This window comes from Arachis stenosperma, chromosome 9 (genome assembly GCF_014773155.1).
Source record: "Arachis stenosperma cultivar V10309 chromosome 9, arast.V10309.gnm1.PFL2, whole genome shotgun sequence".
NCBI lineage: Eukaryota > Viridiplantae > Streptophyta > Magnoliopsida > Fabales > Fabaceae > Arachis > Arachis stenosperma.
Genome location: NC_080385.1, coordinates 134751308 through 134823396, shown reverse-complemented (window position 1 = coordinate 134823396; position 72089 = coordinate 134751308). Strand labels below are relative to the sequence as shown.

Here is a 72089-nt window from a genome sequence, read left to right as displayed (position 1 = left end):
ATTTCGTCCACCAGATCTCTATCCCTATCACTAACCACAATATGAGAATTGGCAAGGATCAACCTCATTAAATCATCCTCTAACTAATAGTAAAGAAAAGTCAAATGAGCTATATCAATCCAAGTCCATAAGTCCTAATTCTCTACTAATCCAATTAGTGAGAACTAGAGTCAATGGCTCCCAATCATCAATCACTTGGACATTAGTAACTCAAGAGTTCCTAAGTTACCTTTCCAAGCCAAGAGCATAAAATTCTACTTTAAAATCCAACCAAGCATTTCATCAAACACTTGGAAGGCATAAAAGGAAAGCATAATAAAATTACAAGGAAAGTAAATCTACACTACTCAATTACAAGTAATAAACAACAACAATTAAAAGAAACAAGATCTACATGAATTACCTCAAATTGAATTGAAAGAAAATTGAAGGAACAATAGTAGATCTACAACAAAATATAGAAGCAACATAAAGGAGATTACAACAAAAGAATAGAAGAAGAATGAATGTAACAACAAGGAATTGAAAGGTAGAAGTAGATGAGAGCAAAGATTAACCTAGATCTAAGAACTAAAACTAATCCTAATCTTAATCCTAGAGAGAAGTGAGAGATTCTCTCTCTAAAACTAACTCTAAACTAATCTTAATGTGTGTGAATGATGGATCCCCTTTGCTCTTCAATCCTTGGCTTTAAATAGTATTTTTGGCGCCAAAGTTGGTTGGGATTGGGCCCCACAATCCTTCTGAATTCGCTGGCCATGTTTTCATTAAAAAATCATATACCAGCACTGACGCGTACGCGCACAGCACGCGTACGCGTCCATGGGGTAATTCGCAAGGTGCGCGTAAGCACCTGGTGCGTGCGCGCGTCCATGGGCGAGTTCAATTCTTTGGCTTTTCATTCATCTTCTCCACTTTGTATGCTTTCCTTTCACTCCTTTGGTTCATTCCTAGCCTTTTCAACCTGAAATCACTTTACAAACACATCAAGGCATCTAGTGGAATCAAAGGTGAATTAAATTTAGCTAATTAAGGACCTAGAAAGCATGTTTTCACACTTAAGCACAAATTGGGAGACAATCATAAAACCATGCTATTTCATTGAATAAATGTGGGTAAAAGGTCATAAAATCCCTTAAATGAAGCATAAGATAAACCCTACAACTGGGGTTTTTCACACGCGTACGCGTAGGTGTGCGAAAAACCTCGCTCGCGCGCAAGCTTCCTACTCGCGTACGCATGGATCCTAACCCGAAAGGGTTGGTCGCGTCGCAAGCGGGTGGTCACGTACGCAAATCCTAGTTCCCGCTTACTCGTGGGCCACGCGTACGCATGGACATGCATTTTCCAAAAAAATTTGCCAAGTCTGAAATGCTGCAAAAATTCATATTTCAAGTCCAAACTTCCGACGCGCATAACTTTTTCGTTTTAAATAATTTCTCCTCCGTTCTTTAAATGGCGTAAACTTCACAGACCTAATTTTCATACAAAATAAGTTTGAAACCATTTGGAGGTTTGGAATCCAAGTTATGGCTGGCCAAAGTTCAACCAAAAACCAATTTTACACCAAGTTCAAACCTCAATCTTTCATTTAAAAATCAAACACCATTCCACTTCCCTTCTAAAAACTCAACACCATAATAAGTCATAGCATTTCAATGCAACATTACCTCATACCACCAACCCACCATACATCAATTCCACCCAATCCATACCCTGACTTACTCACTTTCGTTAACAAATTATCAATATTCCATTATATATATATATATATATATATATATATATATATATATATATATATATATATATATATATATATATATATATATATATATATAACCAATGACATCAACTTCTCAAACAATATTCAAACACAAAAGAGCATCATATTCCCACCATGACTGTAACGACCCAATTTCTAGTACGTCATGATCATACTAGAAACTGAGCGCTACCAACTTATCTTCCTAATTATTATTTAATATTTATTATATGAGCCTAATTGGTTGTTAAAAACGTAGTTATTTTGCGAGGTACTTTTTTTTTAAAATATTTGGGTTAATAAATTGAATCATTCACAATCAATTTGCAAATAATAACAAATACCACAGTTATAAACAACCACACTTATATACATCTCAAATAGTTAACAACATTCGGTTATCCAGCCTTTATTAGAGTAAAGATCTTTAGTTAGAACACCCCTAGACATAACTAAATACTAACTATGTACATATATACATACAACATTCCAAGCCCTAACCTGTTCAAGAAGTCCCTAAGCTGGCACCCAGGCTAGCCTAGACTCTATACTCACCTAGTCCCTCTAAACTACTAAAGCGAGGGAAAGTACGTTCTAAGTCTTCAAAACTCAAGTCAGGTGGAACATCTTCTACTACTCTTCTGCATGATCATACATTGTCTTAGAGCATATCACTGGTACTTTATTGAGTGATTGTATAATAGCAACATCATACGGAGGACTTAGGTTAAAGTTCCTAGATAAACGGGGCATAGATGTTGGCTGGTCCCACGGTATGTACATATAAATAGAGAACGGGATTTACCCTAGACTCAGAAGACTACCTAGAGCGGAATCCTCTTTACGAACGATCATCAGCGAACTACAGAAGGGTACTCTTGCATCCGTCTGAAGGGGAAAGGGAGAGAGAAAGGGTAAGAACTGGGGATTCTTAGTAGGACCGGGGTTATTAGTTAAGTTCATTAACTTTGTGTTGCTTAGCAGAATACGAAGAAACTGTTAATAGAAGGTATAGATAAACTGAGGAAATAGAGAAAACAGAAAATAGAACACAAACAGAAAAAAACAAGGAAATAAAACACAGACACAGAGAATAAAATACAAACAGGGAAAGCATTCATTCGTACAACAATCATAATAGAGGAAACGCACAACCAAGTATGATGCATGTCTGTCCTATGCAAGCCATGAGCTCACGTGTCGGTTTACACCCTGCAGCCTGACATTACCTAGGAACTAGTCCTAGATATGGCTTCATCTCTGTAGGTGAACTTTGGCCTACAGAAATGGCACCCTTGTAAGTGAACTTTGGCTTACAGGAATAATCTAAACACAACACGCAACTTTTTGTAGGTGAACTTCGGCCTACAGGAATAGCACTCTTGTAAGTGAACTTCAGCTTACAGGAATAGTCTAAACACAACACAATAACTTTCTGTAGGTGAACTTTGGCCTACAGAAATAGCACATCTGTAAGTGAACTTCGGCTTACAGAAATGGCAACTCTCTAATGGTGAACTTTGGCCTACAGAAGCAACACCTTGAGCTATACAATTGATATTCACTGTAGGTAACTTCGGCCTACATGGATAACAACTTACTGTAGGTGAACTTGGGCCTACAGGACTTCTAGGGCCAACGAAAAAGTAGCAGATGAACATACAACAGAATATCGTACCACAAGGCTTAACTCTTTATTTTTATACTATTTTCCTCTATTATCTTTGTTATATTACTCTTTTCTCTTTGTCTCTTTACTCTGCTCTGATTACTCTGTTCTCTGTGTCTCACTACTCTGCTCTGATTTCTCTGCTTAACATATGTATTTAAAGCTTATGTAAATTTTGGTATTAATAGTTAGCCTGTCCCAAGTATAGGTTCATTAAGTCTATACTAAAATAGTTTAACTTTTCATATAATACCTAACCTTAGGCACAACTCAAGAACTAACTATGTTGCCCTAGTTCGTTCACTAATCTCTGTTAGTTTCTGTCATTAAAATTTTACAGACTTTTTCTTTGATTTTCATTTCTTCTTTAACTTTTTATCTTTCCTTTATCTTTACCTCACTAATATATTATTACCACTCCCTAAGTGTTTTATGAAGGTAATTATGAGATTCTGCGCTTAAAATTGTCTTTCTAAAATTTTAACAAAAAACTGCCTTTTTCGCATTATTTTATTATTTTAATAAAATATTATTTTTAATTAAATAATATTATTTAATATTTTAATATTAAATATATTCTTTTATTATTAAATTTTTGAAAATTACCCCTTTTAACTTTTAACCTTTAAAATTCACTTTTTACCACCCGCAACTTTTAATATTTCTATGTTAACTACCCTAACTTTTAGAAATTACAAAATAACCCCCCAAACACCAAAATATTTACTTTCTTGCCCTTTTATGAATCAAAAAGGTCTTCTTCAATGTTCTTCACCACACTCAAAGTGTTCTTCGTGTTCTTACCATAATTCAAAATAAATTAGCAGCCACCAAAATCCCATCTTTTCTACTTGATTTTAACACAAATTGAACCCGAATTTAAGGGTTAAGGTTTTGTTTTCCAGCAGCTCCAAGAACATAAACTCATAGCTTGAATTTCATCATAAAATTTTATCAAAATTTCACCAAAATTTCAACATACAAGAACCACTCATATAAACAATCAATATTTCAAGCATAACCTAACCATATCATAATCATACAACTCAAACACAATTAAGCAAGATTAATTTTACCAAACCCTACCTTGATTTGCTACCTCAAATCTGGTTATATTTTTAGGTGTTCTTTTTGCAGTTTTTTCTCCTAAAACACATCAAGAACAACTTTGAATCCATAAAATCTCAACTAACCAAACCTTAATCAACATGTTAGGAAGGGATTTCTCACCTTAAACATTCTGGGAATTGAAGATTCTTGGCTCACAAGTCAGTCTAAGCAAGAGATCTAAGGAAGAACATCAAGAAAACACATGTTTAGCATGGTTTTCCTTGAAAACCGAATTGAAGAGGGAGGGAGACAGCTATCTCACCTAATTTTTAGCCATGAAAAGTTATATGGTTATGTAAAGGAATAAAAGAGGATCATTTTGGTGAAATTGGAGTTTTGATTTGAGTTTTAGTTCAGAAGAAATCAAGTTTTGAAGATTTAAGTGTCATGAAAGTTTCTCTCTTTTCTCTCTTGTAATTTTCGGCTAAAATAAAGAAATGAGACTGCCTTGGAGGTCTTGGGGGGTGTAAGGTGAGTTGTGATTGGTTGCCTTGGAGGTGGATTAAAATAATTTTAAAATATCTCAGGTGTATAACAACTAAAACTAGATGTATCGAAACACTTGTAAAAACATCTCTAAAAATTTTTTTCTGAGCTACTAGCGTAAATGATACTAGTAACATATTTATTATGAGAATAGAACATGTAAGATGAGGCCTTAGCATTGCTAAAATCATCAGAGAGTGCTGGTGCTAAGCTGCACCAGTAAATTGTGAATCCGGTTAAACCGATTTTCTGTTTTTGACTAAAATAGACCAGGTAATATTATAATATCATTCAAGCAGCTTATAATACTCATATAATGATAATATTACACTATTATCTCTCTTCACTTATGAATCGAGTCCGGTTCGTCAAACTGAGACTATTTACAAAAATCAAAACCAAAGCTCCTAACCGATACAGTTCAAAAACTAGGTTCATCGTGATTGCGTTTTGAGCTTGTCTCAAAAAATTTTCTTGCTTAATGATGATGTAATGACAATGAGGATTGAGATGCTTGATGATACAATAGAGGTGTTCCCTTTATTGATCTTCCAAAGGATTCCGTGCCTTCAGAAAAGATCTCACGTACTCGAAAACTAGGTTGTTACAATGACCATACTCCCCAAACACATGCTTAACTTAAATTACCAATCATCATCACAAAGACTAATCATTTCATATACTCAACCAATCCAACCTATCCTATGGTTCTCTAGCCCAATTTTTCCCAGAACATTATATGTTAAATACGAGAAACCTAAACCATACCTTGGCCGATTTTCACATATTTTCTAAAACACCACCGAGGTACCAAACACAGCCCCGAAAAGTCCAAAATCACTAAAGCACAAGCACCCAACCTCCGCCAAGTTCCAAATCACTTTTATATAACTCTAATACACATATATTATACATATATACTCAAATTCAATATTTAACATACTAAAACCAAGAATTGGATAGGGTTAGAAATCCTCACCATACTCGTAGAAAAAATGAATCAAACCCAACAAGTTCCGCAAGCTAGATTGAACCTAAAGTACCAAAACCCACAAAATCTCAACACCACTTACATAGTTTTTGAAATTCATGGGAATTGAGAGGCTGAGATGAGAGATGAGACTTACCTTGTTCCGGTAGAATCGTAGAGCTCGACGCGGTGGTCGCGCGGCCGCAAACGGTGCGGCGATCAGAGCTCAGATTTGCAAGATACGGTAGTTTGAATGTGGTGTTAGGTTAGGTTTTCTTTCTTCCTTACCTTAAGCATGCTTTCAAAGTTCTTGCTAAAGGGAATAAGAAAGTTGGCTCTTTTAAGGGGGTAATTGGGCTGATGGGTTGGGCCTTGGGCCTATTTTGAGCTCGGTTCAATCGGTTTGGCTCGTTCGGCCCAATCTTAGGCTAAACTCTTTGAAATTGGTGTTAAAATTTATGTTTTAATTAGCTCTATTACATTAAACTGTCAAATCCTATTTTCGAATTACTTTGATTAATAATTAATTTATTGATTAGTTATTTACTAATTACTCGGAGTTTACGTATATATTCACTCTTAGGAATCACAAGGAGCACGGTTGGTGGCTAGTATTTCAAGCAAAAGAAAGTTACATCTCATCTCCAATAGTTGCTCCTAAGTCTCGGTCATAAGTATTAATTTTTCATTAATTTTCAAGTTGCTTTTGTTTAGGAGATATAATATCTCTAACGTGTTTAAGAGTAGTGAACATGAAGGCTAAGATAAAGGTGATAGTGCTTGTTTAATGGCCACCTAGTAGTGCAGAGTTCTAGACTGCCTAACCAGAAATGTGGGGACACCCACATAATATCGAGCCATTTTCCAGTTCGAAGAAACATCCGACACGGCAATCAGATGTTTGTTTTTGTATTTAACATGGCGATGAAATACCTTTATATAATTATGATGAGGTGCACTGACTAAAAAATTATATCTGGAACTTGTGTCTAGGTAATGTCTGTAAGAACCGGAAGTTAATAGCTGATTAAAATAAAATAAAATAATAATCTAATTGTCCAAAATAGGTTTGAAAATTTAGAAGTATTAATTAGAAATTTTAAAGGTAATATTTGAATTTAGTAGATTTTTTTGAGTGGAAAAATATATTTTTTTACGAAAAATTGCGTAAAACTGCTTACCGATAAATTAGCCGTCAGTATCGACTTAAGTCTGTCTGGTACTGCGAGTGAAAAAAAAACCGTAGAAAATTTTAGAAAAATATTTAGAATTGAAATCTGAGCGCTAATTCTAGAGGTTTTGGCCTAAAGTTGGGCTAAACAAACCAAAAGTATTAAACGATTGGACCGGACCCAAGTTGGACCCAAACCCAATATATAAATGCACTTAAATGAAGCCAATTCAACCTCATTCATCACATAAACACAAAAACACGGCAACTGAGTTGAAAGGAGAGAAAGAAGAGCCATTATTCATCTTCATCTTCATTTGCTCATAACTTGAGCGACGGTGCTTCGATTTGTGTGCCGTTTGCGGCCACACAAAGCTCTTGCGAGTCCGTTATTTCTATCTTAACAAAGTGGAAAGAAATTTCATTTTCTTGCCCAGTTCTCTGCCCTAACAGTTTCGAAATCTTGAGCTTAGTTATTGAGTAGATTTTGTGATTTTGGTTATTTAGGGGTGATCTAGCATTGAATTATTGTTGGATTTCACCCCAAATACCATTGCGTAAGGTAAGTCACTTTAAAACCCTTGTGGTTTGGTGTATTTGTGAGCTCTAGTTACTAATTATGGTAAATTGAATGTGTATAGCTTGAATTCTTGTGATTGGTGTGAAGTTGGTGGTATTGGAATTGAACTTTTGGTGGTTGAGTTTCATTGAGCTTATTTGGAAGTCAATTTCGGTGTTTTAAGTTGTGTGAAAATCGGTCAAGGTAGAATTTCGGTTTTCTTTAGTAATATGTAATGTTTCGTAAAATTTAGGCTAATAGATCTTAAGATAGAATTAAATTGAATAAATAGTTTATTGAAATTGTATTTGTGGTATGCGAATTTGATGAAGATCGAATAATTTGTATGAATTGGAGCATAATTACACTACAAGAAAAACACCCATTTAGGTACACTTGAAAAGTGTAGCCAAAAGTGAAAAAATGATGCCTTAGGCTACGGCTACGCTTTTTAGGCTACGGCTACGCTTTTTGGGGAGATTCCTATTCGGCCGTTGCCTATTCTCAAAGGCTACGCTTTTCTGCACCAAGAGCTACGCTTTTGGCGTTTGGGAATAGGCTACGCTTTTCAAGTGATGCTGTCCAGGACCAAAGGCTACGCTTTTCAGCTTCCATTTTTGCCAGAATAGGCTACGCTTTTCAACGCTACTGCATCACCTGTAAAGCGTAGCCACATTATATACCATGGCTACTTTTTATAAGTGTAGCCTTAGGTCCCTTTTTTTTGTATACTATAGCTACTGTATATAAGTGTAGCCTTAGGTCTTATTTTCTCTCTCTCTCTCTCTCTATATATATATATATATATATATATATATATATATATATATATATATATATATCTAATAATTATTAATACAACATAATAGTTAATATGATTACATATATAATAATTCTACATTTTTATTTAAATGAGTTGAATATTATAAAATAAAAATAAATACACAATTATACTAAATAATTTCTTCAAATAATAAAAATTATCTCTAACCAAAATATATTTATAATAATGATCCAAAAGTACTAAAATAAAGTTAATTGTAAATATTCATACATCTCACACTAAAGTATGCATAGCCATATCAAAATAACCATAATATCACTTAGAATTTACTACTAATATTCTATAAAAAACATATCTTACATACATAAGTATCTTCTAATAAAAGTCATTAGCCAACCATACATGTAAAGATTCTAAACAGTACTCTATCTTAGCCAATAAACCACAATAAGGTGGAAATTAGGACAGAACCGGATAGCACAGGATAGAAGAGCAGCAGGCGAAATCGAAGAAGGCAAAAGCTTGTTCCTTGGATAGAAACAGGGCAGATCAATTAAATAAGTGCAGTATCTGAAATAAACAAATGCAGATCAATTATTTCATCTAACATTGCAGTTCTATCCGTTTGATCAAGAGAAAAAGCACAATAATATTAAAAATGTTGAAACAATTCAGTGTTATTGTCTTTTTAATGAAACAGAGGGCAGTCATGCAAACAGAGCAAAACTACCTTCAAAGAAAATATTAAAAGAAATATCCCCTGAAACCAGTAAATTAATTTCAAGTTTCAAGAAGTATAAAAATTTAATACACATCAAGTCAAAATATGTGGGCATGGTATCCCTCTTTTTATCCTTTTCAAGCATGTTTTTGTTATTTATGCTCAAAGAAACAATTGCATGAAAAGTGGATCAGGAGATTTAATTTAATCTATATGTGGAGTTACGGACAAGCACAATCTTAAACTAATTTGACAACTCAATAGGTCCAAAGGCAGATGCCATATTCTAAATCCAAAGAACACATTTAGTCATTTATATGAAAATAATTTTCAAGGTGCCAATTCACTACATAAATTACATTATATATATCTACAAATATCATATCTACTGGAACAATATATTGACAGGGAAAAGACCAGAAGACTAAAACAAATACAGATCCTCTATATTTCTATGAAAATGGCTATTTCCTACTATTGTATTTTCTATCAAATCTTCCTATTGAAAGATGAAAAATTGGAGGAAAAGTAAAAGATATTGTTTCTTAGGCCATATTTAGAAAAGCAAACCAACCCCTTGATATAAGTAATAACATCTATTTTAGTATTTATATTGTAAAAAAGAAAGATAAGACCTATGATAGGCAATAGTGTTAGTGGAGATCTGATGAGCTAAAGAAGTAGTGAATGAACGATATCTAAAAAAAGGTATATAATTATAAATAATTAAATATAACCCACAGGCCACAGATATAAATGGTGCTCATTTTCCCTTAACTTGAAGCAGCACACAGTCACAGCCTCAAAATCAAAAGCCACTTTGTTTTTATCAGTTTTTATGTTAAAAAGCTATTTTCACATGGAAACATATGACAATCATAAGGCACATGCATAAAAATCAGTTACTGAAAATAATTTAGTTGAGACTGAGAAGAGTAGGGACAAAACCGGGTTAAGCCTCTAGTTTAACCACTTTTCTGTGTTCCAGCAAACTAAAGGTGTGACCCAACACACTAAAGTCTAAACCTGCTAAAGCAATTAAATAAATCAATGCAGAGCAATTAAATAAATCAATGCAGATCAATTAAATAAGTGCCGTATCTGAAATAATGAACAAGCCATAAACTAAAGGTACAGTTATGATCAAGCCCAAAAAAATATAAGTTAATAACAAGAAATTAGCCTTATTAACCAAAGCTGGAAGTTCAGAAGAAACAGAATAAAAGTCTGCATATATATCAGCAGGTAGGAATATTCACAAAGATCACAATAAAAGTCTGCATATATATCAAAGCTGCAACTGAACTGAGAGATACCACTTCAAAGTGATTTCAAATTCAGAAGCAATAATATTCACAAAAGAGAAAAGTACACTCATGCCACTCAAAACAAATTGCTGTCAATCAGAAATTCAATATTCTTCCTTTAATCTTCTTTTGAATGATTTTCAATGGTTATAGCCTCCTCAACAAAAAGGATAAAAAAGATCTCTCTTCTCCACAAGTTCAGATCAAATGCAGATTGACTAAATTGTATTCAGAATAATTCTTCCATCAGACAAAGTACCTTGAAGGATGATTTTGTATTGATGAGACAGCAGAAGGGAAGTTACCAACAACTTTTACTCGATCACCTGCAAATTATTTAAGCCTCATGTTAACCTTTAGGTGCTATGCAATATGTACAATAGGAAGTAAATTTGGAGATAGTTGCTCAATTTTTAACAACAAAACAGCACACCTGTTTTAATAGTAGTGCCTTTTGATGAAGCAGTAGAAACCTCCTGCTTCAGCATAGCCTGAGAACTTATTGTGGATCCACCCACAATTTCAGTATCAACACTAGAAGCTGGTTTACTATGTTTTAAAGAAGCAGCATGTGTACTTCTCTTGGCCAACACAGATGGTCGTTCAGGCTTTGAACTTTCTTTAGCAGAATCAACTTCCTTTGATGGAGTTCCCTGAAATATCAATCACATAACAAAAACTATTATTATTCTGTTTATAATAACAGCGATTTAGGAAGAAATCATCTCAACAATACAAACAGATAATAAGAAGTAGCAAAAGAATATCTGAGAAAATGTACACCAGGTAGTGAAAGGACATCCACAATTAGTAGCCTTGCACCAAAATGCTTTGCAAGTGCCTTGGCAAGAGTCTCTTGATATATATCCGAACCTACACAGGAATCGCTTAATGAGAGCACTTCTTGATTGCAGAAAGGGGAAAACAAAGCATTAACAAGAATGAAGGAACTACCTGCAACTAAATAGAATAAGGCTAATAAGGCTAATTTCTTGTTTGGTTACTTACTTCAACTGAGATAAAATCTGAATCTGAATTATATATCAGCAGAAAAACCACAAGAGAAGGACAGGTCAGAAAAGTCTATACTTGTTAACAATAATTTAGAAACAAGTTAATCAGATTTATATTTTGTAACTCATTAACATAGATATATCTAACTGATTTGGATATCTATGTGCACAAAATTTGCCAAGAAGAATTGAGAATGATAGAACTACTGGCATCCATATTTGGAACGGATGTACAGCTAAAGAAGTGCACAAATAATATTCTAAATACACTTAACTCAGTTTCTTATATGACATATTTAATTACTAGTTATAAAACAGAAGAGAATTAAGTACATTTGTATGCCAAACTATTAAAAAAGCATACACTTATTACTTTTTATTACTTTTTAGTTTAATTTTTTTATGTATTACTATTAAAAGGCAAGAAAATATATGTATAGATATAAGACCATTGAATAATTGAAACTATTAAAACATACGTCCTCATATCACTCACTCTCTAGCAAGCTCTACATAAGACCATGCACCATCCTTTAGCTTCTCATCCAATCATAATCCAAAACAAATTAAATTAATTTACACACAAATCAAATCAAAACACATGGAATTAGTTAACAGATAGAGTGAAGAGGAAGTACCTATCATAGATTTGAACCTGTTACATCATGGACGCCATTCTTTGCTGATCAGCTTCTGGAAGTGATTCCAAACCAGTTAACATGCTCTTATCCATGATTCAATTCAATTCAACTCAACCTAGTGTTCTTCATTCACATTAATCAAATATATCACACACCTCAAGCAATTATAGTACATCAACTTCAATCTCGTTAATTAAAATAAAATAGTAATAAAATGACCTGTGGAGACGGAATCTCTGGACCAAGACAGGGGGAGCAAAGGCAACCAGAGAGTTTGGAGAAGAAACTCAAACCCCAGGAACAAAATTAAAACCAGTTAACTAACAATAATATAGGATGAAATAATCACAAACAGCACAATATAATCACAATTAAGTCACAAAAGCACAAAGAACAGCAGCACAGCAGCATATTTACAATTAATAATCACAAACAGCAGTAAGAGCTAATCAACAATCAATTAATCAATGAATGAAAAATTGAAAACATAAATCATTCAAGAATAATTCAAAGATCAATAACCCTTAGGAACAGAGCAAAAAACCGAACAATGTCATTACACTATTACAGTGAGCCACGAACAGAGCATGGACCTTCGAAGACGGCGAGCTGGCGACAAACACGACGAAGGACGACGACGAAGAACTTGCGAAACAGGACTGGAAAGCAAACATTGGCGAACGAGGGATCGAGGGACCTCGAGAACGACGAACCTAGTGGCGATCTTGAGCGCGACGAGTGGCGACGGTGAGATTGATGGCGGTGCGGTGGGGGCTAGGGTTTTCACAACCTTACAAGGAAGAGCTGCGAGATGGATGAACGGCCGCAGAGCACGACTAAGAACGATGAGCAGACGAGTGAGACGGTGACAGTGGCGCACGATGAAGGAGGGCACAATGACGGGGAGATTGAAGAAGCGGCTAGGGTTTTGTTATTTGGTGCTCTGGTAGGAAAGAAGGAATGACGAAGATAGGGTGCAGGGCTTCGATGATGAGAAGAAATAAAAAGAAACAAAAAAATTCACTAAGTGTCCTATACATGTGTATTTGGCATTTTTACATTAGGCAGCGTTTTTAAAGCCTACCTAAAACTTAACAAATATGCTACTCTTTAAAAGCGTTTCCTTTGGTATGAAAATTGTATTTATAGATATCAACATAAGGCTACGCTTTATAAGTGATTTCTATAATACCTAAGGCTACGCTTTTTAAATGATGCCGCATTTATGTATCCTTTTCTCTTATAAAAAGGCAACACGGAGAAAAGCGTAGCCTATTCTATGAATAGGCTACGCTTTTCAAATGTAGCTTAAAAAAAGTGTGGCTGAATGGGTATTTTTCTTGTAGTGTTATAATGATATGTTGATAAAATTCAAAGCAACAACAATCATGAACAAAAATAAAGCTTTTCGTATCAACATTAATATTATATCCATTCAATTCTCATAATATTGATACTATTGCAAGATATTACAGTGAGTTGCAAGTAATTGGGGAATAAATCACATGGATAAAAAGAGATAAAACATGTATATGTAATATTATAAATCATAGATATGAATGTTTTCTTAAGATACAACCCATATAAATTAGAATAGAACAAAATCTATGCAAAATAGTATACCTTCAACCTTACTATGAATGAATTGGCATAATAACAACAACAACATTATACTATTCAATTTCAGTCCATTTCTTTACCTAAATCTAATTTTAGATTAAATTCAAGAAGTAATATATCAAATCGAAACTACAATGTATTAGAGACAATGACACAATAACTGAATATACTAACTACCAAAACATAAAAGCATGTGTGGTAATGGATCATGAATGGAACATGATAATTGAATTGATAGTGAAAACTATAGATCCACGCTGAATTCAACAAGAGTTGATGAAAAAACAATACAAAAACTTGAAAGTAAACAAAGAAAGCGAATGTCAGAGAGGAAGAAAACAAAGATTGTGACCAACGTCGTCGAAAAGCGCAGCGCCGTAGAGAAGCATAATCGTCGAGAAGTGCAACACCGTGAAGGACCAGATTCTTCGAAAAGCGCAGCGCCGTAGAGGACCAGAATCGTTGAGAAGCTCAGCACTGTAGAGGACCAGTGTCGTCGAGAAGTGCAGTGCCGTGGAGGACCAGCGTCGTCGAGAAACACAGTGCCATAGAGGACCACTGTTGTTGAGCTGCTCGCCGTTACTGGACAAAGGGGTTGGAGTTTTGGAATTTCAGAATTTGAATAGAACTAGGAATTTCAATGGCTTTTAGTTCTAAAAATCTATTTCAAATCCTTTTTTATTTTCCTGAAATTATTTGGAGGTAAAGAAATAAAATTGGGGGAATATGATCAAATTTTTTTTATTTTTAGGTAAGAATAATTTTAGGTAATTTTTTATAAGTGTTATTTCTTAAAATTTTTTGGCAACTCTTGTATTTTTTATTTAAATAAATTGTCTTAAATTTTTTATATTGGAACGTTTTGTAAAATGTATCTTTAGATATTAAAGACAACTATTTTTATGAGTTGGAAAAGATTAAGTTATCTTTGTCCTTTGTCCTGTTTAAAGGTAATCGGCCAAAAATATTATCTTTATCTATCTAAGATAACTTTTGTTAAAAGTTGCTTCGAGTAAGAATTATTTTAGAACAAAAATATTATAGTATTAGATTTTTTAAAATAATTTTAGATATTTATTTTTTACTAGGTTTTAGATGTTATTAAAAATATATTTCAAATGTTTTTTTATTAAGTTTTAGATATTTTTTATAATAATTTTAAATGTTTTTATAATAATTTAAAGTTATGTTTTTTCAAAAAAAAAATATTGTGGATCCTTGTTACCTAACAAAGTTGATAGTAACCGTAATCTTGCTCTAGCTCTTTTTTCGCAATAATTTTAGTAGGTAAGACTCATCGGCGTCTTGACTTTTGGTTCTCATCACCAACAAAGAGTAACGGTTACGTACACATTAGCAAGCGACGCTGAGTACAACCACCATATAGAAACTGTTCTTTTTCATGGCAAAAGGGTTTCCAGCAAAACTTTTGTGAAGAATTGTAATGTAACTCTTGTGGATCACTTTTGAGATCATAAACATAAATAAATAAACAAATAAAATTGAAGATAACTTTCTTTTTTGGGTAAAACACTTGAAGAACACTGAATTTGATAAAGAAAAAGAAAATAATAGCTTGTTATTGACGTTTCCAAGCATGATTATATTCACAGATAAAATGTACTTTGATAAAAGATGAAAACAGTAGATAGAAGCTTCGAACGTATACTTCCAAATTTTTAACGGGCATGTCTTTTATCTGTCTGTGAAACAACTGTATCTGATCTCTTACATTTTATCTATTACGACGACTTTTATTTGTTTCGTTTTATTTAAGTGGTCGGTTGATTCTACTATACGTATTTTTAAATATCTAAAATAAATTATGAAAAATATTTAAAAGTTATCTAAATTTATTATTTTTTATTATTACTTTTAATTATTAACCTAATTTTTTTAATCTAATAATTCAAGGACGTATTTTTAATTCACATTTTTAGATATTAGTAACTAACAATTCACAAAAAAAATAAATTTTACTAATTCTCTAATTTTTATAGACTCTAGTTATTCGATAAATTAAAAGATATCTATAATAACCAATAAGAAGAATTTTACATGGTCGTAAAAACATAACTCAAACTTAGAAACACCTTTGTACTTAATTATATATATAGAAGTATTGATAATATTTTTGATACAAACTTAAATTATATTACATTCAGAAAGGTATTCTATATCCTAGAATACTTATACCGCTAATATTTTAACATTATAAAACGCTTATACTAGCTATAATATGCATATAAATACATGTCATAGCTCCTAGTTATTAAAATAATTAATAATATTTTTCAAAAAAGTATCCGAATCAAAACTGAAGCATAATTTCATGAATTATTCAATATATAAATCATGTTTAAATAATAATTGGCATATATTAAATTTCATCTTTTAACTAAATATTTAAAGTAAAAAATATAAGATATTTCAATGATTTACTTTAGATTTTAAATATTATTATTATGTATTATTAAAGTTTAGACCTAATGATTAGTGTATATTATAAGATAAGATAATAATATAAGACTCTTATAATTTAAATTTTTTATAGTTAAAACTTGATGAATATATATAAAAGAGAAAAATCTATTCTTTTATCTAATTTTTTTGACAATTAACAGATTCATTACATGTTCTCTCTCTAATTTTGAGGAAATTAGACAAAATGTGTATTATTGAGTACTAAATTCTCACTTAAATATTATTCTCCCAATTACTTTACTCATGCAGTAATAATGAACTCTAGAAACATTATGTATATAATTATGTACTATTTAGCATTCTAACTCTTGGTATAGATCCAACAAAATATAAGATATATGTCTTGCATTGCGCAACGTTCCATAGTAGTTAAAAAGGTACATTACATATATAAGTATACGCAAACAAAAAGAAGGAAAAGATCAGACATATCTTATTTACTTCCTTAGCTTTCTGAAAAGCAAAAGTTTGGCGACATTCCGGTCCCGTGGCATGGGAAAGAAAAAAGGAATGGGATCAATGGAAGTAGTTAAAATAAAATACCAATTATATCTTTAGTCTTGTACACTGATCAGTTAGGAACTCATAATAAGGGTATATGCTGGGCAGCATGTGTTTCACACCACACCATGAAATGGACCACCAGCTAGCTATGCCGTAGCTAGTTAGCTTTATGTATTATTCTCTTCTAAATAATAATGATGTGTGTTAGTCTCTTCTTTTCCTCTTTATCTTTTATTTCTACAGATTACTTCTATATGCAAGTTTTATAGTCTGATTTCTGAGGGAGTGAAAGCCTATAAATAGCTTGAATAGCAATAAGGCACAATATAATAATCATTTCCTAATTAACTTCACACATACAAAAGAAAAGAAAGGAGAGTGAATATCAATCGTGACAATGGCAAGCACCATTGCTACCACGAAGAAAACGGACGACGGTTTTGAATTCAATGATGATAACATCCTTGACCAAGTTTACCTCACACATGTCATCAGTGATGTGGAATGCGATACCAAAATCCTCTATGAACTTGTCTCCAACATACTTCTACCTAATAGTAATCAGGTAATTAAATAATTTACACTATTCGTTCTAGCTAACTAATGTTACATAGGCTGCAGTGCGCAAATGACGGCATTAGAAATAACAAGAGCCTAATCAACAACAAGCTAACAAGTATTTTTAAATTGGTTACCTAACATAATCTTTATATTAATTAATTGTTATTAATTAATAATTATTTAAATTTTATTTTTTAAAAAATATAAAATTAATAATATTAATTATAGTTATTTAAAATTAACTAGTTAAGAATAATTTAATTCTAAATATGCCATGCCAAAAATTAATACTTGTTCTTTTAATTACTTGCCCTACAGAGTCATCCACTACCGCCACCTCTTTCAAAGCCTGAATTCCTCACACTGAAGCTGGTTTCTTGCCAGGTATTATATAGTTGCTCTCAATCTAACATATTTATTGTGTGGATAATTATTATTTGATTAGAGATATAACTATTTAGATATTTTTTATCAATTTAAATTTTTAAAATAAGTATTTTTATAATATAATATCAAAATTTTTATAATAAAAAAATTTATGTTCAATTATTGACTAATTGTTGACAAAATTCAGCACATAATGAATAACAAAAAAGGCTTATGCAAATTTTACAAGAATTAAGAATAAAAAAATTATAAAAAATATATTAAAAATATAATTATTTATATAGCTTTTTTACTTATTTAAATTTCTGAAATTTTTAAAAAAGAAAGTTTTGGAGTTAACATTGTTATTAAAATTTGGCTATCACTTAGTGGATAAAATAAAATGAGTAATCCTATATTATTAGATGCAATTAATCTTACACTATTAAAAACATTAATAATAACTAATTGATGACTATAAACCACAAAATTTGCTGGATTCACTGCTCCTTTTGAAATAAGTTTTTGTGATAGTTATTATTGTTTTCATGATCCATGAATATAGATGATAGCGACACGGAGTTCAAAGCGATGCGCGCACCAAACAACAATGTGGATTCTGCAGCAGTTGAGGCGCTATTCCTGGGACGCAAAGGTGATGATAACCCTAGCGGCATTCTGTTTGGAATACGGCAACTTTGTGTACCTGGACAGGGCATCATCGGACGTTGCGGGAACCTCACTGAGACAGCTGAACCAAATCCAAATCCGGAAGGAGTCTGCGAAGCAGGTGACGGAGTTGGTGAGACACATAGGCCAAGCAGTGCTCTTTCACATCAACCAGTGGGCTGACTTGTCCGCCCAAGACTTAGAAGAAGAAGATGTTCCTGCCCTCAATGACGCCTTCAAATCCATCCCTCTCCTTGTCTATTGGACCATTGCTTCCATTGTTGCTTCCACGGCAAACCTCCTCTCACCATCACCGTAAGTTAACACATTCATCTGCATCCATATAGATTGAATATACTTTCATTGGAATTATTCTATGGTGTAATACTTTTAAATTATTTTTTTTTCTATTTTTTAGGAGCTATTCTTTGTCAGAGTTTAAGGAGAAGCTTACTATGGCTGATGACAGTTTGGCAGGGTATCTGGAAACATGCATGAAGCAGAAAGGTAAATATATATGCGTCAGTTTAGTATGATTATGTATGTTTCGGTAGGTAGCGTATGAGAGCCATGATATTTTAAAAAATAAATATTATTTAATAATAAAAAAGTATTACTTTAATTTTAACAATACTTGTTTAGTTATAGTAATTAAAATAATTTAACCATACTAGAATCTACCGATATATAATTACTAACAGTAACAATTTTTATATATTTTTTTTGTCAAAGTATAATTCTTTTGCTAATTTATTAATTAAATAACAAGTCACTGTCAGATATTTTAATAAAGTCATTTCATAAATTTATTGGAGAGAGTAAATTATTTTGTTTATTAGGAAAACAACTAAGAATTTTTTATATAATACAATTGAATTGGTTAATTAATTTTTCCTACTCTAGGTAGCTCCTTCCTTCAACTAATAGAAATGCGTTTCTTTGATTTGTTATAGAGCACCTAGGTGATTCCCAGGTTCGTAGAAAAAAAGTAATTGAAAATCCTAAAGATATTATAGAAGTTTTGAGGGCTTTGATCATGGACCCTAAGACTGGTCCGCAACCCCAAATTCATGAAGGCCTCGATCAAGTTAAAAAGGTCACTTTACTTTGACTTTCTCTCTTTGATTTGCATTCTTATTGGAGAGTTAATCGAATGATATTAATTATTGAAACAATAGTACTACATATAACTAGCAGATTTTATCAGTTTAGGCTGTTAATTAGTCAGCACTAATTGTTTTGTACATAAGTTCAAACAAAATCTAAATATAACACGTTTTAAAAACTAAATATCTGCTAGCTCTTAACTTTCTCTTATTGAAAATCCATGAAATATCATAACAGGGTGTGGAGATCTTCAAGGGGAAATACGTGTTACTCTTCATTTCGACCTTGGACAGAATTGAGGATGAGATTCGGCTCGTAAATTCTATCTACGATGGGTTGCTGGCAAACAACGACAAGAAAGAGAAGGGGGGTTACCATAGAGATGAGTTTAAGATTGTGTGGATCCCAATAGTGCATAAGTGGGAAGAAGGGAGTAAGGAACGGTTCAAGAATCTGAAGAGGAATTATAACATCAAATGGTATTCAGTGGAGTACTTGGGTGAGTTGCCAGGCAGAAGGATAATAGAAGATGATTTTGTTCGTCCTTACGGATTTGATATCCATGACAGACCTATTATTCCAGTTTTGGGTCCTCATGGGAGGAGGATAAATGAAAACGCATTGGACTTGATCTTTCAATGGGGGATCGATGCTTTTCCTTTCAGGAAAGAAGATGGAACTGCTCTTGATAAAAAATGGACTTGGCTTTGGGATGCCATTAAGAAAGTCAATCCTACAATAGAGGTAATTAATTATAAAAGTTCATTTTGGTACTAATTTTGCGTTTACAATTATTTTACCTTCATCATGGCATGTCATACTAGTAATAATAATTATTTTTTATATTATTTGTAAAAAAAATCCCTTAAAAAGTCAGAATAATTTATTAATTATATAAATTATTTTATATAGTACATTAAAATTAAACTTTTATTTTTCTGATATTCACTCCATTCACACTTATTAATTAAGGCATAGGATAAATATACCAAACAATAATAAAAATTTATTTTTAATTTAAGAAAATTAAGTAACTAATATTATTCTAATAATTTTTTAATAAATAATTTTATTTTCCTCTTCATCCTTTGTATAAAAAATGAGAATATAACTTATTAGTTGGTTTCTTTGTTTTTTTTTTTTTTTAATATTAACATGTTAAATACAAAATTATATCAAATTTTAGAAGTATAATCTTTTAGAGAAACACATGTATGTCACTTTTTTATTTTCCTTTCACTAAGAATGTTAACTCTCCAATCTTCATATTTTGAAGGTGCAAATTTTTGTCGGTTGATTAATTGCTTATTTTGGTTGTTTCTCAACATGCATATATAATATATTTAATTTTATCGTGTGATTCAGCCGAAACGGGAAAAATACATGTTCATATATGGAGGCAGCGACAACTGGGTCCAAAAGTTCACAAGTGGAGTGAATAAACTGAAGAAGAATAAGGACATAGAAGCAGCAGATGTGGAAATAGATTACCATAATCTAGGAAAAAGAAGTAGCAGCAACGATGTTTACAGCTTCTGGGTGAGCGTAGAAAGGAAGAGCCAGAAAAACAAGCAGCACAAGGATCCCCTCAACTGCGAAATCCAAGAGATTGCAAGAAACTTGCTGTGCCTCAAGAGAGATCCACAGGGATGGGTCATTCTCACCAAAGGCAGAAACATCAAGCTCTTTGCTCATGGCGACCCCATGTATCAAACCCTTTCTCAATTCCAGAATTGGAAGGACAAAGTTCACATAAAAGAGGGGTTTGACATTCCATTGACGGAATACTATCATAATAAGGAAAACGAGATATCTGAACGTCAACAACCTTGCTCCGTGATCAATAGCTCAAGTGTCATTGCAACAATTACCTGCCCAAATCCTACTTGCGGCCGTGTCATGGAGGTTACTTCCGTTAATTACAAGTGCTGCCACCGAGATGATGATCCCAACTACTGCGGTTACTGAATTTCAATTTGCTTTTCCAAGCTTGCTTTAATTAATGCTTTTTCCTAGTTAATTGTTACTATATAATTAAGAAATTAAAGTATGCGTGTTTATGTCAAATACCAGCAAATTTATCTTTGACAAATATTATGTTAAAAAATACTACCTATAGTTTAAAATTCAGCTTTTGTCAGTTTTTTAATTTAATAATATTATTTAATTATTTTATAATTAAATTATTTTCTTATTTTTTAGATAAATAGATTGTTAAATGAATTTAATTTACATTTATTAACTAAAATCTCTTTAACTTTTTCTTAAAAGATAAAGTAATTATTTTATTATTGGCAAATTATATGGTACAAACAGGGACGAAACTTTTTTTTTTTTTTGGTCAAGGGACGAAACTTCATATTATGGAGAGGAGGCAGTAGCCTCTCAAAAAAAATTCTTTATAAAAAAATAATAAAAGAGTAGCCCCTTTAAAAACGCATGGCCTCTCCCATGGCCCATGAGCTATATTACCATAAGTAAAAAAAGAAAGCTTAATCCATGACGATTAAAGATCACTTCTTGTAAACCAAAAAAAAAAAAGATCACTTCTTTAATATCCAAAAAAAAAAAACAAACGATCACTTCTTCAATACTAAAAAAAAAAATCACTTCTCTTTTTCCACTTTTTTTTATTTTATATGGAGAGGAGTTTGGTGTGATACCACATTATGAAAAACATGGGTGCTTTACCTGCATGTGGTGTTAGGGGCACTAAAATCGGACGGAAGGATTTGGTGGTAAAAATTCGGATGGTCCGATTTGTGCGGTCTCAGCCACGTGTCGCATGTTCATTGCCCTCCAGAGCGGTGCCCCCTTATACCAACATGCTTCCTGGAACCTCAACTCACTACTTCCGAGTTATTTTTATAGTGAACCCCACCAGCAATCCCTTTTCTCGCTTCTTCTTCTTCAGCATCCAGAACCCCTTGTTTTTCATGCAAATTTGAAGGAAAAATTCAAAATGCCAAAGAAACAAAAATATAAAAATGTTGATCGTCCTGAACTTTATATTATACATTATTTCAATCATTCTGATTATGTAAGTTTAGTTTTAAATTTTTTTTTATATTTCAAATTTATTATTGTTATTGTTAGAAATTTATTATAGAGTCCGCATAAAAGATGGAAACCAAACGGGTGTTGGCTTACAATCGCATTTGCTTCATTTTACACCGCCGGATTGCCTGTCAAGTCTCCGCTATCGTTTTCGTCATCGACTTCGTAGTTAGCTTCGAATTTCTCTTCGCTGTCATTATTATCTTCTTCCCAATCTATATTCCCGAGCTCATCAACATTGACCTCGTCGCTGACCGTACCATCCCCGACTGCTGTTCAAACTCAACGTACAACTCTATCATCGGCACGTGAGATCGGATTTGTTGATAAATATACAACATCTGTTGCATACTGGCATCGCCAGTGATGGATATTATTTAAAACTGTATTAGCTCACCAAATAGTTGCACAGGACTTCTGTATAAAGGATTGCTCACCCTTTTCAAAATGTGGCTTTGAATGTTATTACAAAGACCATTTTGCAACTCGACAAAACTCATGGTACATGGAATAGCAAATGACAACGGACATTCACAAACAAAAGTCACTCCTTCATGTGTGTTTGGTATAACCTCACCGTTATAATATACTCGCAAATTTGCAACACCTTCCATAACTTCAGCCTCAACTAACTCTATTTTTGACACAGTTATCTGCCAAAAAAGCACACCACTAAGGATTTTATGCAAGAAAGAGTAAGAGGAGAAGTGAAGATGAAGATGAATGAAACTAGACTTCGTATTTATAGGCAAACCTGTGGATTTAAATATTATTTTGTGTATAAAATGCAGGTACGCAACCTGCGTTTTGGGGCTTCTAAGAAAAAGTTTCTAACACTAACAAAACGCAACCTGCGTTTTGTGAGCTTCAAAAAAATTTTGAATTTTCTAGCTTAAAAAAATGCAACCAGCGTTTAGCCTAAAATGAAATAAAAAAAATAAAAATGCCAAAACGTAACCTACGTTTAAGGTATTTCAAAATTAAATAAAAATAAACAAGTACAAAACGCACCTTGCGTTTTATATCTGACCCATAACAGTATAATTTTTTTCTTCCCTCCATTTCATGGTATTACACGTTAATACTTTCTATAACGAAAAAAACAGCCCACAAACTCAGCTTGTGTTTGGACTAATAACAAAACAAAAAAAATGAAAAAGCCGACACTAAGTAAAACGCAGGCTACGTTTGATTATTTTCATACACAAAAAGAAATAAAAACAAAATAAAAAGATAAAACGTAGCTTGCGATTTGGCCTGATACTATAACAGTAAAAAATTTTAATGCACACTATTTCATTGTGTTACACCAAAAAAATCGAGTAAATCTCCATAGTGGTCCCCGAGATTGACACCATGCACTAAAATCGTCCCTGAGATTTCAATTGCACTAATTACGTCCCTGAGATTGGAAAAATTGTACCATACTAGTCCTGACCCGTTTTTCGTTGACAACGCGCTGACGTGACTTGATGACGTGGACCCTTGGTGACACATGTCACCTCATGGTTTGGCCACATATAACAGCATGACGACGTGTTGGCCAACAACACGTGGCATGCTGACGTGGATGGATATGTCACGTGTCACAATTCTATTTTGCCACGTGTTAGATTATGCCACGTGTCACAATGCTATTTGTCCACGTGTCATCCACTATGTCATCGTTACATGTGCACCAAATTGGTCCATTACTTTGCATCAAATGACTTATTTTAGTCCCTGAAATTGAATGTCATGCACCAAATTAGTCCCTTCATCAGTTTTTTCTCATTTTTTTATAAATTTAAAATTCTTATTATATATTCTTCGAATACACTAATTTTAATTTTATCTTTTCACAAGTTCTTTAATTACTAGTATTTTTATAAAATATTTTTAAAATATTAGTTTTAATTATACAATTTTTTCTATAATATTTTATTAAAAGAATTATGTGACATATTGATATTGATTTAATAAAGAGTGTAAGTTAAGAGTATAATAATATTCCTTAATACAATTTTTTTTAATATTTAACACTTTAATAAATATTTTAGAAATACTTGATAAGGCACTTATTAACTAATATAAATTCATTATTCCCATCCATTTTAAGAATGTCCGATTTCCCATATAATTAACTTCTTACTAATTTAATAAGATAGATTTATACTGTTGATTATAATAATTCATTTTATTTATAACTTAGTTAGGCGGCTTTTTCATATATTACACTATTAATCAATATAAATGCTTATTGTAACCATGACTTGAACGGTATTAAAACATATACAAATAAACACAAGAGGCAATAATAAAGTTTTGGTTTTAGTTAACATGTACTCTAATGATACAAGTTAACATTATTAATTAAAAAATTTATTATAAAATATGTATAATAAAAAATATAATAAAAATTAGTATGTAAAAAAAGATTGAAAATTTTAAATTTATAAAAAATGAGAAAAAAACTGATGAAGGGACTAATTTGGTGCACGACATTCAATTTCAGGGACTAAAATAAGTCATTTGATGTAAAGTAAGGGACCAATTTGGTGCACATGTAACGATGACATAGTGGATGACACGTGGACAAATAGCATTGCAACACGTGGCATAATCTGACACGTGGCAAAATAGCATTGTGACACGTGGCATATTCATCCACGTCAGCATGCCACGTGTCGTTGACCGACACGTCATCATACCGTTACACGTGACCAAACTATGAGGTAACACGTGTCACCAAAGGTCCACATCAGCACGTCGTTAATGGAAAACGGGTCAGGGATTACTATGGTGCAATTTTTCCAATCTAAAAAACGTAATTGGTGCAATTGAAATCTCAGGGACGATTTTAATGCACGGCGTCAATCTCGAGGACCACTACCGAGATTTACTCCAAAAAAATCAGCCCCACATCTTCACTATACCATTTTTTCACTCGTACCGATTTTGTAATCGAGAATAGTTACCCATGTAAAAATCATATAAAAATAGGGAATAAAATACCTTGGGATGTTACTTTTTTTTTTCTTTTTAATAATATCCTGTGTGTGACATCATTGCCTTGAACATTTGATAGTAGATATACCATAGACCAAAATAAAGGGAAAGTAGTCTATTTTCCTCTTTTTGCCCGTGACATATCTTCTAAAAAGCAAAAGCTCGGCCATGGCAATATTATTCGTGGGACATACACAGTAAAAGTCTAAGAAAATAAGGATCAATATTAGCTAGTGTAAAATGTAAAATTCCGCTAAAATGGCAACTATGCCCTTATTTTTCTGCGCTGAGTAGTTATGAACTTCTAGGGTTATATGGTGAACAAAATTTCGGAGCAGCATGTTTCACACCATGCAAGGGATCACTAGCTATCACATTTGAAGCTTCTTTCTATTTGTTTATATTTTGATGATACATTGGAAGCTACTTTAATTATGTCTCACCCTCTTTTATTTAAACGGTTATATTATTCTATATATTCTTTATGTCTCTTATAATCTTTCTTCCCATCTTTTTTTTTTGTTTTTTTTTTTGTTTTTGCCCCCCTCCACTATTGATAAGTTAGAGAACGTCTTATATAAGATTGAAGGATATTTTACTATTTTTTAGTTTGTTATGTTTATAAAAGATTAATATGGTATTTCATTAAAGTATCATATAATTTAAATTTCATATATAATTGTTGTACTTTTCACAAATTATAACATATATCATTTGCAATATTGTCAAACTAGATAGAAAATAAATAAGTAGTATAGTATCAGATTAGCATTTCTAACTGTGAAAAATTGTTGTTAATTCTAACTATGAAATATATTATAGACTAATTTAATATTTATTAAAGATTCAGTTAGTTTGACAAATTTATTTAAAATAAATAATTGGTTAAATAATATTATTCAATTATGTGTAAACCAAAATCAATCACTAAAATTAATAATTAATATAAAATACATGTTAAAATATAAAATATATATTAAAAAATAATTAAATAATACATATATTATATACTTTAGACATAAATATATAATGACTGAATTTAGTGTACACATGATATTTTTGAATATCACTTAACTATTTTCTTTTTATATATATAAATAGATTACTATCATTATTCATGGCATGGCAACTACTTCAAACTCTCTCAGGCAGTGGCAAAAGCCTATAAATAGGTTGAACATAACAATCTAGAAATCACAAGACAAAGCTACGTATTCTTTCAAAATTCAAACACAAACCTTATTAGAAGATACTTAAATTCTGTATCCTATATCATGGCAATGTCCAACGCAGATTCAAGTGGCACCACTACTTTGATCTCATCATCCCAAGGTGGCAGTACTGCTATTACTTCTATCCAACAACAGAGTGCTACTACTAACTTGGGAGGCCAACAGAAAATTCATCTTCCCAACCCTTTTGATCTCACTGACTCTCAGATCCTGGACAGAGTTTACCTCACCCATGTCAATGATGATGAAATCTGCAATACCAGTATCCTCTTTGGTCTTGTGTCCAATCTTATACTTCAGGTCATTCATCAACTCACATTCAATAATATTCTACCATCCACCTTGAGAATCTTTTATAATAATAATTAATATGGTCAAATTTCTAAGTACTTTGTCATTTCAGGTCGAATAATAAAGAAGGAAAGTGATTTCTGAGTATCTTTAGATTTTTTTAACATCAATTGCTTATGAATCTGTATTATTGTTATTGCATTATTATTTTTTTTTAGTAGAATATTTTTATTGCATTAGCATCGGCTATTATTGACTAAATGTCTTAATTGGTTGCTAATTTAAGATAAACACTATATACCCCATCCACCTCTGTGTCTTATAAATACGAAATGTTATGTGCAAAGTGATGGATCATGCTGAGAAAACAACGAAACTTCAAAAATTATGACTTGTTTATAATTGTTCTACATATAGGGTAGTTATTCAACAATATCCACGGTCAGTTTCAAACCAGAATTTCCTACCCTGAAGCTGGTTTCTTGTCAGGTAACTTCTTTTGTACGTGTATATATTTTGCAATTGCATGACATCCACCTCAATGATTATGTATTGTTGCATGCAAATTAAATTCAAACATAATTGATGAACCAATAGTATATGCTTCTATATATTAATATAATTAAGAAGTACTACCTTAACAAATGCAAAGTCATGGAATAACTTTTAGTAAAAGCATAGTAAAGTATTAGAACAGTACTTGCAATATTTTAATGTTGATAAATGAGATTATAAAAGAATAAGAAGACAAAATTAAAGAATCCAACTGTCAAATAATCATGTTTTCATTAACAAAAAATATTGATGTAGCAAAATGTTTACTATGTTTGGAGACATCTTTATTATATTGTCTCCAGATTGCTTTTGAAATTTAATCACAAAACCAAAGTAGTACATAAACGTGAAAGTTAAGTCATCATATATTTGTATATATGAGATAATTGATTTAGTACCACTTTTTGTATACAAATAGCATGATTAATCTTTAGAATAATAAAAATGGCAGTTACTAACTAAAAGTTGGATGATGTTACCAAGATGATAGGCACAAAAGATGGACCCCAATGCGTGCACCAAACAGCACTATGGATTCTCCAACACCTAAGGTGCTATTCTTGGGATGCAAAGGCGTTGATAACTCTGGCGGCGTTTTCTTTGGAGTATGGGAATTTCATTCTGCTTTCTAGGACTCCAACACAAGACATAGTTGGAAGCTCACTGAGACAGCTGAATCAAATCCAAGAGAGGAAGGTTTCAAGTGAGATAACAGAGCTGCTGAGTTACATAGTGAAAGCCTTTCACCACATCAAAGTGTGGGCAACCTGGTCTTCTGAAGGCTATGATCCTGAGGAGGTCCCTACCTTGACTGAAGCCTTGCAAGAGGTCCCTCTTGTTGTTTACTGGACTATTGCTTCCATTGTTGCTTCCACAGGCAACCTCCTCGCCTTCACGTAATTACTAACTTCTCAAATTTAATTTTAATACACTTTCCGAAGGCTGTAAATGTTTAAGCATTTTATGAAAAACTTGAAGCAAAATTAGAACTAACTAACATTGTATTGTTTACTTCAGAGAATATAGCTTATCGGAATTCAGAGAGAGGCTTGCGGCTGTTGTAAAGAAGTTGGCGGATCATTTGGAAATTTGCAAGCTCGAAATTGGTTAATATATTAATGAATTAATTATTTGTTTCAATCCTTTAGTTATCTGAAAATGCTCATGATGATGATGTTGGGTTCTGATCTATCCGTTGAATTTGTTGCAGGGTACATAGACGATTACTTGAGCCGTAGAAGAATCTTTGAGAAGCCTAAAGATATAGTAGATCTTTTGAAGGCTTTGATCCTCCCAAATAATGGAGCTCAAGTTCCCCAAATATATCAAGGCAGCATCCAAATCAAACAGGTTAATTTAATTATTAGTTTTGCCAACAATTTTAACAAAGAACTCCTCAATATAATTAAATATATACAGGGTCTTGAAGTGTTCAAGGAGAAACATGTGTTACTCTTCATTTCGAGCCTGTACAGCATAGGAGACGAGATCATGCTGTTGAATTGTCTCCACGATAGGCTGCAGGAAAGTCCAAAGGAATGGAAAGGGTTTAAGAAAGAAGATTTCAAGATTCTGTGGATCCCAATTGTGGAGTGGGACGAAGCCAAAAGGGAACAGTTCAAGACATGGAAGAACAGCATCAAGTGGTATGCAGTGGAGTGCTTCTCGGAGTTGCCAGGTGGCAGGATAATAAGTGAGCCTGAAGGGTTGAATTACATGGGTAAGCCTATTCTGCCTGTGTACAATCCTCAAGGTTACAAAGCAAATGAAGATGCAATGGGTTTGATCTTTCAATGGGGGATCGACGCATTCCCTTTCAGGAAAACTGATGCTGCTGATCTTATTCTCAAATGGAAGTGGCTTTGGGACATCATAAGAAAAGTTGCTCCCGGACTGCAGGTACCTTCTCATTTTGCCTCTTAAATCAGTTATATTTCACTTTTTTTAGTAGTTAAATAAACTTTTAAACTTTAAAATTAATTTAATTTCATATGACATCAATAGAAAAAAGATTTTTACACAAATGACCAATTATTTATGATATCATCAAATAATAAAAAATTATTTAAATACATAAATTTAATTAGATAATTATATATTTAATTAGTGTATTAAAATTAAATTGTTATAAATATACAAACTTTTGAAGTTCAAACATTAGTTAGTTCAATTTATTATGCAAAATAATCAAAATTTTTATTCAATTGACGAAGTAAAAATTATCCAAACTAAATTTCTCATTTTGAAGACGACAACAATGGACAACAACAACAACCATCATCAACAACAAAGACTTTATTCTCATTAGATGGAGTAAATTATATAAATAAATTAAAATAACGTAGTCGAACTCTATCATAAAAATGAATTTCTCTCTCCATCAAAATTTTTTTCTTTTCTATGACCAATAAAAAATTTAAAAGTATTTAAATAGAAAAATTATGTATTTTACAAAAAGTAATAACTAATATAAGGACCAATTTGGATAGGTGTACAAGTGATTTTTTTTTAACTTATAAAAATTGGCAACTAATCAAATGAAGATGACAAAAATATCTTTTTATAAAAATATTTTATTTAAAAGTGTGACTTATTTATTTAGCCATACTTTAAACAAAGATAACATTTTTATAAATATCAAAATCTAACTATACAATCCATCATCCAAAAGTCAAAAAGAAATATTTTCACATAAAGACAATTATAAAGTTTTTATCGTAGTATAACCATAAAAATTTACCGTATTAATATTTGGTATGCTTTTTAAAATTAATTTGTGATTTTTTAACAAGTTGTTTAAAGTGTTTATCAAAAAATTAAATAAATGACTTCTCTTATAATAAAATATTTTTTTATCATTCTCTTTTCAAAAATAAACATTTTCATAATTAAAAAATTAAATATAAAATAACTTAATTTATAAACTACTTTGAATATAAATTTTTATATTTAAATTTAAAAAAAATGATAATACTAAAAAAACAAAAACAATCAGCCCAAATTTATTTTATTTATTATTTATTTATTACAAGATGCATTAAATAAAATAAAAAATAATAAATTTTGATAATTTTTTACTAATATTTTTTAGTTATCAAACATTTTCCAATTTTTATGTGTACGATTAGATCTCATTTTATGCATGGCATGTTATCTCTCAATACTAGAACATTATAATTGTACGTATTTTATTAAGTAGACAATAATTTTTGTAAATAATATGAACATAAGTTTTAAAATTGGTCCAATAAAATAAAAACACACTACATTTCTTAAATTACTCACTTAAATTTTAATACTAGGATAACCATTCGCACAACTAATAAATTGAATATCTTATTATTGTTCACATTGTTTAGTATTTTCATTGTATACTTGTACTTTTCCATTAATGCAGGTGCAAGGGGACAGATACTTATTCATCTTTGGTGGCAGCAACAAGAAGTGGATCCAAGACTTCACACTTGAAGTGGAGAAAGTGAAGAGACACGAGAGCGTGAAGCGTGCAGACGTGATAATAGACAAGTATGAACTAGGAAGCAGTGTTCCAAGCTTCTGGATTGGAATAGAAAGAATGAGGCAGAACAAGAAGCACCAAGAGGCGGTTGATTGCGAGATCCAAGGGATCGCGAAGAGCTTGTTCTGCCTCAAAAGAGATCCAGAGGGCTGGGCAATTCTTACCAAAGGGCAGAACATCAAGCTTCTCGGCCACGGCGAAGCCATGTATCGAACTCTGGCCGAGTTTCAGAGCTGGAAGGACAAGGTGTTTGAGAAAGAAGGGTTTGACATTGCATTCAAGGAATACTATGATGTTAAGGTGAAGGAAATAGCTGATCGTCAGCCTTGCTCAATTGTCAATGTTGATAGTAGTAACTATGGCTCAAGCGTCATTGCAACTATAACGTGCCCAAATCCCACTTGTGGCCGTGTAATGGAGGTTACATCCGTCAATTACAAGTGCTGCCACCGTGATAATAATGATTCAAACTACTGCGGTTACTGATCTGTGGAACAGCCAATTATATATTTGAATATATACTGCATGCTTCAGCTAGTTCTTGTGTCTGAACCTTGTTCGCCCTTCACCAATGGGTAGAACCTAAATAAACAATATGGTGTGGTCAACATGTTATCTTTTTGTTACTGAATTTCACAATTCAATAAAATTATAGCTATATGAATTATATTATCCCAAGAAATTCAACAGATTTTCCTTCGCTGTACAATTTCATAGTATCATAGAGGATTGGTCCAATCATCATCTATCTCATATATTGAAATTTGCATTTTCTTTCTTTCATCTATTAAACGTTTTCCTAACACATGGAAAATCAAAGAAAAGAAAATTAGAAGAAAGAAAATGAGAGAAAAGAAAATGAAAAGAAAATAAGTTTATTTGTTTATTGTTTGAATGAAGAAAAAATAAATAAAAAAATAATTTTTTTTTTTGTTTGGATGAATGAAAAAAAAAAGAGGAGAAAAAATTATAATAAAATAAAATTACATTAATATCCTTATTTATATTATATATAAATTATAATTTATTAATATATTTAAGTCATTTTAAAAAAAAAAATCATCTAAATTAGTTTTTAAAATGTTAATATTATTTTTATTAACAAAAATATTTTTTTAAAATTAAATAACAAGAGAGATATGTTTTGAAATTTTAAAAAAATAAATTTAAAAATTTTACTATGTCTATTAAATAAAGGATAGAACTGTCAATTTAACATTGTTGGTATATTTTTTTTATCTATTTTCATCTTATAAATGAAGAAAAAAGAGTTATATGGTCCCACATTACTTTTTTTTCTATTTTTTTTCTAAACTAAATAACAACAAATTTTATTTTTCATCTATTTTTTTTATATTTTCTTTTCACTCATATTCCTCCCATCCAAACAATGTGTATAATGTGTATAAGTGAATTTTATAGTGTAAAATTTGTTAAAGTTTCTCATATGTAGAATTGATGTAAATCTCTCTTTATAAAGACATGTGTCTATCTGAAAGCTATAATTTTTGTCAGATAATAATAGAGTGCGCAGATAATGATCATTTTTACAGATTTTTTAAAACTCATTATAGTAAGTTAATTATACTTTGAGATTATTACTGTAAGAAATTACGTTGATGTACATATTCTTTTCAAAAGAAAAAAAATAAATTATAAAATAATATTAACCTTTTTAAAATGAAAAGATTAAAAAACTTCAAGCAAAGGATAAATAGATTTAACGTTTAAATATCTAACACATATTTTAATGAATTCATTCACGTTTTAACAACAAAACATCAATGAGTTAAAATTTAAGAACCAGAGAAAATAAAATTTTAATACTAAACATTCGTGCATCATCTTAACCATTGGCCTCATTTAAAAACGCCACACAAAAAGTTGCCAAACATTTTGTAGAGAGTAGTCGGCCACCACCACCACATGACTACTATCACCTTGCACTATTGTTACCAACACCCATAAAATAGGAAGAGAGTAGAGAGGGGAGCCAATAACCCCGGTAGTTCACTATGGCTGCCTACTCCATTGCCCCCTTATCTTCATCGGAATTACTATTATCGCTGACGCCGGACAGCATGCTAAAGTCGGATGCTGCCTCTGTCATCTTCACCTCTGTCTTGCTCACAACTGCTGCATCCATCTTCGTAACCACCTTCAGTGCTGACAGGTCGTGGTGCTCAACCTTCGTATTCTCTGCCAAACCGCAACTTAAATCAATCGTGGTGGTTGACTCTCGGCGAGCCTCCCTTCTCTCCTATCGCCATCTAGAAGAACAATAAAATACATGCACCAAAAAACCAAAGATTTACCCAAATTATTGCAATTGAGGACATCTCTCAAATCACCACCTTTGATTTTGCCGTTATCAAGCACACTGGGTTGGGAGAAACCAAACGCCGTTCTCGTTATAGAACGTCCTTCACATGAATATATTTACTATTTTTTTTCGAAAAAAATATAATATTTTCCAAAACTAAAACAAATAATGTTTTTACTTTCTAAATTTTATTTATTAAAAAAATACCTTTATAAATTATATAATTATTGTACATAGCATCTGTTAATCACTTGACTAGCACTCTTTTCTAATGATTTAGATTTTTTAAATTTTGAATTTCACTTTAAAGAGTAAAATATAATTTTTTATCATTTATTTCATAGGTAGGAATAAGAAAAAATATTAGAAAAAAATTGTTTAAGGGTGAGAGATCACAATTTATTCTCTAAAATGAAAATTCAAAATTTAGAAGATCCAAATTCCTTTTCTAAGTGTTTTAAATTGTTGCTTGAAAATAGCCCTGATGTTTAGAAAGACATGTGTCTTTGTAACAGTTTACCCATCTACCCATGTCAGTTCTACACATGAAGAACTTAAAAGAATTCTATACCATAGACTCCACCGTATATTTAATAACCTCAATGGTATATTATTATATCTAAATTTTCAAATTTTAAATAAAGTTATAGTAATTTTTAATAACTTCAAAAACTAAATTTTTGTTAATATTTAAAATTTAAAAAATAATAATCTAAACAAATAAGTTATAATTTATAATAATCTCTTTATATTTATATCTAATAACCTTGTCAATAAAAATAAAAGCTAAATCCTTATTAATATCTAACAACTTCAATTATATAATATTATATTGAGTAAATAGTCATTTCTAACCATAAAAGATTTGAATGCTGAGAAAATTAACCATACAAAAACTAAATAAATTTTATATCCATAAAAGATAAATTATGTTCGATAAAAATATTAATCATTAAAGTTTTATTGACTCTGTTTAAAAACACATTAAATTCTAAAATTAACCTTATCACCAATCATTTTTAACCTTCAACCCCTTGATATTTTTTACTATTTTTTATGAAATTATTCATCAAATGCAAATTTTTTCGACCCAAAAATTTACCCTTTTTGTCCATCATTGTTCAACGCTGATTGGACTTCAAACACTCTTCGAAATTCCTTCACTTTCTTTCATTTTAATTTTGTAAAACGAAATCCACTAGAAACAACCCCATACAAGCAAATAAATAGGAAATAAAGATTAAACCTTTGAAAACAAAAATGCATATAAATAAACAAATTGAAGAATGATGGAGTTGAAATTGTGAATTTTTGCATTACAGGTCCGAGTTGTAAGGAAAAAGAGAGGTAAAGGAGGGGCTGCAATTTTGACTTATCAACGCCACAAAGACCAGTTTTGCAGGTCTTCCAGATGCTTCAGAGAATGGTGTCCATGGTTTCATTAAAGTTGACACAAGATAACTTGTGCAGTTTGAGATGCAGCGTGCTTTTCTTTTTTGGTGTTTGCTACGATACGATGATAAATTCATACGTACCGATACGTTAAAAATATGGACAAATAGTAACAAGGCGTGAAATTTATTTTCCACATCAGCATTTAATTTTTTCTTTTTTAAATATATATTATATCACCATTTTTACTAATATACCCCTTTAATTAAATAAAAATAAAAATATATTTTTTATTTAATTTTATAAAAAGTCTTAAACGTCCTTACTTTATTTGATTAGATAAAAATACCCTTTTAAATTAATCAAATTTTAGAATTCAATTAATCCTAATTTTATAGTTTCAATTAATTTAAACAACAAAATAAAAATATATAAAAAAACAAAAATCAATCGTTTTTCGTCTTCTCTAATTCCCCTAATCATTCGTGCCCCCTCTGAAGCAAAGCAAAACATATCAAAAAAATAAAAAATTAATATGTTCTTCATCTTCTCCAATTCCCCTAATATCATTCGTGCCCCCTCCCCCTCTCCTCTGAAGCACACCAAAATGGCAAAACCTTAACCCTAGGTTCTTTGCCGCTGGCATCCCCAGGCTCAGCGCTTCCGCTTCTTCCTCTTCCCTCTATTCAGAACCCAGGTAGCTCGGCACGTCGTCCCCATCCTCGCTGGCTTCTCTGTCCGTGGCTTGGAGCAGCTCGCCATTGGGTCACCGCTTGCCGTCATCTCTGCTCTCGCTGTCGTGTCGCCGGTTGCCACTGTGTCTCCATCGAAAGTTAGTGGCCCTACTTTTAATTTTGCTCTGGTTGCTGAATGCTCGGTTTTTTCTTCTTCCTTTTAATTTCTACAATTTTTTCTTTCTTTTTTTCATAAAAAAAAATTGATAAAAAAATTTTAATTTTTTGGTCTCGAAGATCTCTGTAATGAAGCTAGTGGATCCTGAAGTGAAGGAATGCAACGATGAAGAAGAATGAGGTGAAGAATTGTTTGATATATACCACTCACCCCGGGTCTTCAAGCTGAAATACACGGAGATGATGAAGTTCAAGGTTTGTATATATCCTGATGGAGATCCTAAGACAATTTATCAAACACCTAGGAAGCTCACTGGAAAATACGCCAGTAAGTGATATTTCTTCCAGAACATTCGAGAGAGCAGGTTCCGAACTCTCGATCCGGATCAGGCACACCTCTTCTTCAAACCAATCTCCTGTCATAAGATGCGTGGCAAGGTAAATATTTTCAGTATTTTTTGGTTTTTGCAATGTCTTTGGATTATTTTAACTAACTGTATTTACAAGAATGTGTAGCACTTTGTTGGATAGGGGAGCATTGTCATTTTTTTAAGTGGTGGTTACTATTGAGATCTGAGAAGGTTGTGGCATTTGGTTGATGTCTTAGTGCTAATAGCTGTCTTGTTATGGTAATATGTTAATAATGGTAATGAATGGTTTTTTAAGGATTAATTTGTGAATAAGGAATGAGGATACGGCAAAGTGTTTGAACTTTGTTTCGGATATGCGGTATTAGCACCTAGTACTGATATTACATAAGATGCTAGGCTAATATGTGTTGGAAATATTATCAATTGTTGGAGGTTGTGGTTTTTATGAATATCTTGTTGATCACCTATTCGCCTTCGGTAAAGAATTAGGGACTGGAATTTCATGTAGTAAACATGTGCATTTTATATAGCTTCATAAACTATTCTGGCTTTTATCGACATCAAGTGAATTGGCTAAATCATTGCCCAATTTTATTGTTAGGTAATGTCCGAACTTGAAAGTCCAATCCATGTACAATTTGGTAAAATTTTATATGGGAAGACAGGAATAATTTGTCAGAGTGTTAATACTGAATTTAAGGAGTTGGTATTGATGTGTGGAGGGCCCAATGAGAAACTCAGCTGAGAAGCTAATAAATTGCCTTAGGTCAGTTTAATGAGCTATAGTATCTTCATCTCACCCAGTTTAATATTTGGAAAAGAAAAAAAATTCAATGGAAAATTATTTTTTTTTAGTATGTATTAGTTTTCTAATCATGAATACATCATCTGTTTTATGAAATTATTAGGCGTGTTTGAACATACTTATGCAGTTGCACTTTTAAGGAAATTTTTTCCTAACCTTTTATTTGTTGCAAAGTTCACCCTTAAAAGTTTCTTTATTGATTATCTTTTCTTTTTTTTTTTAATTGATAATCCTTAACATAATATTTGCAATAACAAACTAGAGGATCACCACAGGGTTGTTCCTGATACACCTTTAGAACGCATGATGAGCCTCCCAACCACAAGGAAGCTGGCATTGAAAAATAAAATTGTCTTTAGCACTGGTGATCATTGGCATGCTCCCACTTTAATTGCAAATATGACATTTGTCAGAGCAATTTCACAAACAGGGATGTCACTTTATACTATTGAGCACAAACCAAGGTCCTTAACTGGTGACTAGTTTCATGAATTCTTGACAAATTTTGAGGCATTCATTCTTACATAGAAAACCAGGTAACAGTGTTATCTTGTCAATGACACATAAAATGGGCAAGAGAAAAGAAACTTACGAAATTATCTTTTTCTAAATCTATTCCATTCCATTATCAAATTGTTCTTTTGAAACCAATTTCTGGTGAAGGGTACTTTTCAATTTCAATTGGTTCAATGTAGAATGATGAGACTTCGGTAATTGGCATCTGCTTGCAAGATGTTTATAACAAATACATAAGCATTAAGATAATAAAAACTTAGGCTTAGCTGAAGTGTCGCATAAAGATACTTGAGCTCAAGTAACTATAACTACATTTTAATTTGTAAACTAAATTTTTAGCTTGCCGCTATTTATACATAGTTTTATACTTTCCTTAAATGAGTATTACACAGAAAGAATAGCTTATCTGTAAATGTAAAAATAAATAATAATTAAAAACACAACCAATTTTTTAAAGAACTGTTAATATAGCTATTTATTTTTATCATTATTAGTTTGGTAATAATAAAGCTATTTATTGTTCAGAGAAGTCTAAATCTTGGAAACAACATGAAATTTTGCAACTATAGGATAATATTCAGAGCATAATGCCAACTGAAAAGGAATTTTTCATTACCACTGATAAAAATTCAACCAATGCTTTCTTTCCTCAGTTCCAACCTCTCAAGCTTGATGTCTATTGGGGGGACTTAAATGGAATGTCTCCTGTCTGCTGTTGTAACCAGCAGTGGGATCTTCAAGGTGCTTGCAGACTGTACTTGTCTAGTGAAGGACACATTTACCACTTTATTATTCTGATGATCTTGAAAAAACTGTGGCATAGACCTTTCACATAGTCCAGTATTTTTGTATCAGTCTTGGTCCTTTCTCACTGTAAATATTTGTATCTAGGTTGTATGCTTTGGACTTCACAACAAACTCTGCATTGTCATGTGAAAAGTTAGTCTAAGATTACTTATCCTGTGCTATCAGTTTAGAAGTTGGGAAGATTTGACTAAAGATTAGGTAATGGATTCAACAAGGAAAAAGTACACTTGTAAAAGCAACTTCTTTAAGTGTATTGGCATAGATTTTTAGTAATGGAGGATGATATGAACTCATACCGTGTCCCTTGAAAACTACCAGGGGAGCTATTGGTGGTCATGGAATCAAGGTGCTTCCACCTCTACACTGGGGATCCTATCTTTGATTATCTATCATAAATATTAAAAAGGGTGTTTTTGTAATTTCATCTTTTTGTGATTACAACCTTTAGCTCAATTCAATTGAACAATAGATGAAAATAATGTAATGTTGCTGCTCTATGTTGATCTTCTTTATCTAACTCTGACTTATGAAAATACTGTTAGTGTTCTTTTTAAAGGAGACAACCTATATACTTTTTGGTTGAAATACATATAGTTATAGTTCAGTCTCCCTAATTTTTATTGTGCAATGAGTTGTTGCCATTTTACATCCTTTTGGTGCTAATGCTAAGTACCAAGTTATGCCATGCTAAAAGATTGACGTGTAACTTTTTATAACCGCTAGATAAAGTTTCTATATTCCTTAAAAGAAAGATAAAATATTTCATATTCCAAAAAAGGTATTCTAGAAATTATCTTTTTAAAGAATTACAATTCAATTTTTTTTAAAAAAAATTAAGGAGAATAACTCTTATAATAGCATAATAGCTCTTATATTAGTTCCTTCTACAATGATTGGATTTTGGACCTTTTTCCTTGAAAGAAAATACTAATAGAAATCCACAGGAATTATCTTGGCATGTGAATAACACAATGCAGACACTTTTCTTCCTTCATGAGATCAAAAGCATTGTTAATGTCATCAAACGGCAAATTGTGTGTTATGTAGTCATCAATTTGAATATCTTGCATATTAAACATCATATTAGTTCATATTTCTTGCTGAAATATCAAACTAAAAGTAGGTTGGAGTTTGGAACTTAAAAGTTATGAGAGAGTGAGTCCTTGAAGTGAAGACTTGCATGTTCCACATGAAAATAAATATAGACAAAGCAATGATCAAACAAAATTATCACAATACTCTTGCTATTACCTTGTTCACATACTTCTCTACTAATAAAGGAATATCAGATTTAGGTTTTCATCCTTCAAATAGAGATTGTAACAACCCTGATTTTCGAGTATGCGCACCTTAACCTAAAACCCGTGTACAAGACTCCTGTTGTGTGGCTACTTGATGTGGTACCAAAGAGACGTTTTATGGCAATGTCTGATCCTGCAGAGGAGCAGCAGACGATGTTCTACCTTTTGGTGACGTTCCACCTGACTTGAGTTTTGAAGACTTAGAACGTACTTTCCCTCGCTTTAGTAGTTTAGAGGGACTAGGTGAGTATAGAGTCTAGGCTAGCCTGGGTGCCAGCTTAGAGACCTCTTGAACAGGTCAGGACCTGGGATGTTGTATGTATATATATGTATATAGTTATTATTTAGCTATATCTAGGGGTGTTTTAACTAACAGTCTATGTTCTAACAAAGCTGGATCACGGAATGTTATCAACTGCTTGAGATGTATTTATGTGTGGTTGTTTATAACTGTTTTATCTATTATTATCTGTGAATTGATTATGAATGATTATGTTTATTAATCCAAATGTTGTTTTAAAAAAAAAAGTACCTCGTAAAATAACTACGCTTTTAACAACGAATCAGGCTCATATAATAAATAATAGATAATAATTAGGTAGACAAGTTGGTAGCGCTCAATTTCTAGTATGATCATGACGTACCAGAAATTGGGTCGTTACAATTTGGTATCAGAGCAGTTCGTTCCCAGTAGAGCCTGGGGAGTGGACTGACTATGCTTCATTGCATACTCTGCTTGTGTGTCTCATGCTGTTAGGGTATCTTTAAGATACATTTGGCATGAATGTCTATGAGTGCTCATTTTGGGAATGTTCGTACTTAACTTGAGATATTAAGACTGATCACCTTAATATTGATCGTTTGGTGCGGAGAAGACCTCAATGACTGTGAATAGGCATGGTTTAATCGAGTTCCGAACGACAAATTCGTGTCAGGCACAACTATTCTTATAGCTGTTATGATCTCCATGGCCATGGCTATGTGATATTTAGATGCTGTAAGGAACGAACTAATATCTTCGTCAGGATGGCTTGAAGGAAATAGACTGCTTGAAGATGGATTCTTGCATACGGCTGAAATTTTGAGGGCAAAATTTTTTTTTAGGAGGGTAGAATGTAACAACCCTGATTTTCGAGTATGCGCACCTTAACCTAAAACCCGTGTACAAGACTCCTGTTGTGTGGCTACTTGATGTGGTACCAAAGAGACGTTCTATGGCAATGTCTGATCCTGCAGAGGAGCAGCAGACGATGTTCTACCTTTTGGTGACGTTCCACCTGACTTGAGTTTTGAAGACTTAGAACGTACTTTCCCTCGCTTTAGTAGTTTAGAGGGACTAGGTGAGTATAGAGTCTAGGCTAGCCTGGGTGCCAGCTTAGAGACCTCTTGAACAGGTCAGGACCTGGGATGTTGTATGTATATATATGTATATAGTTATTATTTAGCTATATCTAGGGGTGTTTTAACTAACAGTCTATGTTCTAACAAAGCTGGATCACGGAATGTTATCAACTACTTGAGATGTATTTATGTGTGGTTGTTTATAACTGTTTTATCTATTATTATCTGTGAATTGATTATGAATGATTCTGTTTATTAATCCAAATGTTGTTTTAAAAAAAAAGTACCTCGTAAAATAACTACGCTTTTAACAACGAATCAGGCTCATATAATAAATAATAGATAATAATTAGGTAGACAAGTTGGTAGCGCTCAATTTCTAGTATGATCATGAAGTACCAGAAATTGGGTCGTTACAGAGATCCCTTGAGTGTTCTTCCCATTAAGAATAGTCCATAGTGAGCTGACATCTCAGGCTTCACCTTTGGCACACCAAGTGTTACTATCAAACCCCATCCCTAGGAGAAAAAAGGGGGGGAAAATGCAGAATAAAATTCAAGTCTATTAAATAAAAGCCTTTAAATTTCACAAGGAGAGTTTTGTCTACAATGAGTATTACATAACAACAAGACTGCAATGCAGTGGTTATCATGTCAGTGTCGCCTACACATTCGAAAGAAAAATCTGCTCCGCCATCAGTAATGCGCTTAATAACCTGAAAATTTTCAACATATAAACGATTGTTACAAATAAACTTGTTTCACAGACATGTAAGTCTTAACCTAGCAGCAGCTATTTGATATGATATATGACCATATATATACTATCTGAAAGGTTAAATTGGATATTTTCTGATGAGATAAACAACAACCTGAGCAATAGGTTCCTGGTAGGAACTCGGGTCAACAACTTCTGTAAATCCAAAAGCTTTTGCTACGGCAACAACAAACAATAACAAATAATGAACCAAGGATTGTGCTAGGTGAAAAAACAATATTCAGATTGATTTCAGGACTGATTTTGGCACCTTTTTCACATTTATGTGGATTCTTACCCACGCCAATTATTCGAGATGCTCCCCTTAGTTTTGCACCTTGTGCAACCTAATTAAAGGAGAATTCATAAATTATCTTGTAGTTTGGAAATGATAATTAGTAATCAATTGAGAATTGAAAAGTTAAGACAGACAGAGTTGTTCCCTGCACTTACAGAAAGGCCAACAGTTCTGAGACCAAATATCACCACAGTTGGTCCTTTTGTCACATTAGCAACATTCCATGCTGTGCCTAGACCTTCCATGAGTGACATAATCAATCAGAAACCGAAAATTTATCAATGGAATTAAGAGTTATGAATTTACGATACTCTACTCTGAGAGATTGCATTATTAGGACTCTTTCCTTGGTCATAATTGAACTCATTCGCCAAATCATCAACATCATCCACATCTTCATTTCCATCCACTCGAGGACTCCCTGAAATCCAAAGATGATTCCTTCAATTCAATTCAAAGTTAAGACAAAGGATCATCAGAGTCCAAAACAGAAAAAAAAGAAAACACATATGTACAAAGTAAACTACCTTTGTGCCTTTTGTATCTAGTCTTGCACTGGAGGCAACACTGGTATATCCTTTTACTCGTATTCATAACAAGGACGACAAACTAGAAATGCACATTCATTGCAAGCAACAAAGGCATCACCGCTGTCTGTTAATCCAACAGTTTCACCACAAATTTGACAGATTGATCTATTCAAATTCTTTAGGGGTTTAGGGTACAGAATAAAAGGCATTTCACAAGTTGAATTACATCAGTAGAATTTAAACCAGATTAGCTTCATCAAACTCTTATAAACTGATAAACAAAACTAGTCATTTACCATCCAAAGAAAATGCTCAAGCAGGGCTAGTTCGAATCTTAGAATGGAAATTAGTTTGACTTCATTACAATCTTTGTGATGTATAATAAGAAAAAAGTTAAGTTTAATTCATTAACAATTAGCAATAATATCACTATATAAGTACATAGATCTATAAAAAAATATTCAATCTCATTCACATTCACATCAATCGCAAAACTCCATGAAAAGAAACATATCAATAGCATCACATTCACATCAATCGCATTATGTGACTTTTCTAAAGTCAAAACCAATCCAAAACTCCTGATTCCCAGAATTCTTTGAGACAAAGTGAAGCTGCAGGTACCAATGAAGCAAATGAAGACTCTCATAATAAGGACCACAGGCTCAAAGCTCAAAAGAAAATGAATAAGAGAAAGAAGAAAGCTTCAGGGTCCAACAAGGCAATTGATATAAACATGTTTATCATTTTTTTCAATGTGAAATTTAATATTATCTTCTTGGACTCATTTTAACTTTATGACCGAGTAGAATTCGGATTATTTTATGATGTATTTAAGGCTTTTGAATTCATCTCTTCATTTTCATTTAATTATAGAATGAAGCATTGGTCACTGCTCCATTTTAATCCCAACCTCAATACAGTTTCTGAAACTTAATCGAATTAATGTGTAGATAAGCTTGATTCGTTTGTATCTCTAGTAACAAGTTTTGGCTGTCATCTTGTCCATATGATTGAAAGCTTTATGCATTCTATGTCGGTTTAGAAAGCAAGTTTCATCTGTTCATTTTTTTTACCATAAGAATGCACCATGTGACTTGATAGTATTCAACTAGAAGTCTAGAAGATATATCCAATCAGAAGGTCTACCAACCCAATTGTTTTTCTGTCATCAAAAGCTAATCAAGGATTTGTTTCTAATAAAATTAGATGTGCATTAAGACACTATGCAGCATATGAAAAATAAAACTATTGTGATGTAAATTAAGTTTTCTATTAAAAAAATTACATTCACAGTTTTGGAAACATACGCAGATAAAATAAGAATTCAACAATTTGTCAAAATTAACAACTAGGGGTGTTCAAAACCGATCCGGACCGAGCTAAACCGATGAACCGAACTGAAATAACCGAGAACCGAAATAACCGAAAACCGAAAAAACCGAAAAAAACCTATTTTGCTGTTTTTTGTGCGGTTCGGTTCGGTTTTCGGTTTTGAATCTGAAAATCCTAACCGAACCGAACCGAACCGGTTCAAAAAAAACCCTAAAAAATTTGTGTGTCATGGTAGAATTCCATATTTTCTTTTTCTTTGTTGTGAACTTAATTAGATATTTTTATTACCACGTCCATCGGCTCATCATTGGCCGAAGGAAACTTAATATCTCAAAAGTCAAAACACCACTTAAAGGTTTGTAACTTTAGCTATTTTATTTTGTTTCTTTTATAATAAGAAGGTTTACATTTTTTCATATATAAACAGAATTTTTGGATTATTCTGAAATCTGAACAAATTTTTGCATGTTTTTTGGGGAAGAAAAAGAAATAAAAGCTAGTGAAAGATAGATTAATTTTATAGTTGATTAAAAAAGGAAAAAGAAAGGAGGAGTGGCACTTGGTACGCATATAAATGTAGGATCAGAAAAGTGTGCGGTACATGGTGGAGGTGCAGGGTAATGATGGGTATGGAGGGTGGTAAACCACCGCCACTAGCCCATATTCCATTGCTGTTTTATTGCTGTTTATGGTTGCTATTTAATTTGCTTTTTAATTGGTATTGCTGGATTGTTGGTTATAGATTTATTTTTCAGTTTATTGCTTGATGCTGCTGGTTATTGATTTATTGTTGAATGTTGATAACTTGGTAATTGGTATTGATGGATTGCTGCTGGTTTATTGTATTGCTGGATTGCTGCTGGTTTATGGTATTGCTGGATTGCTGCTGGTTTATTGTAATGTTGTGTTTCTAGCCTTGATTTATTGTATTTATTTATGTAGTTTGACGTCAATTCAAATGAGAATATGGGTGAATCCGGACTGCCGCCAGTTCCTCTTCCGAATGAATCAACAAGCATCAGATCTCCGACTGCATTGTCTCCTGTCCCAGCTCCTCATCGAAACACAAGGAAGCTTGCTAGTAGAGGCCGAGGGAAAAGGCGGGCTGTTGAAGAAGCTCCCGTTGATAACTCCTCATCGAAACTTTAGGTGCCATATTTGAATTCTATTGTCGTTAAATTTCATTAGATGAAGACTTTGGTAGCTATAGTGTATTTTGGTTTGTCGATTTCAATGTTACGACTTTGCATAATAGTATGGTAGAATTTTTTTTGATTTGATTAAAAAAACCGAACAAACCGAACCAAACCAAACCGATTTTAATTGGTTTGGTTTGGTTCGGATGATCTTGACAAAAAAACCGAACCAAACCGAACCGCACTTTAATTAGACGATCGGATCGGATGGCTTTTCCCTCAAAAACCGAACCAAACCGCACCGCGAACACCTTTATTAACAACTAATATCAAATCACATAAATCAAACCAAATTACCCTAATTACAAAAATCACACCAATTCACAGAAATCATAGGGAGGGAATTACCGGAAGGGAGAGGCTGATAACAGTGATGAAGAATGAGGAAGATGGCAAAGAAGACGGCGACGAAGACGGAACCAAGAGGAAGGCAACGCTCTTTGGAACCAGGAGGAAGGCGACGCTCTCTGGAACGCGCAAGATGGTAATGCTCTATGACGCGATGATGACCTCGATTGTGAGACAAGAGAGGAGAGAGGGAGAGATCTTGCGTGCGACGCACAGTGAGACAGATGAGAGAGATCGAGTAGAGAGAGACAGAGAGAGAGGATAGGAAGAGGAGAGAAGAAGATGAAGAATACTGAAACCTTCAGAGGCGTGAAGTGGGGGGTTTCTGAACCTAGATGAAGAACAATTTTGATTTTTTGTTTCTTTAATATGTTTAACCCAGATGAAGAACAATTTTGATTTTTGTTTTTTTAATATGTTTTTGTTTTGTTGTTTCAATTATTTTAAATTATAAAATTAGAATTAATTAAATTTTAAAATTTGATTAATTTAAAAAAGTATTTTTGTCTAATCAAATAAAAGAAGGATGTTTAAGACTTTTTATAAAATTAAATAAAAAATATATTTTTATTTTAATTTAATTAAAGGGGTGTATTAATAAAAGTGGTGATATAATATATATTTAAAAAAAATAAATACTAATGTGAAAAATAAATTCTACGTGACTTGTTATTACTTGTCCGTATTTTAAATATATTGGTACGTATGAATTTATTATCATACTGTAGCAAATACTTTTTTTTTCTTTTGGAGTTTTGAGCTGCGATTTCTGCTTCAATTGCTAGTTGTTGTTTGTTATGTAAGAAGGTAAAAATTGAGAATCAATAATTTTTTTTTTTGTGATGATTATGATTTTTGGATTACGTGGGGCTTTGCTTGAATGAGAGAAAAGGGCAGATTGTTGGGTTAGAAAAATTCGTATTTGGTGAATAATTTTGTAAAAAAATACTGGTAGAAGAATATTAAAGAGGGTTGAAAATTAAAGATGGTTAGTGGTGGAGTTAATTTTAGAATTTAACATGTTTATTAAATGAAGTTTAACAAAAATTTAATATTAGATTTTTTTGTTGAATATAATTTATTTTTTATTAGTATAAAATGTATTTAATTCTTTCGTGGTTAATTTTATTGGCATCCGAATCTTTCATTATTGAAAATGGATATGTACTCATATTATATCTAAATTTTAAAATTTAAATATTAAAAAAGAACTCCCTATTTGTATGATGAAAATTTGATAAAAAGTCCGGTGACACTCTTTCGAAAAAATCTTACGCTCCAATTTGGATCGATTCAAGCAGGTCCAAACAAACTTAACCATTTCGAAACATCCTCTATCCACCAAATATTTCTTATTCTAACTACTTTTGAACTCAAAAGAATAAGATATCTCTTGAGATAAGATGTCAAATACACATATAAAAGAGAATATCATCATTTCTCCGGTATGATCATCTTAATCCTAATATTTTACTCTTATCTTTCTTATTCTGTTCTAAGAAGTCGAAAGATCCAGTGCCGAATTGCCGATCCAAACGGGTTCCCGATTCTCACCCTCATCGGGTACAGGTAACATCCTGTACAGCACTCAAGGGAGAGTATAAATCCAAAATGGCATCACTTTTTGTACCTACCATTTTACATGCTTTTGTTAGATTAATTTATGTTTGCGGAGAGTGATAGAGCGAAAAATAGTGACGAAGCTGATCAATGACTTGTTGAACACTAAATACTACATATAAAGGAGAAACATGCTTATCATGAAATATCCCAATGTGATTCAGTGCTAATCATAATAAAGAAAAAGTTATACAAGAAAGAAAAAGAATGGTGAGGCTTCCTCGTGACAACTTATTTCTCTCCTTTATTATCCTTTCGTTTTCTTCTTTCATTGATCAAACACTGACTGTGTTTCAGTGCTATCATCAACTTAATTTATTATACTCCAAAAATTTTCAACACGAGACCAATATTTCACATTGAGCGATCAGATAGAGTGCAGCGTATGGACCCTTAGTAAAAATTTCTGTCTAAGTGTGAAAATTAATTCAATTCTTTATAATGAAGCTTCCATATCTACATTCTGTTAGAAATAATTTTAGATATAATAATCTAATAAATGATTATTACAAGATTGATAAATATATAATATCATATATAATAATGCTCAACCGAAAGACATGAAATCAATACTTTGAATCAAAGTTGATGTGTATCCTTAGAGATATAATTATTTATATATATGGAGGCTGAGTTAGTTTTGGTGATTTGTCTTGATAATATGTGGAAATTGGTCAAGATATGGTTTAGATTTTACGTATTTAATATATAATGTTCTGTAAAAACTTAAAATAGATGATCATAGAATAGATTGAAATGTTTAAAAATGTTCAATGGTTAGTACTTTTAATGATGAATATTATGTGAATTAAATATGTATTGGATGATTGTTGTTTATATTGGTAATAATATGTTAATTGATGAGTTGGTGATAAATGAGAGATTATATATATATATATATATATATATATATATATATATATATATATATTGGTAATAATATGTTAATTGATGAGTTGGTGATAAATGAGAGATTATATGCTTATATATATATATATATATATAATATTGAGTAAGTGGATGATAATTTTGTCGATGTAAAATAAAGAATTTAGGTTGAAATTGTGTAACGAAAAATTTAATAAGTTTGGAAAAAAAATAATTTCATGTCAGAATTTTTATGATTACGTGAAAAATCTAAAATTTAATCTTTGTTGAATTCTAAAAAAAATTAGCATCAAACAACAATTAAAAAAAACTTATACACAAATTTAAAATATTAAAAAAAACTTTTATTTAAAGAAACATATTAAATATATAATTATTATTCATACACCTCCTCTTATCCGTTACGTTTTATAAAAAAGTAGTTTCATAATAGTATCTAATAGAAAAGTTATTTGCATATACAAAGATTAAGCATAATATTTCATTTTAAATACACCCATGTCGTCATAAAGATAAAAAAGGATCCATAAATTTCTTATACTACATTTGTTGAAAATGCATGTTTATCATTCATTTATGTTTAGGTTAATATTAATCATAAACGAATAAACTAACTTGACATTCTCAAAGATTGAGTTAGAATGATAAAACCTATCTAAAACATTTAACAAAAATAATGTCGAATGAATTGTTATTTTGGATAATTTTATTAAATTAGCTCAATTTTTAACGGCTATCAATACGCAAATCTTTTAGAATTAGAAATAACAATTTATTTATTCGTTATTATGTGTACAAATAATGAGTGGTTTACACAAAAATGTCAAATCTAGAAACGTCTTTGAAATTAAACTTATACGGTAGAACATCTTTCTTGATCAACAGTAAATTTGCCTATGATATTGTAAACCAAAAAGAAAATTGACGAATATATAATGTTCTTTCCTTGAACGTTTATATTAGCCATAGGTATAGATGTCCTTTACAATTACCCTTTGCTATTGAAGTTTCACTATTCTCCAACCGAAATGACAATTATAACCCTAATCCATCATCTCACATATCTCACTAACTCCGTAAGGGATATTTTGTGAAAATCAAATCGATCAAACGAGAGTAGCACGTTTCACGCCAAAATAAAATTAAAGACGCAGCAGAAGCAAAGTTGGTATAAAAATATTCTCTTTATAACTGTATCTCTTTAGTTTTTCTCTTAATTCACGAAAGTAATATATGTTGTTAATTTGTTATATATGAGCTTCAAGAATACTAAAGTGTAAATTGAAGAGCATAGTTATAAGCTTTAGTGTTGGACACTCATCAGCATGTAAAAAAAAATATGCCAATTGTGAACACTAATATTCACTATATGGATCCTATAAATAATTACAAGATCCATGCATTGCATTGCCAAAAACTAAAGGGGTTAAGGACTAGCTAGGGAGCATTTGCTATTGTAGTATAGCCTTAAGCAAGATCCATCGTCACCATGGCACAAACCATTGGAGCTTCAGGTGCCACTCATCTGATCAAATCTCAGCTTCGAGGCCCCTTTGACCATGATGACTCTCAAATACTTGAAAAAGTTTACATCACCCACCTTCATGATGATAAAAGTTGTGATACTGGAAGTCTTTACAACATTGTTACCAATGTTCTTACTAAGGTAAATTATTATTCGTTAGTTACTTCCTTTAATGAATTAGTTATAACTTCGTAATTCATTTAATTTATACTATGAAGAGTTCTATAGATTACAATAGTGTAGCACTAATATTATTATTGGTTATTATGGCAGAATGGCAGAGCTGCTCCTGTGACTGGTTTTCAACAACCAGATTTTCGGACACTCAAGCTGATTTCTTGTCAGGTTAATTAATTTATTTGATGGAAGATAATTAGATTAAAAGAAAACATATATCTAACTTAAAATATAATGTATTTACAATTGCATTCAATTAAATATATAACTTTCCTCATATCAATAAGAATAACTATTTTTTATGTTAAATACGTGAATCATTGTTTAAAATAATGGATATAATTAAACGACCATACAATACATTTTACACCTTGAGTAGGTTAAAATTAAACTCTTATTTGTATATGAATAACAATACAGATGATAAAAACTCCTGGTGAAGAGAAGTATGTGCACCAAACAACAATGTGGATATTGCAGCAACTGAAGGCGTATTCATGGGACGCAAAGGCAGTAATAACTGTGGCTGCATTTGCTTTGGAGTATGGGAATCTTGTGTACCTTAAAGAGATAAATCAAAGCAGCGTGGACCAGGTTGCAAACTCACTGAAGCAACTAAACCAAGTGGAAAGCAGGAGTGTGAGTAATGAAGCTACCAAGTTGGTGAGTGTGGTTCTGGAAGCACTTCATCACGTGATAGAATGGGCAAAATGGTCTTCTAATGGCTATGACACTGAGGATGTTCCTTCTTTGTCTCGTGCATTGCAAGAGATCCCATTTATTGTCTATTGGACAATTGCTTCCCTTGTTGCCTGTACTGCCAACATTGTTGTTGCCTCGTAAGTTTTTTTTTTCCCCTTATTATTCTCCTTTTTTTAGATATATAATATCTAATATGGTTTGAATAATTTTTATAGTTAACTTAATATTTCAAAATAAATATTCATTAGTTTTGAAATTAAAGACAAAAGTTTCTCTTAACAAACATAAGATATCATGTCATCAACTATTTTTTTTTTAAATTTAAACGAATAGAAAAAGATATATAATTGATTATATCTCTCATACTAATACTAAGACAAATTAAATTTTAATATATTATCTCATATGATACTGTTTTTAGATATTTTTTTAAATAATTGAGAGTTTTAATTTTTTTTAATTATTTTGTTGAAATTGAAATATATATTATATTTTTTAAGAATAATAAAAAATAAAAATAAAGTTCTTAATTTAAAAATTAAGAAGATAATTAAGAAAATAATTAAAAAATAAGTTAGAATTCTGATAACTTTTTCATTCCAAAAATAGTGCAGTTATGCAATATAACAATGTATCTTTTTAAGAGAGATAGTATTATTACATTTGTATACATTATCAAAATTGAATTAATGTAGAGTTAGATAACTGCAATTGGACATTTTGTTTCAGGGACTATGCATTGTCAAAATTCACAGAAAAGCTTTATTCATTTGATGAAAGTCTGAATCGACATCTGACATCGAGCCGGGAGGAAATTGGTGCAGTCCTTAACTAACTAATACTTTGATGTATAACGAACTATTAGAACATTTATTAATTTGGGACTAATAATAAGTAATGATATATCGACTTGCTACATGTTGCAGCTGCCCTTGATGATTACCAGAGGCGTTGGAAGAGATTTTACAATCCTAAAGATGTCGTGGAACTCTTGAAGCTTCTCGTCCACCGCACTGGAACGCCGCTTCCACAATTATTTGATGGCACCACCAAAACCAAATTCGTAAGCACCACTAATTAACTCCCACCCGCACTAAACCATTTATATGCTTCGTTATTATTTTGAGAAAATACCATTTCTTTCTCTACCAAATGTTAAAATGACACTCTTCTCCTTTTTATTTATAAAATGTATATTCCCTTCTCTTATAACTTTTAAAAAATCTCATTTTTAATCTATTTTAAATTGTGTTAACTAATGTTAACTACTTTATCTATTTTTCAAAAAAAAATTATTTTTTATAAAAATACCCTTTAACAAAAATTTTATTTTTTTATCATTAAATTTTACTTACCAAATAAATACCTTTTAATAAATTATTTTAGTAAGCAAAAAAATTATTAACAAAAATTTTGGTAAAATCATAATTTAATAATTAAAAAATTATTGAAGAATATTTTAAAAAAAATAATTTAATTATTAATTTTTTTAAAAATATTTTAGTAAAAATACAATTTAATTAATAAAAAAATAATTTATTAAAAGATATTTTGGTAAGCAAAATTTAATGATAAAAAAATAAAATTTTTGCTAAAAGATATTTTTGTAAAAAAATAATTTATTTTTTTTAAAAAATAGATAAAGTTAACATTAGTTAAAGACAAAATTTAAAATGGATTAAAGAAGAGATTTTTTAAAAGTTATAAAAAAAAAAATATATATTTTATAAATAAAAAGGAGAGAAGCGTCATTTTAATATCTCGTAAGAAGGGAAATGAGATTTTTTCTATTATTTTCCCTTTGTTTCTTATCTCTGATTGTGTTTATATAAAGTAGAAAAAAACTTAAGAAACCAGTAATGATACACTAGTTAAATTTAATGGCGTAATGTCAAATATTGCTTCTCTCTCTTTCAATTGCAAAAATATTAAATGAGTTGAAAAGGTTTCAATAAATAGAGAATACAAAAGAAGAAAAATAATAGGAAAAAAGTAGTTTAAGAAATTTTTAAATGTACCTAATCGTATATTTTTTATTTCATTTTATTAATTACAATATATTTTTTATTTTTATGATTATAAATTTTATTCTCTTTTTTATAAATACTTAAAGGACATAGTAAATATATAAATTAATTAATGAATTGTTAAAATCTAAAAATAATAATTAATTTAATATAATAAAATAAAATAAAAATAATATTAATTATAAACATAAAAATATATAATTATTTAATTATAATTGAACCAGTAAATTTAATGCATGTGTGATCTAAGGATTAAATTAATAATTAAATGATTCAATAATGTAATATAAAAATATTATTCATACACCATAATTATTAATTACTAAAATTAATCACTAATATATTTATATATAAATATATGTATGATTTAATTTATTTTTGATATGTATTTATATTCTAACATATATTTTATACTGTTAGTAGTCAATTTTAGTGATTGATTTTAATATATTTAGTACAATCGAATCCAATAATATAACCGATTTAATTATTGTCGGTATTGATAACTATGATCTTGGGTGGGGCGCAAAGAAACATAAGTACATATTAACTAATCATTATGTCTTCATTCACACAGGATATTGATATCTTGAGGGGTAACAATGTGCTACTATTTATTTCAAGTTTGGACAAGATTGAAGATGAGATTCAGCTTTTGAATTCTCTGTATCTTAGACTGGAATCGCATCCAAATGATGTAGTAAAAACCTTTAGGAAAGGTGATTTCAAGATTTTATGGGTCCCAATTGTGAGAGAGTGGGACGATGTGCTCAACAATAAATTCACCCGCCTGAAAAACCATAACATCAAATGGTATGCATTGGAACAATCCACCACCTTAGCAGATGCTGGCTTAATTAGAGAGAGATTGAATTACCGGGGAAAACCTATTGTCACGGTGTTTGATTCTTCTGGTCACATACTTAATGAAGATGCAATGGACTTGATCTTTCAATGGGGGATTGATGCATTCCCATTCAGGAAAGAAGATGGTGATGAACTTGTTAAGAAATGGAAGTGGTTCTGGGATGTTACAAGGAAAGTCAACCTTGGAATTCAGGTAATAGCTCATATTGATTATTTAAGAGAAATTTGTAATTTATCATTTTCGACTATGTCTTGTCTGTTCGATATATACTATATAGTAATTTATATACTTCTATATGATAATTTTTTTAGATAACTACGTAGTTTTATCATATAATGCTTTTTATTTAATGAGCTGTCTTAAATATATAATTATTTATGTATTTTTATCTCAACAAATTTTATGTTAAATAATTTTCAAAATAATAATCATGTTACATGTATATATAATCAACAACTAAATTAATTATTTATCTATTTATATAAAATATATGTTAAAATATAAAATAAATATTAAAAATAAATAAAACAACATAAATAATTTATATATAGAATATCTGATAGCTTATTTGATAACTATTTAGTATGCGCATAGTATTTTTGTTAAATAAATTTTAAGTAATAAATTGTATTTTTTTATGTTAGTTTATATCCATGAACATACATCGGTATTATCTAGTTAAATTGGATTAAATAATAGAGACATGTATAATTACTAAATAGGTGTGCATTACATGTGATTTAATTTTAGGAGGTGAAAGGGGACAGGTATATTTTCATCTATGGTGGTGGTGATAGCAAGTGGATGAATAACTTCACATTTGCATTGGATAAGTTGAGAAAGCACGAAACTATCACAGGCATAGATGCTATAATAGAGCACTACCAATTGGGAAAGACAGATCCAAAGGTGGTTCCTCGTTTTTGGATTGAAATAGAAAGCAAGAAACTGAAGAAGCACGAGGGTGCCTTAGATTGTGAGATACAAAGGATAGTGAAGAGCTTGCTCTGCCTCAAACAAGATCCACAAGGATGGGTTATTCTCACCAAAGGGTATAATGTGAAGGTTTTGGGTCATGGCGAACCCATGTATAAAACTGTGGAGGAGTTTGACAAGTGGCAAGACAAAGTGCTTCAAAAAGAAGGATTTGACATTGCTTTCAAAGAGTACTATGATATTAAGCTCAAAGAGTTTGAAGCTCTTCAGCCATGTTCGGTTGTCAATGTTGATGACTATAATGCAAATGTCATAGCTACCATAACATGCCCAAATCCCACTTGTGGTCGGGTCATGGAGGTCACTTCTGTTAATTACAAGTGTTGCCACCGTGATGCTTCAGCTTAGTGTGACTGCCAAGATCTGAATCTTCAAATTCCTCTATGAGTTTGATATTGGACAAATTAAAACTTTATATATGGTTATTGTAATTTTCTATTTAGTTTCTATGTTTGTGTTTAAGTTGAGACAAGATGAGTGTTTGGTGCCATACAATAACTTGACGTACCCCTTTTGGAGAATGGGTAGAAAATAAGTAACGGCTTAGCTTTATCTTGTTTGTTATTATTGAATTGAATAAAATTAGCATTATTATATATTTCTGTTTTAATAAATAAAGCGTGCAACTAATACTTCTTTGTTATATATGCTTTTTTTTTTTTTAAGATAACTTTCATTGATAAAATATACAAAAATTACTCGAGTCTTTAGTATTAAAAAAAGTGAGATTTTTCCCAAAAAAAAAAGAGAGACATAAAGAAACCAATACCATATTCCTAAATTTTGGTGAGAGCTAATCTTCCTAAATACTATATATGCTTTTTGTTGCTTTGGTCTTCTTGGTGATTTATTCTTCGTTACTTTTCAATATTCTGGTTCTCCTTGCTATTCGCATTTTGTTGATTAAAATTTTAAATCAACTTGCATGGACTAGAATCTTCATGAAATATGGTTAAAGAATTGAAGAAGAAAAGTTTGAGTTGAAAACAATAATCATTAATTTACTAGAAGATGTTGGAAATTTGGAGAATAACCAAGAACATTCAAAAGAGTAGTATAACTACAACATTCTACAACATTGAAGAAATTCAAAATCAAATTGAATTGAAATTGGAGGACAAGCAATCTAAATTAGAAGATTGTGGAAACTACATGAATGCAAATTGAAGGAAGATTCATGAAGACAACTCATAGCATGGTAGTCATTACAAAATTGATTTTTGATTCACAAATTATTATTTTAGTAGGAAGCATTGCCTATATAAAGGCACATATGCCTTGTGTATTGTATATGTGTGTCCATAACGAAATGTGTATGTTTTGAAATGTAAAAATTCTCTCCCTTGTTTTATGAGTGTTAGTGAGTTTGAGAGATGAAAAATATGATAGCATCATTTATATGAGTGAGTGATCCTAGGGCCAAGTAAGTTATGGGTATTTTACTTACATTTGGTATCAGAGCTGGTTAATCCAGCGCCTGGTGTTTGAGAGTTTGCGAGGTGTGGGAGAGTTCTCACATAGTTGTTGATTCATAGAGTCGGTATGGCAAACACTTTCAATATTGTGTGGTCCGGTCCCAAGTTAGATGGAAAACTTGATTATAGTTATTGGGAGACTTTGATGTCTACCCATTTGAAGGCCCAGAACTTGTGGAATTTCATTGAACCGGGTTTGCAAGAAGGAGCAGATGCTGCCCAACAAAGGAGAGATCAATTGGCGCTATCTCAAATTCATCAAGGAGTAGATTATACGGTGTTTGGCAAAATAGCAAATGCCAAAAGTGCACAGGAAGCATGGAACACGTTGAAGCTGTCATACAAAGGCGTAGATAAAGCTCAGAAAGCAAAGCTACAGTCTTTAAGAAGAGAATATGAAAGGTACGAGATGTCGAGCTCAGAAACTATTGAGCAATATTTTACTCGTGTTACAAATCTTGTCAATAAGATGAGAGTCTATGGAGAAGATATGCCCGATAGCAAAGTAGTGGAGAAAATTCTTCGCACCATGCCGATGAAGTATGACCATGTGGTGACTACGATACTAGAGTCCCACGATATGGATACTATGACGATTGCAGAGTTGCAAGGAACTATGGAAAGCCACATCAGTAGAATACTAGAGAAGTCAGAAAAATCAACTGAGGAAGTCCTGAAAAGCCGAGTGAATTTCAACAACGTTGCAGAACAGTAGAGGCAGAGGAAGTTTTAGAGGTAGAGGTCGTGGCAATTACAACCAAGAAAGTTACAACAATTTTACACCACTTAATCAAGGAAGAGGTGGAACGAATTTCAGGCCTGTCAACCGAGGAAAAGGTCGAGGCAATTTTTATCAAGAAAGAACCAATTTCAACTGTTTACATTGTGGAAAGTATGGACACAAAGCAGCAGATTGCAGATTCAAAGTGATGAATAATAATCAAGCACACGTTGCAGAAAATCAGCATCAAAATACTAATGATAATCCGGGTACTCAAACTTTATTTTTTACAAGTAATTCATGTGCTGAAGATGAAAATATATGGTACTTGGATAATGCTTGCAGTAATCATATGTCTGGTAGAAAGGAGTTATTTTCTTCATTAGATGATTCAGTTAAACTATTATTGAAGTTTGGTAATAGTACAAAGATCCCTATTGAAGGAAAAGGGCACATACCAATCAGATTGAAAGATGGTTCTCTGAGTTATATTTCTGATGTTTTCTATGCTCCTGAACTTGATTACAATTTACTGAGTATGGGGCAATTATCTGAGAAGGGATATAAGATGATAACTTATCATGGATATTGGACTGTATTTGACAAGAATGGAAGGTTCATTGATAAAGCAAAGATAACTTCAAACAGAATGTTTCCGTTAAAAATTCAACATGTTAATCCCTCTTGCATGAGTTCTGTGATACTTGATGATAACTGGTTGTGGCATATGCGGTTTGGGCACTTTCATTTTTCTGGCCTAAACTACCTGTCAAGAAAAGGACTTGTTTCTGGTCTACCACGGATTCATATTTCCAATTGTATTTGTGAGATTTGTCAACTGGGAAAGAAGCACAGAGATCCATTCCCTACAGGAAAGTCTTGGAGAGCTAGAAGATTACTTGAAATTGTGCATTCAGATCTTTGTTCTGTAGAAGTTCCAAGTAATGGTGGTAGCAGGTACTTTATCACTTTTATTGATGATTTTAGTAGATATACATGGGTATACTTTCTGAAGCAGAAATCAGAAGCATGTGATGTCTTTAAGACATTCAAGGCGTTTGTCGAAAAACAGAGTGGCTGTAAAATCAAAATTCTCAGAACAGACAGAGGAACAGAATATCTTACGTGTTCAGAATACTTTAAGCAACACGGAATTCAACACCAACTAACAACTAGATACACTCCTCAACAAAATGGAGTTGCTGAAAGAAAGAACAGAACCATCATGGATATGGTCAGATGCATGCTCAAGTCAAAACAAATGCCTAAAGAGTTTTGGGCAGAAGCAGTCGCAACAGCAGTTCATATTTTAAACAGGTGTCCAACAAAAAGTGTTCTTGATAAAACTCCAGAGGAAGCTTGGAGTGGAAAGCGGCCTTCCATTCATCATTTCAGAGTCTTTGGGTGTATTGCTTATGCCCACGTACCAGATCAATTAAGGAAGAAGTTAGATGACAAAGGCGAGAAGTGTATCTTTATTGGCTATAGCACATACTCAAAAGCATACAAGTTGTACAATCCAGAAACAAAGAAAGTAATCATCAGCAGAGACGTGACGTTCGACGAGAAAGACATGTGAAACTGGAACACAAAGACAAAAAAGCATCCGATTGTAATTTCAAATACATGTGATGATGAAGAAGAAAGACAACCAGATGCAACCGAACAACCTGAATCATCTAGAAGACCTCAAAGAGAGCGGAGACTACCTGCTAGATTAGCAGATTATGAAGTTGGCAATGACAACGATCTGTCCGATGAAGAAATCATAAATTTTGCTCTATTTTCAGATTGTGAGCCGTTGAACTTTGAAGAAGCCTTTAAAGACAACAATTGGAAGAAAGCAATGGATGAGGAGATTCATGCCATTGAAAAGAATGACACATGGGAGCTGAAAGATTTACCAACAGATAAGAAGCCGATTGGAGTAAAGTGGGTTTACAAGACTAAGTACAAACCCAATGGTAAAGTTGATCGTTTCAAAGCAAGATTAGTTGCAAAAGGATACAAACAAAAACCAGTGATCGAGTATTGTCCAACTGAAGAACAAGTTGCTGATATATTTATAAAGCCATTGAAGATCGAGTTATTTTACAAATTGAAGAAAATGCTTAATTCTGCAAGTTTGATTTAAGGGAGGCAATGTTGATTAAAATTTTAAATCAACTTGCATGGACTAGAATCTTCATGAAACATGGTTAAAGAATTGAAGAAGAAAAGTTTGAGTTGAAAACAATAATCATTAATTTACTAGAAGATGTTGGAAATTTGGAGAATAACCAAGAACATTCAAGAGAGTAGTATAACTACAACATTCTACAACATTGAAGAAATTCAAAATCAAATTGAATTGAAATTGGAGGACAAGCAATCTAAATTAGAAGATTGTGGAAACTACATGAATGCAAATTGAAGGAAGATTCATGAAGACAACTCATAGCATGGTAGTCATTACAAAATTGATTTTTGATTCACAAATTATTATTTTAGTTGGAAGCATTGCCTATATAAAGGCACATATGCCTTGTGTATTGTATATGTGTGTCCATAATGAAATGTGTATGTTTTGAAATGTAAAAATTCTCTCCCTTGTTTTATGAGTGTTAGTGAGTTTGAGAGATGAAAAATATGATAGCATCATTTATATGAGTGAGTAATCCTAGGGCCAAGTAAGTTGTGGGTATTTTACTTACACACTTACATGAGTAAATAAAAGCATGATGTATAGGTTAGACAAACTACTTGACCATTAACGACTTTGTACGATTAATATTACTTAATTAGTTAATTTCAAATTATGTATTATTGCATATGTCAAATTATCTCACACGTATCATAGTTTTAAATTAATTTAATATTTTTTATTTGATCTTCATATGTGTGCTGATTGAATTGCCAAGGACAGTATCAAGTACGTACTACCAAGATCACTTCCTCTTCTTAGATACTTCTCCTATGAAGCTGGTTAAAGTGATTAATAGTGATGTTAGAGAGACCCGAACGGCCACTACAAGAATAATTAGTTTTAACGACAAACTTTTAGCGACAATAATACAATGGTCGTTATTTTTTTATTTAAATTATGCTTTTGTGGCAATTATATATTTACCGTTGTTACTGTATCTTATTGTGGTAATTATCTTTATTGCCACTAATATATTTGCCATAGAGTTATGACTAATATTATTATCATTAAAATATTTTTTGGTGAAAAAATTTTAGTGGCTATAAAATTATGGCCAGTATTATTCTTATTAAAATTATAGTGTAATAACAATTATTATTATTACTCTCATTACCTTTTTAATAAAATATTTTTAGTGGCCATAAAATTATGGCTAGTATTAGTTTTAGTAAAATAATCTTGTATCTAAACTAAAGAAATGACTCAAATAAGGGATTCAAAAAAACCAAAGAAAGACGTGTTAGAGAAGAGAGCCTAACCTCACCGCCAAGCTCACCGTAGCGGTTGCCGCCGCCCTTGCTGCTACAGTTCAGATCAAGCAACTGTGCTCTTTGATTCAGATTCTTCTATCCCTTTCTATGTTGTTCAGAGAAGAGAAAGGCTCATGCCTATAGCTTTCTATCTTTCTCTCTCATTTTCAATTTAGGGCTCACGAACTCGCTCTGACTCAGATCCTTCTTGCAGCTCCGATCTGCTCCTTCAGGTATCGCCGAGTCAACTCATTCGCAGCTTCGATTTACTGTGCTCTCTCTTACAACTCCTTCATTTCATTCTCTTCTAAGTTAGATCTTCGCGTTTGCCTTACTCATTATTTTCACTGATTTAGATCTTGCGGTTCCAGTTCTTAAGCTTTGAATTTAGTTTTCTGCTATTAATGTTAATTCTTGTTCGGGCAACTAAAGCTATGTGTAGTCAAATGAACTATCGTTTGGTTTATTTTTATTTTCAATTTAAGATGTGAGATGATAAAGGAATCTGGAATTTGGATGATGCCTGATTTATGTGCCTTTGATTTGTTATTATTTTTCAAATTTATGTGTGTAACTAAAATTAGACAATCGTTTGGGATCAAATGGGTTTTGTTCAAGTGACTATCTCATAGAAACAGGGGATCTGAATTCTGAACATCTAGAAATGAGTTTTGTTCAAGTGACTGTCCTGTAATATGTCATTCTAATTTGGTTTGGTTACCAGGAATTCAAGCTGGGTCAACTCTAAAGCCAGATTCAGGTTTTAGTCTTTATTTTTAATTTAGTCTTGAACTTAAGAACTGTGTTTTCTTCTTTGTTTTTAATTTAATTTTTGTCACTGTCGCGTAAACTAAGATCTTAGGTTCTAGGCTTTTGTTTCCTTAAATTTTGGGTTTAGAGTTGTTCGCTTTAGTCCGAGGTACTGTTATGAAGATGTTAGGTTGGTTTTCTGTTACGGTGGCAGTGGGAGCATGGTCCCATTTTCTGGAAACTGCTAATGGTTGGGGGTTTTATTTTGCTATTTTATTGGAAGGCGTGGTTCATTTTTTTTTGTTATAATTTTGTAGCTATTTACCCACTTGTTTTGTAAACTACTTGTTCTTGTCATGTCCTTTTCCCTATTACAACACTATTATTTATGTTTATTGGAATACCCCCCTTTCTTTCCTTTCTCTGTCTCTACCTTAGAAAAATAAAAACTACTCTCTTGTTGTTTTCAAGCTTTCTCTTACTGCTGTTTTATAGTTTATATTTATTTATTCTTATGCATTGACTAGGAATCATTCTGTGTATTTTTTTGCATATTGATATTTGAGTATTTGTCGCTTGCCATTTTTTCTTTTAAAATGTGTTGTTTATTATTCTGTGACAATTACAACTAAATTAACTTGGGTTTATTATTGTTGAGATGTTGTTCAGCTCAAGTCTTCTTGCTATTGTTGGAGTTGGTGATAAGGTAGTTGCTTTTCTTCGTTGTCTTGTGTGTGAGTTTTGATTGGGCTTTCTCTATGATCTGATTGTCTTCATTGTTCTGAGTGATACAGCTATCTTCTTTTCCCAAAACGCCTTTGTTTGTTTAATTCAATCACTTCTGTTGCTCTTTGGGAATTAAACTTTCTAACTTCAATACTTGCTGTTTGTATGAATACAGAAAGCTAAAAATCTCAACTTTTCCAACTTTTCTCCTATTTTGTGATGATTTGTTTTGTGTGCGCTCATGATTTACTGTGTGCGCTCATGATTTTCCAACTTTTCTTGTGTATTTTGCAATTTTGTATGTCACTGTATAGTAGCTATACTTAATAGTTGCACTCCTATCATTTGGCGTGTGTATATGTATGAACTGCACATCAATCATCAAATAAAATGATTCCATTTTTTCCAATTACTAATTTACTATATTAGATAATTGGAATGGTAAGAGCACTAGTGCACGAATTTGCAATCCGTACAACTAACCAGCAAGTGCACTGGGTCGTCCAAGTAATACCTTACGTGAGTAAGGGTCGATCCCACGGAGATTATTGGTTTGAAGCAAGCTATGTTTATTTTATTAATCTTAATCAGGATACCAATAGAGTTCTTTAGCCTCGTATAAAGTAAAAAGGGCATAAAATAAATAGTTGTTACTTGTTGTGCAGTAATGGGGAATATGTTGGAGTTTTGGAGATGCTTTCGTCCTTTGAACTTCAACTCTTCCTTGAAATCCTTCAACACACGCAAGGCTCCTTCCATGGCAAGCTCTATGTAGGGTGTCACCGTTGTCAATGGCTACTTCCCATCCTCTCAGTGAAAACGTTCCTATGCTCTGTCACAGCACGGCTAATCATCTGTCGGTTCTCAATCAGGTTGGAGTAGAATCCATTGATTCTTTTGCGTCTGTCACTAACGCCCAGCCTTCAGGAGTTTGAAGCTCGTCACAGTCATTTAATCCCAGAATCCTACTCGGAATACCACAGACAAGGTTTAGACTTTCCGGATTCTCATGAATGCCGCCATCAATCCGGCTTATACCACGAAGATTCTGATTAAGGAATCTAAGAGATACTCATTCAATCTGATGTAGAACGGAGGTGGTTGTCAGGCACACGTTCATGGATTGAGGAAGGTGATGAGTGTCACGGATCATCACCTTCTCCATAATTAAGCGCGAATGAACATCTTAGATAAGAACAAACGTGTTTGAATGGAAAACAAAGTAATTGTATTAATTCATCGAGACGCTGCAGAGCTCCTCACCCCCAACAATGGAGTTTAGAGACTCATGCCGTCAAAAAGTATGTAATTCAGATCTGAAAATGTCATGAGGTACAGAATAATTCTCTAAAAGTTGTTTAAATAGTAAACTAGTATCCTATGTTTACAGAATATGAGTAAACTAAGATAATTGGTGCAGAAATCCACTTATGGGGCCCACTTGGTGTGTGCTGGGGCTGAGACTAAAGCTATCCACGAGTAGAGGCTTTTCTTGGAGTTAAACTCCAAGTTATGACGTGTTTTGGGCGTTCAACTCCGGATCATGACGTTTTTCTGGCGTTTAACTCCAGATAGCAGCATGTACTTGGCGTTCAACGCCAAGTTACGTCGTCTATATTCGCGCAAAGTATGAACTATTATATATTGCTGGAAAGCCCTGGATGTCTACTTTCCAACGCCATTGAGAGCGCGCCAATTAGACTCCTGTAGCTCCAGAAAATCCATTTCGAGTGCAGGGAGGTCAGGATCCAACAGCATCAGCAGTCCTTTTTCAGCCTAAGTCAGATTTTTGCTCAGCTCCCTCAATTTCAGCCAGAAAATACCTGAAATCACAAAAAAATACACACACTCATAGTAAAGTCCAGAAATATGATTTTTGCCTAAAAACTAATAATATTTAACTAAAAACTAATTAAAACATGCTAAAATCTACATGAAATTACCCCCAAAAAGCGTATAAAATATCCGCTCATCACAACACCAAACTTAAACTGTTGCTTGTCCTCAAGCAACTAGATAAATAAAATAGGATGAAAAGAAATTAAGAAACAATAATATCTCAGAGTTTCAAGTGAAGCTCAGATTCTAATTAGATGAGCGGGACTAGTAGCTTTTTGCTTCTGAACAGTTTTGACATCTCACTTTATCCTTTGAAATTCAGAATGGTTGGCATCCATAAGAACTCAGAATTCAGATAGTATTATTGATTCTCCTAGTTTAGTATGTTGATTCTTGAACACAGCTACTTTATGAGTCTTGGCCGTGGCCCTAAGCACTTTGTTTTCCAGTATTACCACCGGATACATAAATGCCACAGACACATAATTGGGTGAACCTTTTCAGATTGTGACTCAGCTTTGCTAGAGTCCCCAATTAGAGGTGTCCAGAGTTCTTAAGCACACTCTTTTGCTTTGGATCACGACTTTAACCACTCAGTCTCAAGCTTTTCACTTGGACCTGCATGCCACAAGCACATGGTTAGGGACAGCTTGATTTAGCCGCTTAGGCCTGGATTTATTTCCTTGGGCCCTCCTATCCATTAATGCTCAAAGCCTTGGATCCTTTTTACCCTTGCCTTTTGGTTTTAAGGGCTATTGGCTTTTTCTACTGCTCCTTCTTTTTTTTTTTGACTGCTTTTTCTTGCTTCAAGAATCAATTTCATGATTTTTCAGATCATCAATAATATTTTTCGTGTTCCTCATTCTTTCAGGAGCCAACAATTTTAACATTCATAAAATTCAATATAAAAAATATGCACTGTTCAAGCATTCATTCAGAAGACAAAAAGTATTGCCACCACATATAAATAATTAGAATTTTCCTTATTAAGAACTCGAAAAAATTAAATTGCCTCTTTATTCTACAAATCTACTATTTTATTCATGTTTGATGATGATGAGAAAAATAAGTTATAACTTAATTGGAAATAAAGCCAAAATAGATATACTAATTACTACTACTCCTATATAACTTCTAAGGTAAAATCCTATAATAATACTATCACAGAGTTAAAGCTAGAATTAGAACTTAACAACCTGTATTTTGGGAAGTGGATGTTCCTCTAGTCTGTGGGGTGTCTTCAAGAATTAATTTCTGACGCTTCAGCTCCCTTAAGTTCACATCCTTGCTCTTCCTGTTCCCTTAGGTGCCATGATCTTAATGAGTTTTAGCTCAGTGATCATGGCAAATCACACCAAACTTAGAGGTTTGCTTGTCCTCAAGCAAAAGAAAGGAAAAGAGAGGAGTAGAAGGAGAGGCAGTTTCGAAAAAAAGATAAGATGAGTTGAAAAAGATATGAGAAGAAATTAAAAAGAATTGGATTGGAAAAAGATTTGTGTTTATGAATTAAGATACATTTGATATTTTTGAAAAAGGGATTTTAGAAATCAGGGTTTTTAGAAAACTAATTTGATTTTGAAGGATGACATTTTGAAGCATGTTTATGCAAGAAATCATGAATTGAAACATAAAAATTTAGAAAAATTGAAAAGAAAATGAATTTTACCTCCTCCCCACCATCCTGGCGTTAAACGCCCAAACGCTGCATGTTTTGGGCGTTTAACGCCCAAATGTTGCTTCTCCTGGGCGTTCAATGCCCAGAAGATGCTCCTTTCTGGCGTTTAACGCCCAGATGGCTACCCTTACTGGCGTTGAACGCCCAGTGGGTGCTTCTTTTGGGCGTTCAACGCCCAAAATGTTTCTTACTGGCTTTTTCACGCCAGTGAGCTTCCAAATTTCCCTATAACTCTGTGAATTCAATCAATTGCTATTTTTACCCTTTGAAGATACTTGGACACATACCTGTAAAAAAAGGAAATTTATTTAATTAGTAAATAAACTTTGTAAATGGCTGGGTTGCCTCCCAGCAAGCGCTTCTTTATTGTCTTTAGCTGGACTACCACTGAGCTCTAATCAAGTCTCAGTTTTGAGCATTCTTGCTCGAAGTTACTTTCAAGATAATGTTTAATTCTCTGTCCATTAACAATGAACTTTTTGTTAGAGTCATTATCCTGAAGCTCTACGTATCCATATGGTGATACACTTGTAATTACATATGGACCTCTCCACCGGGATTTTAATTTCCCGGGGAATAATTTGAGCCTAGAATTAAATAGCAGAACTTTCTGCCCTGGCTCAAAGACTCTGGATGACAATTTCTTATCATGCCATCTTTTCGCTTTCTCTTTGTAAATCTTTGCATTCTCGAAAGCATTGAGTCTAAATTCCTCTAGCTCATTTAATTGGAGCAATCGTTTTTCTCCAGCTAACTTGGCATCAAGGTTTAGGAATCTGGTTGCCCAGTAGGCCTTGTGTTCCAGTTCCACTGGCAAGTGACATGCCTTTCCATACACAAGCTGGTATGGAGAGGTCCCTATAGGGGTCTTGAATGCTGTTCTGTATGCCCACAGAGCATCATCCAAGCTTCTTGCCCAATCCCTTCTACGGTTAATTACAGTCCGTTCCAGGATTCTTTTGAGTTTTCTATTTGAGACTTCAGCTTGCCCATTAGTTTGTGGGTGATATGGAGTAGCTACCCTGTGGCTAACTCCATAACGAACCAGAGCAGAGTAAAGCTGTTTATTGCAGAAATGAGTGCCCCCATCACTGATTAACACTCTAGGGATGCCAAATCTGCTGAAGATGTATTTCTGGAGGAATTTTAACACTGTTTTAGTGTCATTGGTGGGTGTTGCAATAGCTTCCACCCATTTGGATACATAATCCACTGCCACCAGAATATAAGTGTTTGAGTATGATGGTGGGAAAGGTCCCATGAAGTTAATGCCCCATACATCAAACAACTCAATCTCCAAGATCCCTTGTTGAGGCATGGCGTAACTGTGAGGTAGATTGCCAGATCTTTGGCAACTGTCACAATTAAGTACATACACTCGGGAGTCTTTATAGAGAGTAGGCCAGTAGAAGCCACATTGGAAGACTCTTGTGGCTGTTTGCTCACTTCCAAAATGTCCTCCATACTGTGATCCATGGCAGTGCCATAGGATCTTCTGTGCTTCTTCCTTAGGCACACATCTACGGATTACTCCGTCTGCACATCTCTTAAAGAGATACGGCTCATCCCAAAGATAATACTTTGCATCCGTGATCAGCTTCTTTATTTGCTGTCTACTGTACTCTTTGGGTATAAATCTCACTGCCTTGTAGTTTGCAATGTCTACAAACCATGGCACTTCCTGGATGGCAAAGAGTTGCTCATCCGGAAAGATTTCAGAGATCTCAGTGAGAGGGAGGGACGCCCCTTCTACTGGTTCTATTCGGGACAGGTGATCTGCTACTTGATTCTCTGTTCCGTTTCTATCTCTTATTTCCATATCAAACTCTTGCAGAAGCAGCACCCATCTTATAAGTCTGGGTTTTGAATCCTGCTTTGTGAGTAGATATTTAAGAGCAGCATGATCTGTATACACAATCACTTTTGATCCTACTAAATAGGATCTGAATTTGTCAATGGCGTAAACCACTGCAAGTAGCTCTTTTTCTGTGGTTGTGTAATTCTTCTGTGCGTCATTTAAAACACGGCTGGCATAGTAAATGACGTGCAGAAGCTTGTCATGCCTTTGTCCCAACACTGCACCAATGGCATGGTCACTGGCATCACACATTAATTCAAATGGTAATGTCCAGTCTGGTGCAGAGATGATTGGTGCTGTAACCAATTTAGCTTTCAGAGTCTCAAATGCTTGCAGACACTCTTTATCAAAGATAAATGGCGTGTCAGCAGCTAGCAGGTTGCTCAGAGGTTTGGCAATTTTTGAAAAATCCTTTATAAACCTCCTGTAGAATCCTGCATGCCCCAGAAAGCTTCTGATTGCCTTAACATTGGCAGGTGATGGTAGTTTTTCAATTACCTCTACCTTAGCTTGATCCACCTCTATCCCCTTGTTCGAGATTTTGTGCCCAAGGACAATTCCTTCAGTCACCATAAAGTGACACTTCTCCCAGTTTAAAACCAGGTTAGTCTCTTGGCATCTCTTTAGAACAAGTGCTAAATGGTTAAGGCAGGAGCTAAATGAGTCTCCAAACACTGAAAAGTCATCCATGAAGACTTCCAGAAAATTTTCCACCATATCAGAGAAAATTGAGAGCATGCACCTCTGAAAGGTTGCAGGTGCATTGCACAGGCCAAATGGCATCCTTCTGTATGCAAATACTCCAGATGGGCATGTGAATGCCGTTTTCTCCTGATCCTGGGGATCTACTGCAATTTGATTATAACCTGAATATCCATCCAGGAAGCAGTAGTATTCATGACCTGCTAGTCTTTCTAGCATTTGGTCTATGAATGGTAAAGGAAAATGATCCTTTCTGGTGGCTGTATTGAGCCTTCTGTAATCAATACACATACGCCACCCAGTAACTGTTCTTGTAGGAACCAGTTCATTTTTTTCATTATGAACCACTGTCATGCCACCTTTCTTAGGGACGACTTGGACATGGCTCACCCAGGGGCTGTCAGAAATAGGATAAATAATCCCAGCCTCTAGTAACTTAGTGACCTCTTTCTGCACTACTTCCTTCATGGCTGGGTTCAGCCGCCTTTGTGGTTGAACCACTGGCTTGGCGTCACCCTCCAGTAAGATCTTGTGCATGCATCTAGCTGGGCTAATGCCCTTAAGATCACTGATGGACCACCCAAGAGCTGTCTTGTGTGTCCTTAGCACTTGAAGTAGTGCTTCCTCTTCCTGTGGCTCTAAGGTGGAGCTTATGATTACAGGAAAGGTATCACCTTCTCCCAGGAATGCATATTTTAGGGAAGGTGGTAATGGTTTGAGCTCGGGTTTAGGAGGTTTCTCCTCTTCCTGAGGGATTTTCAGAGGTTCTACTATTCTCTCTGACTCCTCCAGATCAGGCTGGACGTCTTTAAAGATGTCCTCTAGCTCTGATTCGAGACTCTCAGCCATATTGACCTCTCTTACCAGAGAGTCAATAATATCAACACTTATGCAGTCATTTGGGGTGTCTGGATGTTGCATGGCTTTGACAACATTCAACTTGAACTCTTCCTCATTGACTCTCAAGGTTACTTCCCCTTTTTGGACGTCAATGAGGGTTCGGCCAGTTGCTAGGAAAGGCCTTCCTAGAATAAGAGTTGCACTCTTGTGCTCCTCCATTTCCAGCACCACAAAGTCAGTAGGAAAGGCAAATGGCCCAACCTTGACAATCATGTCCTCAATCACGCCTGATGGGTATTTAATGGAGCCATCAACAAGTTGAAGACATATCCTGGTTGGTTTGATTTCTTCAGTTAAACCAAGCTTTCTGATAGTAGATGCAGGTATTAGGTTGATACTTGCCCCAAGATCACATAAAGCTTGCTTGGTACAAGTACCCTCTAATGTGCATGGTATCATAAAGCTCCCAGGATCTTTAAGCTTCTCAGGTAAGCTTTTCAGAATGACTGCACTGCATTCTTCAGTGAGGTAAACTTTTTCAGTTTCCCTCCAATCCTTCTTATGACTTAAGATCTCTTTCATGAACTTAGCATAAGAGGGTATTTGCTCAAGTGCTTCTGCAAACGGAATCTTTATTTCAAAAGTCCTGAGATAGTATGCAAAGCGGGCAAATTGCTTATCCTGTTCCGCTTGGCGGAATTTTTGAGGATAAGGCATTTTGGCTTTGTATTCCTCAACCTTAGTTGCTGCAGGTTTATTACCTATAGAAGTGGGTTGGGAAGCCTTTTTAGAAGGGTTGTCATCAGCACTTGTATGTGACTGATCCCCTACTGGCATTTGAATGCCAGGGGTGGAAGCTGGAGTGGCGTTAGACGCCACCTCCTTCTTTGTTACTGGCGTTTGAACGCCAGAACCATGCTCCCTTTGGGCGTTCAACGCCGGATTCATGCTTGTTTCTGGCGTTGAACGCCAGGAATGAGCATGGTCTGGGCGTTCAGCGCTAGCTTTATTCCTCTCTAGGCTCTGACTGTCCTCAGAGGGATTTTGATTAGCCATTTGTTCATTTCTTGGTTTCCTGCTGCTTTGAAGTGAGGTATTTAATGTTTTCCCACTTCTTAATTGAACTGCTTGACATTCTTCTACTATTTGTTTTGACAGTTGCTTTTCTGTCTGCTTTAATTGTACTTCCATATTCCTGTTAGCCATTCTTGTTTCCTGTAATATTTCCTTGAATTCGGCTAGCTGCTGAGTTAGAAAGTCTAATTGCTGATTGAATTCATTAGCCTGATCCACCGGACTGAGCTCAGCAGTTACTGTTTTAGCTTCTTCTTTCATGGAAGATTCACTGCTTAGGTACAGATGTTGATTCCTGGCAACTGTATCAATAAGCTCTTGAGCTTCTTCAATTGTTTTTCTCATATGTATAGATCCACCAGCTGAGTGGTCTAGAGAAATCTGAGCTTTTTCTGTAAGCCCATAGTAGAAGATGTCTAATTGCACCCATTCTGAAAACATTTCAGAGGGGCATTTTCTTAGCATCTCTCTGTATCTCTCCCAGGCATCATAAAGAGATTCATTATCTCCTTGTTTGAAGCCTTGGATGCTTAGCCTTAGCTGTGTCATCCGTTTTGGAGGGAAATAGTGATTCAGGAATTTTTCTGACAGCTGCTTCCATGTTTTTATGCTGTTCTTAGGCTGGTTATTTAACCACCTCTTAGCTTGATCTTTTACAGCAAATGGAAACAGTAATAATCTGTAGACATCCTGATCCACTTCCTTATCATGTACTGTGTCAGCAATTTGCAAAAATCGTGCCAGAAATTCTGTAGGTTCTTCATGTGGAAGACCAGAATACTGACAGTTTTGCTGCACCATGATAATGAGTTGAGGATTCAACTCAAAGCTACTAACTCCAATGGAGGGTACACAGATACTACTCCCATATGAAGCAGTAGTGGGGTTAGCATATGACCCCAGAGTCCTCTTGGAATGTTCATTCCTACTTGCTTCCATGATGGAATACAAGGGATAATTTATATGTTGATATTAAATTTTTGTTTTTTGAATTAATTTTTATAAAATAAAATAAAAAAACCGAAATAAATAAAAGAAATTGGAAATATTTTGAAATTGAAATTTGAAATTTTTTTTTATAAAATTTTCGAAAAAAAGTAGTTCAAAATTAGTTAGAAAATATATTTTTTTTGAATTTTGAATTTTATGATGAAAGAGAAAAACACACAAAAGACACAAGACTTAAAATTTTTAGATCTAATGCTCCTTATTTTCGAAAATTTTTGGAGGAAAAACACCAAAGAACACCAAACTTAAAAATTTTAAGATCAAGACACAAGAAAAACTCAAGAACACTTTGAAGATTCACAAGAACACCAAGAACAAAAGAAAGAACACCAAACTTAAAATTTTTAGAAAACCAAGACAAATTTTCGAAAATTAAAGAAAGATTAACAAGAAAACACCAAACTTGGAGTTTGGCACAAGATTCAATCAAAGAAAAATTATTTTTGAAAAAGATTTTCAAAAGTATTGGTGCTCCCTCATCAAGAATATAAACCAATACTTTAGCCAATTGGGTAGAAAAGGTAACAATTGTTCTGAATAGGTATATTCCTTTTGGAAGACTAATGCTTTGGATTAGTATAAGAAAAACAAGAAAAGACACAGAACAAGAAAAATTAAAGATCAACCAAGAAAAGTGAACAAGAACAACTTGAAGATCAAGGAAGAACCTAGAACACTAACACGAAAATTTTTTTTAAAGAAAATATAAAATATGCAATTAACACCAAACTTAGAACAAGACACTAAACTCACGAAAAATTAACAATTAATAAAGAAAAATAATATTTTTGAAAAGAAATTTTTGAAAAGAAACTATCTTATCAGAATTTGATGACTCTATAACAATAAAAATAATAAAAATAAATTATTCCTAATCTAAGAAATAAAATAAACCTTTAGTTGTTCAAACTCAAATAATCCCCGGCAACGGCGCCAAAAACTTGGTGCACGAATCTGCAATCCGTACAACTAACCAGCAAGTGCACTGGGTCGTCCAAGTAATACCTTACGTGAGTAAGGGTCGATCCCACGGAGATTATTGGTTTGAAGCAAGCTATGTTTATTTTATTAATCTTAATCAGGATACCAATAGAGTTCTTTAGCCCGTATAAAGTAAAAAGGGCATAAAATAAATAGTTGTTACTTGTTGTGCAGTAATGGGGAATATGTTGGAGTTTTAGAGATGCTTTCGTCCTTTGAACTTCAACTCTTCCTTGAAATCCTTCAACACACGCAAGGCTCATTCCATCGCAAGCTCTATGTAGGGTGTCACCGTTGTCAATGGCTACTTCCCATCCTCTCAGTGAAAACGTTCCTATGCTCTGTCACAGCACGGCTAATCATCTGTCGGTTCTCAATCAGGTTGGAGTAGAATCCATTGATTCTTTTGCGTCTGTCACTAACGCCCAGCCTTCAGGAGTTTGAAGCTCATCACAGTCATTCAATCCCAGAATCCTACTCGGAATACCACAGACAAGGTTTAGACTTTCCGGATTCTCATGAATGCCGCCATCAATCCGGCTTATACCACGAAGATTCTGATTAAGGAATCTAAGAGATACTCATTCAATCTGATGTAGAACGGAGGTGGTTGTCAGGCACACGTTCATGGATTGAGGAAGGTGATGAGTGTCACGGATCATCACCTTCTCCATAATTAAGCGCGAATGAACATCTTAGATAAGAACAAGCGTGTTTGAATGGAAAACAAAGTAATTGTATTAATTCATCGAGACGCTGCAGAGCTCCTCACCCCCAATAATGGAGTTTAGTGACTCATGCCGTCAAAAAGTATGTAATTCAGATCTGAAAATGTCATGAGGTACAGAATAATTCTCTAAAAGTTGTTTAAATAGTAAACTAGTA

The 72089-nt window shown here is 32.9% G+C and overlaps 4 protein-coding genes and 1 pseudogene across 4 annotated transcripts; 4 read left to right on the top strand and 1 right to left on the bottom strand.

Annotated features, from left to right (window-relative positions):
• Positions 1–17147: 17147 nt before the first annotated feature.
• LOC130949956 (protein SIEVE ELEMENT OCCLUSION B-like) lies at positions 17148–21555 on the top strand. The gene is made up of 7 exons (XM_057878543.1): positions 17148–17369; positions 17684–17749; positions 18297–18715; positions 18819–18907; positions 19354–19496; positions 19745–20251; positions 20873–21555. Exons 1-7 carry the CDS (start codon positions 17202–17204, stop codon positions 21473–21475), a joined length of 1995 nt encoding a protein of 664 aa, XP_057734526.1. The 5' UTR covers positions 17148–17201; the 3' UTR covers positions 21476–21555.
• A 5157-nt stretch (positions 21556–26712) lies between these two features.
• Positions 26713–31820, top strand: LOC130950570 (protein SIEVE ELEMENT OCCLUSION B-like). The gene is made up of 7 exons (XM_057879103.1): positions 26713–27084; positions 27493–27564; positions 28114–28526; positions 28648–28736; positions 28841–28980; positions 29050–29529; positions 31028–31820. Exons 1-7 carry the CDS (start codon positions 26827–26829, stop codon positions 31631–31633), a joined length of 2058 nt encoding a protein of 685 aa, XP_057735086.1. The 5' UTR covers positions 26713–26826; the 3' UTR covers positions 31634–31820.
• Positions 31821–39159: 7339 nt separating this feature from the next.
• LOC130949954 (alcohol dehydrogenase-like 6) lies at positions 39160–42502 on the bottom strand (annotated as a pseudogene).
• Positions 42503–49253: 6751 nt separating this feature from the next.
• LOC130950572 (protein SIEVE ELEMENT OCCLUSION B-like) lies at positions 49254–54763 on the top strand. Its single transcript, XM_057879104.1, has 7 exons — positions 49254–49491; positions 49624–49695; positions 49948–50366; positions 50959–51047; positions 51156–51292; positions 52834–53316; positions 53875–54763. Exons 1-7 carry the CDS (start codon positions 49315–49317, stop codon positions 54466–54468), a joined length of 1971 nt encoding a protein of 656 aa, XP_057735087.1. The 5' UTR covers positions 49254–49314; the 3' UTR covers positions 54469–54763.
• An 899-nt stretch (positions 54764–55662) lies between these two features.
• LOC130949953 (uncharacterized) lies at positions 55663–56310 on the top strand. Its single transcript, XM_057878542.1, has one exon. It carries the CDS (start codon positions 55663–55665, stop codon positions 56308–56310), a length of 648 nt encoding a protein of 215 aa, XP_057734525.1.
• Positions 56311–72089: the final 15779 nt, after the last annotated feature.

Coding starts and splice junctions, on each gene's coding strand:
- LOC130949956 (XM_057878543.1), top strand. CDS start 17,202: ATGGCAAGCACCATTGCTACCACGAAGAAAACGGACGACGGTTTTGAA. Junction 17,750..18,296: donor TGAAGCTGGTTTCTTGCCAG/GTATTATATAGT, acceptor CCATGAATATAG/ATGATAGCGACACGGAGTTC. Junction 20,252..20,872: donor AAGTCAATCCTACAATAGAG/GTAATTAATTAT, acceptor CGTGTGATTCAG/CCGAAACGGGAAAAATACAT.
- LOC130950570 (XM_057879103.1), top strand. CDS start 26,827: ATGGCAATGTCCAACGCAGATTCAAGTGGCACCACTACTTTGATCTCA. Junction 27,565..28,113: donor TGAAGCTGGTTTCTTGTCAG/GTAACTTCTTTT, acceptor GATGTTACCAAG/ATGATAGGCACAAAAGATGG. Junction 28,981..29,049: donor GCAGCATCCAAATCAAACAG/GTTAATTTAATT, acceptor AAATATATACAG/GGTCTTGAAGTGTTCAAGGA.
- LOC130950572 (XM_057879104.1), top strand. CDS start 49,315: ATGGCACAAACCATTGGAGCTTCAGGTGCCACTCATCTGATCAAATCT. Junction 49,696..49,947: donor TCAAGCTGATTTCTTGTCAG/GTTAATTAATTT, acceptor ATAACAATACAG/ATGATAAAAACTCCTGGTGA. Junction 51,293..52,833: donor GCACCACCAAAACCAAATTC/GTAAGCACCACT, acceptor TCATTCACACAG/GATATTGATATCTTGAGGGG.
- LOC130949953 (XM_057878542.1), top strand. CDS start 55,663: ATGGCAAACACTTTCAATATTGTGTGGTCCGGTCCCAAGTTAGATGGA.